Raw genomic sequence first — 72,089 nt, forward strand, 5'->3', positions numbered from 1 at the left:
TAGTGAATGTCACAGTTTGATCAAATTTTTGGATAATTACATAATTGCTGTAGTGAAATGAACATTTAATTGAAAGAAATTTAATTTGTGGTCAGATACTGGCTGTCAAAATATCTGTGATGCTCTGTCAGTTGGCAGATATGGACACAGGTAAACAAAACCTTGATTAAAAGAAGTAGAGTGAGCATTGGAGCATAAACCACTTGCATCCTGTATAATTCTCTGGGCAAGTGATAAGTGAAGAAGCAGTTAGAGAGGTCGCTGCTGCAGAGCCAGTGTGGAGCTGTGCTAGCAGTGTGCTAAGCATGGCTATCTGCTGCTCTTGTTCTCTAAGGAGGCGGCCCTGTGCCTCCAACGCCTGATGCCACCTCATATCACCTGTTGCATCTATGTGAAGGCGAAGTATTCTGTTTGATGGCAGATGCAGGTAAACAAAAGCTTTATTAAGCAAGCTTGCAGGCAAATCCAAAACGTGAGACAAAAACAAAGTCAGTGTACAGGCAAAGGTCAAGCGATGGACGAACAGCATAAACTGGGCTAAGCAAGGAACAAAGACGAGGAAACCAGAAACAAGATCAAAACTAGAATGGACTGTGATTAAATATGGTAACAACTGGTACAAAACACAAAGCATATACATCATGTCGGGTGAGTGAGCTGAGAGTCATTATATACTGTGGTAGTGAAATTGATTCCAGGTGTGCATGAGTGGTAATCAGGTAAGTTTGAATGTGTGTGATGGGAATTGGAGTCCTTGGCGGCCATGTTGGTAGGTCGCATGGTGGTAAAGGTACTGTAGTTAGACGCCGATTCTGGTGTAGAAGCGACACGCTCCTGTGACCTCCAATAACAGCGCTTACACACTCTGTACCGGCAACAGCATTTTAAATTGTTTAAATTAATCAGTCCAAATTAATCAGCAATTATTTCAGCACCAAATTAAGAATGAAAGGAGATCAGATTAAATGCTAAGTGTGACTTCTACCTCAGTTGGTAAGACTAGAAATTCAAATGTATATGATGTTGATAATTAGTGATGTATACTTCTTTGCTAAAGTGTTTAATGTATAAAATATTGGAATTTATATTATTATAATATTGGAAATGTTATTTATTGCATATTGCAAAAGAAATCGATACAAAGTAGGTGATTTATACAATCAATTCACTGGTGTGTCTCAGTGAACATGCCTTTTCACTTTTTGTGGCTAAAACGTGAGCAAAAGAGAAACATATTTCAGTTCAGTAAAACCTGATCCACACAGAACCCTCGTCTGCACAGAAACTTTATAACACCACAGTCTTCCTGACAGATATCATTAACTCATAAGAGTGTGTATGCTTTTAGAGTTCTATATGCAGTCACACTACATGAAAATTAAATAAGCCACTTTCGGCATTCATCATTCTTGAAGAACATTTTAAGGACAGGAACATGGTCACAAAAATGCTTCTTCTGCCATTTGATGTTAAAGACAAGTGAAGGACAAATTAAACAAAACTTAAGCAAAATAGACCATAAAAGAGCATATCACACTGTTAAAATTTAACAAGGAAAGATGACAGAAAGTTACATCACTTACATTCAGGACCAGATGAAAGCTGTTAATATTTCATAAGTTATGATACATTAATTCTGCATTTTACTCAGTTGTTCCTGTTCAACAATCTATTATTTAAAGCTAAATTCAATCAAACTTTTTTGATATTGCCCTTTTTTAATACACTCCTCCATGTGGCATGCAATCATCGTCCCTTCCAGTTTCATTCAGGAGGAACACACAGCTTTGGACTTATAATAGTAAAGAATGATGGAACTCATGTAGATGTATTTTCTTTTCTAGTCTGGTTAATTTTTAATGATAGCGTTCTATCTAGAGTTTAACTGCAAAGTACCATTTTATTGAAATGATCATTAAGAGCTATATTTAAATCTGAAGCAGACACTGAGCTATAACATTACTTTATTATTTTATATCGTTTTACCTTTAATAGTTCTGAATTACATGGATGCGACAGTTTTTGGCCCAAATGAGTAGGTGTAATAATGGAGTTTCTGCTATTCTGAGCCATGAACATTTTCATCATTCATAAACACACTTACTTTAACTATGTGTCATGTGTAATAATTTATTTTGGATACTTTTTAAAGTACTTTTTTACATACTTACATACTTTTTAAAAGTCGTTAACATAGGCTTGGAGCACTTAAACCTCTCAAATAACATTGAATCTCAGAAAATATTCATTTAATCATTCCAATAATATGTCATCTTATCTCAGGCAACAGCATCTATTATTTTTATTTTTATGTTTTTTATATATATATATTTTTTACAAGATTTCATTTCTGAAATTGTCTGAATTTGCTCTTCAATGTATAACAGGTTTGAGTTTTTAGCATAGATTTAACAAATACAAATAAATAAATAAATAAATAGCATCCATGCTAATGGCATGAGGACATTAAGGATATTCTTATTATTTATTTTTGTTTATTGTTTTTACAGTTTTAAGTAGTAGTAGTCTATATTTGAAAGGGCATGCTTTTCCTCTTCCCATGATCTTCAGGAAATGTAGACAATTCCTGTCACACATGGTACATGAGAAATATTCCATTTTATAGGGCTGAATGTGTTGAGGTAACAGGGTTGTGTGAATGTTGTGGGGAACTAAAATATACATTTTTCATGACCTATAATGAATGAGTCATGAGAAATAATGTTTTAAGCCTGGGATTAAATGAATTCAGACTGTTTTCATGAAATGTAATCATTTGAAAACAGTAAAAGTATTATAATAAATATATATTTCAAGGTAAAGTATAGTATTTATATATATATATATATATATATATATATATATATATATATATATATATATATATATATATATAGAAAGAGAGAGAGAGAGAGTAATAAAGTTAGAGTAATAAAGTTATTTATCTGAAACATGCACAGAGGTTATTTTGGGAACCCCTATATCCCCACAAATGGAACCCCTATCATGGAATCATCCCTTTACTGAACATGTTTATCACTCATCCAATATTTGGAAAATTCATCATTATGAAGCTCCACAAGGATTGTTTTTGTATGCATCCTTTCAGATGAATAACCTTCAATTTGTCAGTTTTTAGGAAAGACACCATATTTTGTGAAATATATTTGGATAGATAATATGGTTAACATATTTATTGACGAGGCCATTCTAAAATATTCAGGCTCTTGTTTTGAAACCACTCCATTGTAGCTTTAGAAGAATGCATAGAGTCACTGTACTGTTTGGAATGTGAACCTCCACTCAAGTCTCTTGCAGACAGGTCTGCTTACAGGATCGTCATGTATTTGGCATGTATTTTATATGCTACGTCTGGGTACATTTATTCAGAAACATGGTATTAGCTTCCACTGCTATGCTGATGACACACAGTTACATGTTTCAGCAAAGCCAGATGAGAGACACCAGCTTAAAGAAACTGAGGAATGTGTAAAATGCAGTAAATACTGGATGTTGAGTATCTTCCTAATACTTAATTCTGACAAGACAGAAGTACTTCTACTAGGACCACAGGCAGCCAAAAGCAAGCTTTCTGACTGCATAGTAAGTCTGGATGGCCTTTCAATTACATCATGTTCAGCAGTGAAAGACCTTGGTGTGATTATTGACTCCAGTCTCTCATTCAAAGCTCATATACATAATACTGAAAAGATAGCCTTTTTTAATCTCAGAAATATTGCTAAGACACATAATGTCACTACATGATGCAGATTGTAATGATTGATGATTCTTGTAATGTCTTGCTGTCTGGATGTTCCAGTAGGTGAAAAAAAAAACAAGTTCCTGTTAGTCCAGAATGCAGCAGCCAGATGCCTTACTAGTACCAGAAGATCTGATCACATCCCTTTTGACCACCCATCTTATCCACATTATATTGGCTCCCAGTAAAATTTTGCATTGATTATAAAATACTAGTAATGTCCTATAAAGCATTGAATGGTCTTGCATTGCACTACCTGAGCAAACTTTGGTATTTTATGAGCTGTCACACCTTCTTCGATCAAAATGTGCAGATCCCCACAGTTATGGAAAAGCCTTCCAATTAGTGTTAGGGATTCTCACTCTAGGCCAATCTAGGCTGAAGACCTATTTGTTTTTTCAAGCTTTTTGTTAATAGCTTTCCTCTTACACGAAAAGGCTCAGATCTGGAGGGTTCATTGAATTAGAGAGTTCTGCTAAACTAGGATGTTTGGATGCTGTTGCCAACCACCCAAAACACCCCCTGCCACACCCCCCTGTGTTCACTCTGGTTTGTTGATGGTGGAGAGGCTGGCTGCTTTATGTCCCAGAGTGCCCTCATGCCTGTGTTACCTTCTGGCTCTCCATTTACTTATGCTGTCATAGCTAGTGCACTTTGCACACAATGTACTTCATCTTAAACCACTAGAGGACAATAGCATACCTAATAATCTGTGTTTCTCTCTCTCTCTCTCTCTCTCTCTCTCTCTCTCTTGCCTGGCCCATTCCTGATGCTCTACTTCTGCTTGGACCTCCTTCACCTTAGAATCACTCATTGCAACACATGAGTACCCTAAAGACGGCTGTGCATGGTCACACTTGGATAGTAAAAGACTGCACTTACTGAAAACAGTTTATGCTCAAGTCTCATTCATTATTCAGTGGATAACTTCACTTGGATACTACAGACTTAAAACTACTAATACTAATGAAATAAAAACAAAATAGTCTAATGCTCGTACTGAAAAACATCTTTTCAGCAAACTTAGCACTTCAGGGCTTTCCTCCCCCAGTCCACAAACATGCACTGTAGGCTGATTGCCATGGTATGTGTGTCTGGTGTGTCTGGTGTGTGTGTGTGTGTGTGTGTATGTGTGTGTGTGTGCCCACCCGCCCGCACTGCAATGGACTGGCACCCCATCCTGCATATCCCCTGCCTTGTGCCCTGAGTCCCCTGGGATGGGCTCCAGGCTCCCTGCGATCCTTTGTAGGATAAGTGGTACAGACAATTGAAGTGTTTGTGAATGATTAATGATTCATAATCCTTCCTCTGGTGTCTCCTATTCTCTTTTGAGTCACTTTTCTCTCAAGGCTTCTTCTCATGTTATCTCAGAGAGATTTTCCTTGCCACCATTGCCTCTGGTTTGCTCATTAGGAATCTATCCAGATTTCTGTGAAGCCGCTTTGCAACAATGTCCAAGTGCTATATAAATAGAATTGAATTAAATAAAATTGAACTGAATTTGTTCCCTCAACCCTGACTAGTTCCCCTACAACATGCTGTTACCAACACCATGCTTCACAGCGGAGATGCTGTTTACAGGATTATGAGCTTGGTGTTGATTTCACACCAAATGTGTTACTGTACTTATGCATGGCACTTATGCAAGACACTGTATAACACTATAATGTTACATTAATGGTACGGAAGAACATTTGCTGCTAACCTTACGCGAACCTTCACGTAATGTTACCTAAATTCCAGAAATGTTCTGTTCTTGTTCATCCTCTTGTAAACTGTCTGTAGCTTTTTTTGTGATTAGAGATGTTAAAGTCACCTTGGCCAAATCATGAAGAGTCTGTTTAGCTGGGATGTCACTTCTCAAAGCACGTGTAGAACAAGGTCCAATTCTGTAGTGAACAGGGATACATCCTACACATTGTAAATTGCTATGCTCCTGCACACATACTTACAGAAAGAAATCCTTCCAAATCACCATATATGGTAAACGACTTCTTTTTAATAGGGTGATTATATGGCTATGTATGGGTGATCTAGTGATGGTGTGAAAATCCCTTATTATTGTTGCCTTTTCTGCTCCAGTATTTGGAAATGTAATGCAACATAAGCGATATGAATACATGCCATTATACAAGACATATGTCATTATTCAGCTCACAGTTAGTTGCCAGACCAGCCTCCAATTTCTCACTGAAATATGGCTGTGGCTAAAAACCCTAGAGTAGAAAGAACTTGAGTATGCAGAGGAATGCTATTACTGTGTTTTGGGCTTTCCAAAAGTGCTGACAGAGATCAACTAATATTGCACTGGGTAAATGAAATCGACTGATGAACCACTCCTCACTCTCAGCAAAGAATTTCTGGCTCTCCTTAAAAACCCATTCTCTGTGCAAAGCTGAGTGTTCCAAATCTTCCAGCAATCAATTTAGATTTGCTTTTTATATGATTTTACTTTACATTTCATCTGTGTCGCCTGTCTGCACCTTGGTGTGAGCGCTATAGTCAGGAATTACTGGCAATTATGCTGATATGATGGACAATAAGTGTGATGCGAGCACCCCTAATCAGTTTAACTGCATTTAAATATAAAGTAAATATACACACATCCTCATGCACAAGAATAACTTGACATTCACATTCGGTGTGTTCAAATGTGAGCATGTTATGCATGAAACTATGTGATATATGAGAGCCCTATTTTCTATATTAAGCATTTCCTGCTTTGTTTGCTTGAGATAGAATGGCAGTGAAGTCTAGAATGGATTGAAATTAATATATAAAATTCAAATTAAGCAAGGAAAAATTACATGTACCAGTCTTAGTATTATTATCGAAGTTAAAATGATGTTAAAAGAATAACCAGGGGACAGGGGATTGCTGCTAATCCACAAACCCAGCCAGGTTTTACGGAGGCGATATACAGCAATGCAGGCAAAGTCAATCTTTCATTCAGTCAGTAATTGCAGTTTATCCATCTTGTTACTAAGAAAGTGATCCTTTCCTTCTTTACCCTATTTTAATGTGTGTGTGTATCTGCCTATTATTATTAATATTATTATTATTACTATTATTATTATTATTATTATTATTATTATAATTTCCCCCCACAGTCTCAATTACCAATGATGGCAATCTGTTCACACACAGGTGTTTTACCCCAAGGGAACAATCTGGAAGCAGCAGCCTGTGTGTGTGTGTATGTGTCTCTGTGTGTGACAGAGAGGGAGAGAGAGAGAGAGATTTATAGTAACTGACTATGATTGTTTCACTTTGCATAAATGTAAAATATCATAACAGTACTGTTCTATTAAGTTCAATTATGTATTAAAACACACACATACACACTGTACCCCAGTTTGAGTGTGTGTACACAAATAAGGGGAAATTAAAGGATGGGTACTTATAAATCTAAGGCAAAAACAGGCAACATGTGTGGCATCCCATTAACTCGAGCTATTATTTCCACTCCCACCTGTGCACACACCTGCCATAAGGAGGAGCCCAGTGTGTGGGGCCGACTTTTTTTGGGTTGCTATCTGGACTGCATAACATGGAAATGGAGGAAAGAATCGTTAATCCAAATGCAAATATTTTTAGCATTGCTTACTAAAATCATTGCCACAGTACATAGGAAATCAAGTTAGAGCTATACTAAAGGAACAAGGATATATTAGGAGAAAAACAAATGAAATTTTGAAGCAGCAAGCATAAAAACTAGAGAGAGTGAGGGAAAATATGTGCAAGAAGATAAGACCAAATATTGAAAGTGAAACCCAAAAATGGACAGATGAGAGTGCAGAGGATGGGACAAACCAGGGAAGAGATTCATCATTAATCATTCATTATGTTCCATACCGCCATGGCAGTAGCTGTTATAACATTCATGTTGTGCTGTATTTATCATGTTGTAGGTTAATTTGTACAGTGTATATGTATTGTCATGTCTGTTAGCACTGTAACATTCACTAATTTGCACTACATCTTGCCTGGTGATTATCTTGCACTGAACTGATACCATGACAGAGGAATACACTATTTCATTCTACTGTATACTCGTATATGCCTAGAACGTCAATAAAGGTCTCTACTCTACTTATTCATTTACATTAAGTAACTTCTTTATTCTGCTTAGGATCATGGTGGATCCAGAGCCAATCCCTGGAACACTAGGCAGGAATATGCCCTGGTTGGGACACCAATCCATTTCAGACACAAGGAAATCCACATAGACAGTAAACTGAACACAGATTTGAACCAGGGACAACACCCCTACCTGCTGTGCCACCATTCCAATCCCTCAGTGAGGAGATAAGTTTCTTATGCAAAAATAGAGATTAAAAAAAGAACATAGGTTGGGAAGAAAATAATAATAATAATAATAATAATAATATTAACCATAATGTTTTTTTATGCAAGGTTCAGAAATAAGGCAGACTGATTGCTTCAGGTAAGTGCTTTTGGCACATTTTTTTAAAGTAAAATATGTTTTTTTTTTTTTTTTTTTTTTTTTATACAATAAACTGTTTATATTGTACAAATACAGAACATAATTCAGTGCTGCTGTATCTATACAGTGAAGTTCTTTGATACAGTATAATCTACCAGTACTGTAAATATTTTCCCAGAATACCATTCAGTCTGCTGTACTGAACTAACATACTGGTTTGAAAACAGTATTGTATTGGACAAATTACAGATTAGTTTTGTTTTTTCTTTTTTTTTTAACAATTCAAGTAAACGTCAAGGCTCCAAACCAGAAGAAAAACCCATAGTCACTGAATTATGAACTACATGAAACTGAAAATGATCACTAGTAATCTGTGGACTTTGCCAGCAAAGAGTTTAAGTTAGGTTGCTATGAATGAGGAACCAGTGGAACCAATCAACCAGATTGAGGACAACCAAGAAAAAAATGTTTTAACCAAATTTAGGAAATGGAAACCAGTAAGAGACACACAATGGGCTAGAGTGTGCGAAGCCATATGTCTGAACCTGAGTGAGCATTCAGTCATTCCTTCATCTGCAGGAACTGCTTTATCCTGGTCAGCGTCACGGTGAATCTGGAGCATATTCCTATGCAAATTTAGCACAACCAATCCGTCTAAATGAGAGGGGAGGAAAAAGAAAATCCTGGAGGAAACCCATGCAGACTCCAGGAGAACATATGAAATTCCATACACACAGTAACGTGAGCTCAGGCTTGTACTTGGGACCCTGGAGATGTGAAGCAGCAGCACTAACCACTGAAGACAAAATAGATGTTACAATTTTATTGCTATAAAATCAACTCATAGACCACATGGGGCAACAAGGGCAAAGAGTGAAAGGTTCATCTCACCTCATCTCATCTAATTAAATAGTGAGTAAATAAACATTGGTGCTTGGTGCTATGTGTCATTCTTTATGGTAATAAAGTAACAATAATTAGATACTAATCAATGGATAATATTCAACTTTGCTGACTTTATGTCGGAGGATTTCCCATGTCTTAACCAAGAAGTCTGCACAGAACACATGCCAGATTATTTCACTGCACAATTTCCTAATATGTGGCAGTTATACTTTAAAGGAACTGGGGGAAAAGTAATAAAATGACTGTGGTAAAAGAAAAAGAAAAATCAGCAAGTATTGCAGAATGCCTGACTTTTTAAAATTATTTAGCCAATTTTACAATTCACAGTTGTCACTGTGTCATCAGTTAGTCCTTGTGAAAGATGGTGATAGATGATGAAATGATAAAAGACAGAAAAATCAAAGTGCTGTTCCCTTTTGAGAAACCAGGGAGGTGAGACACGACACTTTTCAGCACGTACATCACTTTAAACAGTTGCCACAGGTGATATGCATCTCATCTCTCATTCCTTACAGATATCACTGGAGCTGTGTGATGGACAGATCAGACGACTTTTGTCAGGAGAGAGAAATGATGATGAATGATCCCAAAACTCTGCGATTTTCATACATAGAAGGCAGTTTATCTTCAATAAATATGAGCCAGAATATGAAGGCAGAAATCCACAATCATACCTAGATCAAGATTTAAAACTCTGCCAGTTTCTAGCCTTATCAGACACTTTGTAAATGTTTAAGAATGAGGTTATAACTGCTTAATCAGGGTCCACTTAAGAGGTGAGTTAAGAATTCCTGCATTACATCCAAATGCAATGTTTGAATCTCTGCATGGTTATTTGGTGATCTACTAATAAGAGCATACAAAGAGTGTTGCCAACTCCAGGAAAGTAGCTATATCAAGTTAAAAAGTCGCTAGATAATGTAATTGACTAAATAGCATATTTGTTGAATAGCCATGATCACATGAATATCAAAACATGTTACAAGAATAGAATACAATACAATAGAGTAGATTTTAATGAGAATAGAAAATAATAGATAATAACTTATTTTGTGTTGAAGTATTTGGTCATGGCACTACAAATTGACTATCTACATATTTACAAAATACTATAATTTTAAGAACGCATACAAAATGTAGCACTGGTAGTGAGTAGTTCAGAAATAGACATGAAGGAAATGGTTACGGAAGAAATAACTCACTTTTATGATTTGTAAATATAACCAAGAAGAGAGTTTAAGATGAAGAACAAATAAGTGCACAAGTGGGACAAAAAATTGTGTACAACAATAATAATAATAATAATAATAATAATAGTCATCTTCATCATCATTAGCATCTTCACCAATAATTATGGACATTATTATTAAAGATGCATGAAGGTGCATGGGTAAGACTTCTAAATAGCATGCCATTCTGTAGAGTATGAATGAAGCCTGGTATAAAGTTAGACAGTTTTAATGGCATATTTATTATTTGTGTATATACTTATTATACCTTGGGTTTATTACTTATTTATTACATATTAGACTGAATCTAATTTAGATACATTTTAAAAATGTCACTTTTATCAATCAGTATATCAGCTCTCTCATTCTCATTCAATCTCATATCATATCAATCAGCTCAAATGGAACCTTATAATTCAATTTTCACTTCTAGAATAACCAGACTACAAAATGCAGGCAAGTCTGTATTTGTCATAACTTCATATAATTAAAAACATCAAATTTTCAACCCTTTTTTAAGATAGATAGATAGATAGAGAGATAGATAGACAGATAGACAGATAGATACTAATCACAAAAAGCACTTTTGCTTTTTCCTGCTTTGATCTAAAAGCTCTGCGAAAATTACAGCAGAGACAAATGGGCAGATTGTAATGCACTCAATGCATTCAAGAGTTCATCAAATTCAGCCATTACAAGGATACAGGCACTTAACTGATCAGGAGGAATCAGTGAAAGTGAAAGAGAGCGATAGAGACATTGTCCATTTGTGCCTGGAGCTTCTATTTTTAGGTCACTGGCACTTTCTCAAGATGGATGGTAATGTCATCACATCTGAGAAAGATAGGAAGAGAGACAGACAGAGACAGCAATAGTAAATGGCTATGAAGGGCATGTTTGGTGTAAAATATCTACAGTTGCTTGGCTAAAGATCATTATTCTAAAGATTATTTCACTCTGAACTTGACTAGTCCATGTTCAGAATATTACATGTGTGGGGCCTTATAGCAGATACTTTGTGGACCTAAAGCAGCGTTATTTTGGAGGCATAAAATAAAGAGGGTTAAATTTGAAATAGTGAACACCCCACTGGAGTTAAATAAGTAAGTAGGATTAAACCTTGGTATTGACTGCTTGAAAATTAATCCAAAAACCTTGAAACCACAAAATTAGATTTCCTAGATTCAGGACTCAAAGAAGCAAAACAGAATGGACATTACTCCTTCTTTTGGCATGTGAGTGTACTCAGTTTTCACACTCAGAAACAGCAGTGTATTTTATTTTATTATTATTTTTTACTGAAATGTCTCTTCTCATGTTTCTTCCACAATCTTAACCCTGTTGCTTTATAGCTTCAACCATAACTAGATCACAATTTGTTACAAATTAACTGAAGAACATAAACAGGTTTTTGGGAACCGTTAAAGTGAACTGATGCAGCTTAATGTTTTATCTCTTTTGGTAAATAGCATTTATTCTACCACAGCACTGTTAGATATATGATTGTCATTAGTGAGAAGGTGTTGATTAATTTTCTGTTGAAGCAGCTCTGACAATAGTTCCAGCTGCAAGGAAAATCACACTCACAGCTGCAAAAAGATCACAGCTGCGAGGAAAATCAAACATAACTCATACATGCTCATGATCCAAAGCATACCACATTATCTGTCAATCATGGTGGAGGCAGTGTTATGGCATGAGCATGTATGGCTGCCAATGGAACTGGGTCACTGGTGTTTATTGATGATGAGACTGCTGATTGGAGTAGAAGGATGAATTCTGAAGTGTATAGAACTATACTTTCTGCTCAGATTCAGTCAAATGCCGCAAAACTGACAGGACAGCGCTTCATAGTACAGATGGATAATGACCCAAAACATATTGCGAAAGCAACCCAAGATCTTCTTAAGGCAAATAAATGCAATGTTCTTAAATGGCTGAGTCAGTCACCTTACCTCAACCTAACTGAGCGTGCTTTTCACTTACTGAAGACAAATCTGAAGGCAGAAAGACCCATAAATAAGCAGCAACTGAAGATGGCTGCAGTAAAGGCATCTCAAGGGAGGAAGATCATCATTTGGTGATGTCCATGGGTTCCAGACTTCAGGTAGTCATTCACTGCTGTCACGTAATGAAGACGAAGGCAAATGCAATTGCAGACTTTATTAAATAAATGTGCAGAGTGAAATCAAAACCATGAAAACAGGAAGCGGTGAAAACAAAGAAGCTTGACCAAGAAACACACAGAAGCTAGAACGTAGACTTCATTAAATTGCTGTTTAAGAGGAACTAAGATCATGTTAAAACAAAATGGTAATGTTGAAGATACTTATCTATGTTTTTTCCATTTTTCAACTGTCCAGTTTGGGTGAGCCTTTGCCCATAAAGCCTCTGTGGCCTCAGAATCCTGTTCTTGGCTGCTAGGAGTGGAACCTCATATGGTCTCCGGTTGTTTGTAGCTGCCTCAATGTACACTGTGTTGTGTGTTCTGCAATGCTTGATAAAGAGTGGTTTGAATCACTATAGCCTTTCTGCCAGCTCGAACCAGGCTGGTCTTTCTGCTCTGACCTCTCTGATCAACAAGGCATTTCCACACACAGAACTGCTGCTCACTGGATGTTTTGTTTTTCACAACATTCAGTGTAAGCTCAAGAGACTCATGCCAGCCTGCCTGGCAAAAACAACAGAGCTATGGTCAAAATATATATATATTTGAATGACTTTTGTGTAAAAGGAAAAAAAAAAAATCTGAAAATGGATTTCTTAAACAAGGCATTTAATTTGTTCTCATTTTGCTCTTTGTTATTTGTTTCCTTTCTTGTTGCCTTATTACATTTAATTACTAACCTCTTTTAAAAGCTTGAAGCACTTCAAGCACTTTATGTGAAACCTCTTGATTTACTATTTGAATTTAGAAGCTCATTTGATTTTTGTCCCTCTTTGTATATTTGTATTTGACTAATAGGGTATTCAGAGGTTATTTATTTATTACTTTTTAAAATTATATTTTTCATGTTGTTGTTCTTCTTTCGGTTAGGGGTCCTCATATTTGATTTTGCACAGTTTTACGCCAGATGCCCTTCCTGACGCAGCCCTCCCCACTTTTATCCGGGCTTGAGACCGGCACTGGGAGTGCACAGGCGTATGCAACCCCAGTGGTTGCGGTTGGTTCCCTGGCCGGGAATCAAAGCTAGGCTGCAGTAGTGAGAGCACTGAGGCCTAACCACTAGTCCTCCAGGGACCCAAAATTAGATTTTGCATAATGTCCCTGAAATGCAGTGCTCAATGCTCGGGCTCTAAAATAAACCACAGTGAACACCAGCTTCTCTCTCTGTCAGCTGATACACCAGTCCATGAACACCTTGAGCCACTGCCTGGTCATTTTCGGAACTGAGGGCAATGGTCTCAACGTTACAGATAAAGAGAGACAGAGAGTGTGCGAGTGGTGCTATTCATCTTTCTTCTCCTTCTTTTCTTTAGCCCAGCAGGTGACACCCAAGGACAGTAATTGAGAGCAGGAACGGGAGCAGAGGTGTCTGCTGTCAAAACAGTGGAGTGACAGATACAAAAAGAGAAAGAAAATGAGAGAGAAAGTGTGAATGAGTGTTTGACATCCACATTGAGTCATGCTCATTAGTGTGGACGGATGCTTCACTTTAAAAAAAAAAAAAAAAAAAAAACCTTCACCAGCTAGGAAAGACTGAAGGTAAGAGAGAAAGAGGTAAGAAGGTGGATGGTAGGGCTAGTACTCTTTTGATGCCATCATTGTGTTGATCCTTTTCAGAATGTATGTGTATATTTCTAAAATTTGCTTACATTTATGAATCATTTGGATAAAACATACTAGTCAAGAAAATTATGTGCTTTGCTCCTCTTTTCCTCCTCTGGTATGTTTGTCTTTCAATGCATCAGAATCAGAATCCAAGTGGTTTGTGATAATCTTCCTCCATACATCAAACACACACAAGAAATAAATAATTGCTGAGAGATTAGGAATTAAATCTCCTTGTCTGATTTTGCCTATGACATTTTTGACCTGTGTTTATGCAGACACACACACACACACACACATATATATATATATATGTTTTTACTTTTTATTTATATTTGCCCACAATGCTTTCTAATGAATTCTGTAACAAACAAAGCTTAATTTAAACCACCACAACCATGAGGCAGTTATGAAGCATGTATGAATAAATGCTGTATGTTTGTGTTAATGAACACTGGTCTTTGTCCAGCGAGCTTCATAGATGGCCACTCAGAGTAAAAATCTCTCGCTAAAGCGACTTGATTGTTTTGTCAACCAGATGCTCAGTGAACTTTTTTTTTAATCGTTATTTGCATCTGTTTAGTACACATTATCGGTGTCCATCCAAATAGTGCATTTTTATTCAGGTGTTCTTCTGGGTCTTCATAATCACAAATATGATGCTGGTCCTTGATTAATGCTTTGGTAGTCATGTTGTATGCACTGCATGTTTAAATTGCACTCAATTAATTCAGTAATTATGTACTGTTTAGGCCAAATGTGACCTGTTTTGATATTTAAAGGTAAAAGTAAAAGTAAAATCACCCTTAACTGTAAATGTACTATTAAAATATACTTGATACAAAGGTTATAGTGTGGCAGGTCTGGGCATGGATAGCAAGAGTCTGCCATGGGAGTATGAGGGTATTGTGGATTACCATGGCACACATGTAGCTTATAATTTGGTAGCTTATATTAGCAATCTGCTTCTCTCTCTCTTTCTCTCTCTGTCATGTGTGAGAGAGACAGAAAAAAGGAGCCCCAGAATTGCCACTGGAAAGCAGCCAAACTTGTGTTTCTTATCATTAATTCCCTGTTTGAAATATAAAATAAAGCTCACTGTTGCCTCTCCCTGTCCCTGCTGTCGTGAGTTGTGTCAGTTATCCATCACATACAAATGTTGTTAAACTCATGCAATCACCTGCAATTTCCTCATTTCTTGAGAAATTGTGAATTCATGATACCAGTAAATAAAACTCATGAGGAGGAGAGGCTGGTTGCCCAACTGCAGGCCATGGTAATAATGTGAGCCACCCACTGGGTCACCTTCTGCTTAGACAAAGGAGCCACCCATGATTTTCCTTCATAGCAGATGACCAGTTGATCTAAGGCTCGGATAGCCACAGTCAAATCTAAATAACACTGAAAAAGCACTGACTGGGCATAGCAAGGAACACTGCATGATCACCTTCTTTGAAAGTGTTAGTTAACATACTTGACTAAGTTGATTGGCTGCCACATACACCTTTATTGTGGTAATTGGGGACTTGCAGCTGTCTAGCAGTCTCAGAAGAAAAGTCAGGATCTTGGGAACTGGGCAGTGTGCTGGGTCCAGCCCAAGTGAAATCCAGTCACAGAAATGTTCAGGTCTAAGGGCATATGAGGCCTATGTGCTAGGGGTTCTTATGTTTAGAAGTGTTTCCTGGATGTCTGTGTCACAGTTCTCAGTTGGCAATTCAGCTTTCATCACAAAGCAGTTCTACTGTTCCAGATGGACAGACAATACATTTCTTTGTGTTCTTTTATTAAAAAGATAGACAAGGATGAAAAGTGTAATCTTGCCTACAGCCTTGTTACAACTGAACTGATTTGTGAGGATTAAAAATGGTAGAAAAAAAACAATGAAAATAATTTAAGGAAAAGGAAGTATGCAAGTAGGAAATACAATGTATACTGTATACACTGTATATACTGTATATATATATATATATATATATATATATATATATATATATATATATATATATATAAACACACCCCAAATGTTTGTGGACACCTGGCCATCACATTGGATTTTGGCTGTGGGGATTTGCCCGTTTGTCCACAAAAGCATTAGTGATGTCAGGCACTGATGTCAGGTGAGGAGGCCTGGGGTGCAGTCGGCATTGCAATTCAATAATTGTTTTATTTTATTACAATTTTGTTGAATTCTTGTGGATTTGTATCATGGCTCTTAACTTACTTGAGGATATGAGAATTAAGTAGAATAATTCCACACATTTTTCTTAGTGTACAAGAGAGTCGGTTTTATCGGATTTTTTTAAAACCTTTATGAAGCACTCATCGCCTGGACTCCATGGACACTTCTCTGGCCTTGTTCCAGTTGTAATGTCATCCTTGGGCTCATGTGCACATGCTGTGAATTTATAGGGATTAAAGAGTGAGGAAATACAGAAGAAGAGGAAGAAAAGTGAAGGAGAGAGATCGGATGAGACCATGTTGTCTAGTTATGATTCAATTTGCAACTTCATAGAATAAGGGCTCTGACATTCTTAGAGAGAACCTGCATCTGATAAAGTGTCACTTACATTTAATAAATTGTATATTCTTTCATTCATTTGTGTTTCTGTGTAATTCTGTGAACAGCAGCATGAGCTTGAGCTACACTGGGAGAAATTCTAAACACACTTGCCTTTGGTACTCTCTCTCTCTCTCATATACTCACACACACATAGGCACATTGTTACATGCCAGAGAGGCATATTGTTTTTTTTTCTCTCTCTCTCTTGTCTCTTCTACCTAACTTGCTCTCAGGTGGCAATTTAATGAATGGGTGTGTCACTGGTGTGCGGTTGCTGCGCCCCGGTCCACCAATCGGAGTTGCTGTTTTTCCAATAAAGGCGGGTCTTCGAGGATAAACGCGCCCTCTTTTACAAGTGTGGCAGTGACCGCTCTGTGTGCCTGAGACTGCGTTGTTCCCGGGAGTTTGTTATGCTACTTTGCAAAAATTAGTGATGGGAGAAATGAAGCTTTTCGAAACTCTCAATCATTTGAACCAATTGCTTCATAAAATGAGTCACTGTTTCGAAGCACTCAAAACATCACAGCTGGCGCCACCTGCTGGTGAAAATGTTGTAAAACCAATGAGAACTCGGTCCAAACATAACAAGACCTTTTACAAAAAATTGCAAATGTTTTCATAAAAGTGTGATGTTTTAAATATAATTTACAAACAAACAAACAAACAAACAAATACATAAATGAATAAGTAAATAAATAAATAAATAAATAATAGTACTTGTGTGCTTTTATTTACAGGCTTAGCTAATCAGGCCATTTAGACACAATTAAATATCACTCTCCTTTTTTAATTATACACACATGGGATTGACATTAAAGGTGTCTATAAAAACTAGCATTCAAAGTGAAAGTGTTATCTGTCAGGAGAAGGAGGATGTTGGAATGGTGATTTAATTTTTTTTTATTTAGTTCTATTTTCTGTCCAGATACGATTTGTGTCTCAGTATGATCTGAATCTCAACAAAATTTTTACACATTTTGTTTTAAACTATATAGGTCTGTGTGTGAAAAGGAAATGTGGTGACTGTGTAACAAGAATAAAGACAGAAATTCATGTCATTAGGAATTTTTATCTAAGAAAAGAAGTTGTTCCAGTGTTTTAGCATTTAAACAATTTCTCTTTTTGCACAGAACTTCTCATGCTTTGGAAAAAATTCTTTCACATGCCATAGATGTTGCTGGTAATGTGGGCAATGAGGGAACATTGTTTGGTGTTGTCCCCAAAACTCCAGTGGATCACTTGTTCTGGTGAGGTAAGGTGTGTTCAAGTACTGTTGTACTTCAACAGTTGCATCAGCAGTGACACTGTGGACTCTTTGCGTCTCACTTATTTTATGGTCCAGGAGCTCCCACAAGTTTTCCTCTCCATCCATTTCATACCTTGTCTATATACACCAGAAGTTTCAGCTCCACCAGATGTATGCCCATAAATAAGTGTGTTTTGAGCGCAGATGTCACAACATTAATGTTGTGTTATTGTGGTAAGTCAGTTGCTGGTTACAAATCATACACCTCACAAGGTTGTTTTGGAAGTTTTCAAAATGGTCCCATACAATAGACCTTGGTCTTTTTATGCCTGAAATGTTTGTCTGAAATGCAAAACTGTTCAAATTCTCTCATGCCTACGTAATAAGCCACAACATCTGGCCATGCGTTTTTTATTTTTGTAATGAAATTTGGCGGGATTTGACGTCAGATGATTAACAAGGCATCCTGAGGTAAACACTAACCATGGATCAGTACAAACACTATTGAATCATTTCACTTTTAAAAATCTACATAATAAAACTGACCCAAGAACAGTTAAAATTATATATTACAGTTTTTTTTTTTACAGTTGCTAACATCCTTTTGTCCAATCTGTAGTCACATTTTCAAAACTCTAAATGCAATTAGCACAACACCTGTCTGTTGTGGACCCTACCATTAACACAATTCATGTCGTTTTCACAGAGTATGCAGTCTATTAACACATTTTTAAATGCTTACATTTTCTTTACATACATACAAATCTTATAAAGCCTCTACTTCTGCAATATTAGCTCAAAAGCTATATTGAAACAGCTGATAAGCATTTTTTAATTAACAGATCATTAAAATAATGAGAAATATCTGATTCCAATCTCAATCAAAGACATAGCCAGGTGTTGAAGTTCTTTCCATTACATGGAAATACACAGTAAAAAGGGGACTCTTTGGATTGGTTTTGTTCAATGTGGATACAGAACAACACAGAGGAGCAGAAAAAAGGAAAAAAATAATGTCTGGATGAGGGAGAGGAAAAGTTGGACGAGGAAGAGGGGTAGTTGGACCAGGGAGAGGAGTAGCTGGACCAGGGAGAGGAGTAGTTGGACCAGGAGAAGGGAGAAGCAGAGGTAGGGGGAGAGGAGAAAGAACGTGGTGGTGTTCAAAGGAGTGTAAGAGCTGTTATCACTGATGAAATAAAAGCCACCGTCATAGACCATGTGATAAACCATGGTCTATCACTGAGAGAGGCTGGTGAATGAGTCCAGCCTAATCTCAGATGGCCAACTGTGGCTTCCATTATCCAATATTTTCAACAAACCAACAGGTAATTAATGCATTTCACAAGGGCTTCTTCTATCATTACTGTTGCTAGGTCCCACAGTGACTGTAGGCCACCAGTCCCAATGCAAATACATATGTATTTTAGTTTCTCTAAAGGACTCAACGTCTTCCTCCCTCTGGGGGGAGAGGAAAGCTCCTCAGTGAAGACCAAGAGCATGCTACTGTAGGAATGGTCATTGCTGATTATGGAATAAAACTGAGAGAAATTCAGAACAGAATTGTAGAGGACAACCTGGAATTTCACAGTGTGGAAAGCATCAGCCTGGTTACAATTGCTCAGACTCTGACCAAACACAGAGTTCGAATGAAACAGTTGTACACAGTTCCTTTTGAAAGGAACAGAGAGCAGGTCAAGGAACTCCAGCACCAATACGTCCAGGTATGGTGTCTATCCAATATGTCTTGTTCTATTGTGAGTTTTACACTGTGCTACTCTACATGTAAACATGGGTTACAGTACATACAGTAGGACATACTGAAAAGCATTTATACATACTGTGTTTCATTTCTCTCAGAGAGTCAGGGAGTTGGAGGCTAATCAGACCCCACATGAAATTATTTGCGTAGGGTTTAACCTGGCGAAAAACAGGTCGGTACGGAAGAAATGTCATCGGGAAAAGGGCCACCGGTGATGTGCCGGATCAGAGAGGAGCAAATATCACAATGTGTGCTGCAATCTCGAGTGCTGGTTTGGTCCTGCAGAAATACCATACTGGTCCCTACAACACTGAGAGCCTTCATTTGTATTTAGATGACTTCCACCAACAACTGGTGCCAGAAGCAGAAAAGGAACAGGTGGGAGGAAACATAAGGACATTTGTGATTGCATGGGACAGGTAGCATTCCACTATTTGCATGCAATCACAAACCAATCCAAGAAAGATCGTATAGATTAGAACAGGATTGTGCATCTTTGTGTTTTTTTCCCTTCTGTGCTTTTTTTTTTACTGTAATTACATTTTATTTTTACAGATTTGGAGCCAAAGATCATGTATGTTGGAGTTTTTGTTGATCACTAGCAGCAATTTCATGTTGTTTTCTGCAGCAATTCTGTCACTTGCTATTTTTTTCTACTGTGCATTCTACAAAGTAATGATGGCATGTTCACTTTTAGATAGTATGTTGCCAAGAATGCACACATTCGACACTCAACCAAAAATGCAGAGTGGTTTACAGTAAAAGGAAACTGAATGATAAAAAGCAATGGATTTCATATTGTGTATTGTATTCAGGTAGAACTGAACTGACAAGTAATGCAGTCTTTGTGCTACGATTGACTATATGCTCCTGTTGGATAGAAAATGTACTAGTGTTTTGATACAATAATTAGATACTGAGTCGAGTTTGCTGTGTTTTAATAGAGTTAGTGTATGTAAGTTTATGTAAGTTTTTTTACATTTTGAAATGTAGAGTTGGTATTTAATAAACAAAATTTTTGAGAAGAGAATTAACTATTTGGCTAATTGTGTGATGTAGGTGTGATGCTGTGTTAGGAATTTAGAAAAAAGTATGTTAAGTATGAGTAAACGCTTGTTAGCATTTGTAAAAAAAACTGTAGACACTGGTTCATTGGTTCACCTTGAGGTCAACACCTCCTAGCGGCGAACCATCAAAATTTCGAAACGTTTCCAAACAGTATGATGTAACGAAGCCTCGTTTGCTGAAATCACTTGCCTTGGCCAGTTTGATATGCGCTCCAGACAACTGATTCCAAACAAAATATTCGTAAAGGGTTCGAAGCTTCATGAAGCAGTGTTTTGAAAGCTCCCATCACTAGTGAAAATGTAACTCTAATGTAGAGTGTTTTTAGCCTCACTTTGCTACTTGCACTTTTGTTCTATTTCTCGCCAGCTCTTTTGCATTTACCCTCTAACGCGATGTGTGGACAGGTAGTTTGTGCACGCCTTTACATTTCTCTTCAGTAGTATGACTCTGTACAGACACACTAGGTCAGGGTGAGTGCCACCCGCTGTAATTTTAGTTAGGTTAGGCCTGGTTAGGTAGGGTAGGTGTTATTTTGTTTTCATTTCTTTGGCACTGTCTATAAGTCCATCTTTGCAGTTTGGTTGGGTCTTATGGCATTTCAGCTTAGCTCTACCCCAAGTATTATTAATTTACTTAACTTTCCTTATTTATACTTTACTCCTCCACTCACTCCTTGTACTGTTGTCTAGTGGGCCCATCGTTACCCACTTATCATATTAACACTGCTTCCTTTGTAATAGATGATTCTACAGTGTTACCACTGCCACTCAGTTGTACTACTAGTTTGTTCCATTTGTACTATTTCATTCTTTATCTTATCTCGTTATTGTAATATATATATATATATATACATATATACGTGTGGAAAGAAAACATTACAGCATTAATTTAAAGATACTGTTATTGTCTGTGTCCTTCCCTTCGGTCAGCCATCACACATCCTCCCGTGTTACTCCCCTTTACCCCTAGACACCGAAAGGGGAATGTAACACACATGTACACACACTTCCTTGCACTCTCTTTAATGACTCATAGTTTTGTGTCAGTAAAGCAAGCTGTTTTTTTTTTTTTCAAAAACAAATGACATTGTCCCATTTTCATGATTTCAATAGAATGTATAATTTTTTTCTTTTTTTTCTTTTTGCTTTTTCCTTTTTTTTTTACTTCAGGCACACATTTCCTTTAAACGAGCTAAAGCCTGAGATAATGAAACAAATGAAAGTTCTCAAATGACATGAATTCTTTCCAAATTAATTACTTCCAACTTGCAGTGAAAAAAGTTGGAAATAAGTAAGTTAATTGATGACACCCTTAAAAAATATTTAAAATAAATGCAAACTTTTTTTTATTATTATTATTATTATTATTATTATTATTGTTGTTGTTTTCAGTGTTCAGGAACTCTGTAGATGCCTTTGATAATTTTCCATTTCTTATGATATAAATATGAAGAGTGAATAGTAAGATGGTGATAAGTGTACAGTCATGTAGAGAAAAGGCAAAATCCACTGCATGAAAGTTGCGTTGCAGTTTTGAGACTAGTGTTCTGGGGGCACTTTCAGGATATAAAATAATTGTTTTCAGTTGGCATTTCAGTCTCTTGATTTAAACCCTATTAAAATCCATGGGTTGAAGTAAACACAGCAGTTCATATTATGTACTAGCTTAATAATATAAAGGAGCATAAAATATTCTGCATGGAGGAAGGATCCCAGATATTGTACCTTGTTAGACATTATTGAAAGAGACTCAGTTCTGGTATTCTCTCTCTGAAGGAAGTCTTCACCATATATTAATTATGTGGTTGCAGTTTTTTTTTTTTTGAGTGAGTGAGTGAGTGAGTGTGTGTGTATGATTAAATTTTCTTTCTTCACAATAATTTTCTAAACTGCTTGTCTTTTGGCAGCATGGTTGTTATTCCCCCATAATAATTTTCTCATATTTCTCATATTTTCCTACAACAGATCATCCATTCTTCTAGACCAACTTTCTTCTTTCACCATTTTCTTTTCCCCTGTCTACAACTGGCAAAAGCATGCTGAGGGTCGAACCAAATATTAGAACCTTCACAATTCTAATTAGCCAGTTTGTGTTTGACAGAATCTAAAACTCATGTCAAAGTAAATCAGTCATTAAACTCGGGCCTGCTGCGCTGAGTACTTTTTTGTGTGCTGAAGGTAAATATTTCTATATACAAAAACAACCTGGGGAGGAAATAAAAAGAGGAAAATCAATAAAAGTGAGCTTCGGCTGACAGTTGTCGATACTGGTAAAGAGGAACAGTGCAAAAATATTTTCTTTTTCATTATATTGTTGTGGAGGTTTTGACTGACAAATGAAAATTTCCCCTATAGATGCCTGACTGAACCCTGCAGGGGGATCAAGGGTGAATACAGGGGAAAAGGGAATAATTAGTCCTGTCTGCCTGAGGAAATATTCAAACTGGGGAGTTTGTTAGAGGCAAAGATGGGAGGGATAGGAGAAACTAAAGAGAGAATCTAGGATTAGTAAAAAGGAGATGCATGATGAGACATGAGTCCCTCAGAGGATCCAAAATGTCTCCTCACAGCCTCCAGAGGAAAACCGTCATGTGGAAAGACTGTTTGCTTGGAGAAACAGAAAATCTTCAGCAGATATTACCTACTAATCATGATGCAGAGGAAATGTGGAAATATGGAAATAGAAAATTACCACAGGCGTCTTAGTCCTCTGGGCCTCCAAACACACACAGACACACACGTCTGTCTGAATATACTGTCTAAAACTTGTCTCTTTTTCATCTTTGTCTTTTTTTTTCCCCTTAATAAGATTCTTTTTTTTAAAGAAAAACTCCACCCTGAAAGCCATTAAATATGTTTGTATTGAAATATTTGTGATGTGTTTGTGATTCTGGTGCTAATTTGTTAATGTGCTATTTATTTCTGTGACAAGGTAGCGTATTTCACACTAGTGTCACAAACGGACATTGCTAGTGCCGTTTGACGTTGAATAGCAGAAAACCATCTCAAAAGTAGGTGATTTCGCTGAAGAAAAAAAAACAAAAAACAAGAGCTTCATTTCTCACCATTTTTCAGCAATGTTCAACATCACATTAATGAGAATGCACTGTAGAATAAGTGGAGACAGCAAATGTTCCAGAATACAATGCATTAAAGTCATCCATTTTGCTTTGTATTGTAAAAATACCTTCAAATGTCCTCATCTTATAAGACTGCTCTTTTTCATGTTAATGGTTGTGTTTTTCAGTCCTCAGTTTCTAAAACAGAGAACGATTCAGGGTCTGGGAAAATGGGCTTATTAATAATTCACTGTAAAAAAGGATTTTTCCCCAGGCAGTGGCATCACTGAACTCTGTATCCATTTATCAATTAACACACACACACACACATATTTCTGGTATCAGGATACTGCTACCACTTAGGTGCCCCTTCACACTAGTGCAGTATGTTTGGGCTTTATTTATCAATTTTAATGCCATATTTGAATTGTACTGATTTAACCTCATTCTATCTAAATAAGACTAAATAAGACTACCGATAGTTACGGCACTTTAACATAAAATATTGGGGACCAATTTCACGCTAAGTTTTGTTGATTTAAATGAAGTTAACCCTGTTGCACTGGGGTCGGAAGAAACAGACTACCTACACTTTACCTCCCTCACACTCACACAATAATGTGGAGGGGTACAGTCACATGCAAATATGAGACTTCTGATGGCAACTCATTGCATCAGAACTAATTTAGAGTATTCACAGCAATGGGGGTGATTACTTATGCAATCACAACTTTCACCTTTTTTTTCATTTGTGAATAATTTGGCAGGTCAATACACATTTTTAATGTAGATTTTTCCCCCACATCAATATGGGATATTGTCTGTAGAGTCACGATGTACAAACCCAGTTTCATGCTGTAACACTACAAAATGTTCAAGGGGGGTGAATACTTATGCAAAGCACTACATTTAGTGTCTCATAGCAAACATCTGGCTTGCTGCTGAGTGTTTAACTTTGCCTCCTGAGGACCAGTATGTTTATTGCAGGTTACGTTGGGTTTTTTTTTGTTGTATAATTTGCTTTTTTTGTCTCAATTTGACCCCTTCCTTTGTGTTTTAGCTGTTTTCTTTTGGTATACATTAATGTGTTTTTTTTTTTTTCTTTAGTTTCTTTAGTGATTTCAGCTAGTTATTTGTTGCAGCATGTTCTGCAATGTCCATAGTTTTATTTGTAATATTGAGCTTGGGATAGTCACCTTATTAATAAAGTCTATCAATATTAAATATCATTATTTTTTACAGTTTTTCTCAATTGCTAAGACATGTTTCTTGAAATCGCCACCCATTTTCTCACAACTTTAAACACAAAACCAAATCTTCAAACTACATTCACAAAACCCCTGACTCTTCTAGCAATATCAGTCGCCTCAAAACCATTTCATCTGTGCTCAAAATCAAACAATGCTTTCAGATCATACACACAGCCAGAAAATATCTAAACGATACAGAGCATTCAACAGACACAATATCAAAAAATGGAGGACACAATGTCAAGGGCATGTAGTTACAGAAAAAAAAAGAAAAAAAAGTTTATTGTATATAATTTGCAACTTATAGTAATAAATAAATAAATACAACAGTGAATATATTGTATACTGTAAGCGCCTCAAGTAATATAGTATATTTGTATAGTCAACCCTTGAATACTGTAAAAAATACAGTAATCCAAAGGCAAAAGCCTACTAAACTTTAAATGAAAAGCATATTACAGTACACTCAAAAATGTTGTGCAGCTGCAAAATTAAAGTCTGCAGCATCACGTCTTTGTGCTGGGTCCAGCCAGAGGACTTCATCCACTCCACAGGCAATGTTGTTCCTTGCCAGGGGGAAGTACCTTCTGCTGTGCCGGATTCAGCATTGACAACATGCCACAACTATGTCACCAGAGGCCAATTCCATTGCCTGTAAGAGATTTTTCCTGGTATGTGAATTTCAGTCATAGACCTTCCACCGCCATGCAGAGAAAAACTCTTCTATTGGGTTGAAGAACAGGCTGCATGGTAGAAGGCAAATATTTATATATTGCTGATTGATGTTGAAGCACTCATGTATCTAGACGCCATGGTGAAAGCTGACATTGTCCTGAACGACAACATAGACAGGATGCACTGCCTGCTGATGATCCTGCTGCTCACACTCAAACAAAACATCTCAAAGACCACCCAGAAATGTAAGTAGATATTCAATGATGGTGGAGAACCCCAAAATTACTTATGGCTGCACAAATGGTGTCATTGCCACCACGCTGGCCAGGGACTTCCACAGTGGCACATTGGCCAATTATTTTCCTGCCTCTCCTTCTGCTCTTCACCAGACTGAGCCCTGCTTCATCTACAAAAATTCATTCATGTGGCCTTTCCAATCCAATTCAAACACTCTCTCTATATAAAAATAGGTACAATAGTTGTTTAGTAAGTGATATAGAAATACAGACTTCTGCAATAGTGTATTTATATGCACTCCTGATTTACATACACTACAATATAGTATAGTTTACAGTAACAGTAGGCTAGTAGCACAGAATTGTACTGCAAGCATAGGTGCTGAAAGCATCTGAGTGTACACTTATTTGCACATACTAATATTGTTGATCTTTAACCCTTTCTGAGTTGCACTCAAAGGGTATTCTGTACACTTGCTTCATGCGTACTGTGTTGCATTGAAGGACATGGTCAATGGTAGAAAGGTTAACACTGTTGATTCCTTCAAAGGTTACACTGTCTACAGCAACACTCTGCTGCATTTCATGCAGTCAGATGGCACTGAGCATATCAACAATGAGAGCCTCTTGCTATTGGGAGAACATAGCATTCTTTCTTTTTTTTTTTTTTGCTTTTTAAATCAAACTTTATTGAAAAATTTTCAAGGTATCACAATTATCATCACGAATACATATCAAATCAGAAAATCCACAGATGTTTTGGACAATATATACATCAGAACATTTGTCACATTACAAATTTCAATACTGTTACAATATCATTTAAGCATTTATAAATTTCACAGTCGTATGTAGAGAACAATTACAAAATTTGTTTATATATTAGAACAAACGTCACTTTACCAGTATCAATAAATATACAATATCATTTAAGTATTTGGAAGTTTCACAGATGTAGGAAAAGAGCAATGACAAAATTAGTTTAGAGTTTTAAGTATGTCCATGTAAAGTATTTCCTTTTTTTAAAGTCTTCAGATTTAAGCCTTTTTAGATTATTTACAACATCAGCAGATATGTTACATTGATTAATGACCATTTTACATCTTGTGTTCCATATTTTGCAGTTCACAGTACAAACAACTAACCAGTATAATTCCTGTAAATATCCAATATTCCATACATAGCTGTCTTTGCTGTAATGTCTATGTTGAACAGCATTCTTTCCACCCTCATGTGGTAGTCTTGCACATGAACATGAATAAATGAATGAATGAAATGCACTTACAAACACATACGTACACTAAAAATAGTAACGGACATTACTTCTATACATAAAATGTTGTACGATAAGAAAGGTTTTCTTTTTTTCCCAGTCCCCTTTCTATTGACAAAGTGACGTACTGAATCGAACGTATACAGTAAACTTTCAATAATCAGAATACAGTGAAAAGAAACAATTACCTGTTCTCTTCTCTGAATATCCTGATTATGGTGGCCACAGAGAATCTGCTTAAATTGGGCTGTACTCTTCGTCCTGCTTCCCTCATTGTCATTCCATGAACAAGTACATGGTCTATGACAGTGGTCTCACTCTTCTTCGTCCTCTTCCTCCTCGTCCACCACCACTCATACATACTCTTCCTCCTCTGTATCTCAGATTGTTTCCTTCCAGTGATGATGTCAAAATTGAATGCACCTGTGCCACTTATGCACTCTGAATTGTCGTATAGTTTGTGGTTTGATCACATCATTAGAAATGAGTGTGAACAATTCTGAGTTGTTGTGTATATACAAGTTGAGGTGTCTAACTACTTGAACTTGTTTAAGGTTTTGACAAAAGAATAATTGATTCGACGAATGGGTTTAGGCCACTGAGCATTTGGTTCAGAGAATGGGATTTAGTGTTTTAGCAACTGAGAAAAACTGTATTAACTTTTAATTTTTTTTTTCTGGGATCTATCAATAATTCTACAAAAAATATGAAACCTTAAAAAAGTTTAATATTTAATGAGGAGAATAAGCAGGAAAGTGGAATTAAAGACATTCAATTGCTTTAATTTGCGTTAATAATTTTCTCCATGAGCCTTGAGATAATTACATGCCATTAGAGCCGTTGAATAATGCATGAGCAAGTTGCACCTCCCACATTCACCCTGGCCTGGTGTGTGTGTGTCTGTGTGTGTGTGTGTGTGTGTGTGTGTGTGTGTGTGTGTGTGCTATTTTATTTCCATTTTTTATTGTCTACTGACTATTAAAAATAGTATGCTTCAAAGGATAAAGTAATGTGATAAACTGGCAGATAAAAGATTCCAGTGTTTATCCTTCCACTGAAATTGTGTACAATTATAATAATATTATACTACAGCTCTGTTAAATTCTGGAATCTGATAGGTCAGAAGGTGTTGATTAATTTTCTATAACAGGAAATAACTTTCCTGTTAGGAAATGACTTTATAGCTGTTATAACTGTGAAAACAGAAACTAACTTGCTTTGTGGACATAACACAGAATTTAACATAACTATAAATGGATAAACTGTAGGATGTTCCATTTTTTACTAAATAAAAAAGTTAGCTCCAGGACACTCTTTGTGAACCAAGTGTTCCCATAAGGAACATTTATTCCAAAAAATAAAGATAAACCCTAACTTTAACTTCAGTGACAGGCAACAGAGTTTCTGATATATTTTGCACTCTTTGGGCAGAAACTTTAGGATAATAAATGTTGCAATTCTTTCACATAAAGTAGCTCCACTAAAGAGTTTTGTTTGAAGTGGTTATTGGTGGATAAACAGGATATCATTGTATGTTTGTTGAAGAGTCATGTTGACGGTGTTGCTGATGGTGGAGTGGCTGGCTGCTTTATGTCCCAGGGCGCCCTCATGTCTGTGTTACCTTCTGGCTCTCCCTTTTAGTAATGCTGTCATAGCTAGTCTTGCCACAATCCCTGCTTGCACTCTGCACACAATGTACCTACATACCTAACAATCTGTCTCTCTCTCTCTCTCTCTCTCTTTTTTGAGCTAGACATGCTACTCCTGAGAGGCCAGCGATCCTGACTCCTTCTGCTCTCCGGACCTGTCTGATGCTGAGGATGGGCCCAAATTTACATGAGATAACTGTGGATGGTACCACTTAGAAACCATGAAGTTGGCTTTGGACTTCAACTGATATGATAGCTTTAGGACTGCAACTCCCACAAACAGTTTTACACTCACATCAGTGAACAATTGATAACTTCAACAAAATAGACTTCGTGTGTAAACTATAATGAATTTTTGTGGTTACACAATTGCACTTTTTGACCATACATTATACAGTTACAGAAGGGAATTATTTATAATGACACTATCTGATGTCACCCAGATGAAGATGGATTCCCTTTTGCATCTGGTTCCTCTCAAGGTTTCTTCCTTATATCGTCTCAGGGAGTATTTCCTTGCCACAGTTGCATCTGGCTTGCTCAGTAGGGATAAACATATAAATTTAAAATTTATATCCTGAATGTATATATTTCTGTAAAGCTGCTTTGTGTCAATGTCCATTGATAAAAGCACTATACAAATAAAATTGAATTGAATTGAATTATGTGGTTGGTCATTTACAATGTCAGATAAATGACCTCCTTCTGTGAAAGCAGGTGGGTCTCGGCTATGCTCTGTGACAAATAGTAGAAGTTAGAGGTCTGGCATATGAAGGGATGGCTCCCATTTTTAAGACACAATCAGTGGTAATAGGAAAAATACAGAGAATGGTATGAAAAAGTGAGGCTGGGCCAGATTTCTTTCTAGCCCACACTGTAGATTCATACAGCCTATCGGTGACAAGCTATGATTACACAGTGAAATGCCCCCTTGATGTATCCATTTGGGATAATATTTGTTGACACATCCATACATGTCATCAGAATGCAAATATATAGGTGAATGAATGCTAACAAAGTGGATATTTATTATTCTTTGTTACCCCCAAATCCATATGGATGAGAAATTAAAAACTGATAGACTAAGCACACACTGTTTTTCACACATGGACTGTTTTTTTTTTTAATTGACAATTTACACAAAATGACAGATGACAGAATTGTAAGTTTAGTTTTTTTTGGTTTGAATGAAAGGGTTACAACAAGGAATGAGAGAAAGAACATGGAGTAATAAATAAATCATCACAAAGAGAGGGAGATGCCTTATAACAATAATGGGTTTAAATCACACACGTCTTTCGCATCAAGTAGCAGATGAGATACATTATCGACAACTAAATTAGTGCATGTCATACTCGCCTGAAAAATGTCTCTAAAATGGACCAGCAATAGACTAAGCCACTCTGCTCTCCATTTCCATTTCTGCTGTTTATCTTGTCATTTGTTTTGTAACCCTTCATAAACCACCCATAGCATTCCTGAGCATTTCTTTCTATTTTGGTTGGGTTCAAATGTCCCCACCACGGCAAGAATATTTGACAATTTCTACCTTGTGGGAACATGTGGCTGTATTTTTTACTGAGGTAAAGGTTAGGGTTAGATTTAGGTGTAGCAGTGCATTATAGTTTTTCTCATTTGCTTGAACACATCCATCCATTCAGAAGTTCTTTTATAAAACAGTGCACACAGAAGCCAAAACTGATAGTCACCACCCAAATTGACACATTTAGTTTGCAAAATGCTATAACACTCATAAAACATTAAAAACATGCATCAAAAGCAAATATTTCCATCAAATACCACAAATTGTGCTGAACTGAATATATTCCTTCAATCAATCATTACACAATTAATAACAAACTGCAAAATACTGCTATCAATATGAACCTGTTCAACATTTGTGCTGTATGCCTGTGCCATTTGTTGAATTTTACATCATCATAGTGTGTGCCAAAAAAGGCAACCAAACATATCACAGTAGGAACAGTTCTTTTTTCCAAAGGTGATTTTGCAAGAGATAACAAAACCCACTGCACTCTGCACTTTTTAATTATTTTTTAGATGCCCTGTTGAAATACTGTAAAAAAGAGACATTCTACAAAATGTTTTTTTTTTTCATTCATTTTATTCTTGTGTGCAGGTCTTTCCATGCCCTTGAACTGTTGTTTACATGCAAGATCTAAGACAAATTCAGACATTCATTATGGTACAGTTCTTGTATTGCATTGTTTGTGATATTACGTAACCAAAAAACTAAGAAAGAATTTCACCCACAATCAGAAATAATCACATTTAGTTCATTTGTTCCTGATGATTAGGCCACACGTTCTCATCTACATTGCATTTGATGTTTTCCCTTGCAATACACCGAGGAAAAACCTCTTTGCATGGCGGATCCATCCCTGGCAGTCCTCTGCACTTATTGCCAGGCAACCAGCATTCATTGCCTCCAGGAGGGACATCTGGTCATATGGTGGGTTATCATACACCTTCCATCTCCAAGCAGAGAAGAACTCCTCGATCGGGTTCAGAAAAGTAGAGTATGCAGGGAGGAATTGCGTCATCATGTGCTGCAAACCATTCGTTCACATGGCGAGAGTGGTAGAAGGCAACAGTGTCCCAAATGATAACATACAGAGTCATGTCAGGCCTCAACAGCCTTCTCTTTTCGGGTGGAACCAGTCTTTCATTCAGTGCATGCAGAAATATGCTGAGGCACTCTGTATTGTATCCGCTAGTTGGTATGTGGCAAAGGATGCCATAATTGGAGGTGGCAGCACACATTGTGATATTGGCACCTTTCTGCCATGGCCTCTCTTCACAAATATATGCCTTTGGCCTCTTTGATCCATGCTTGCAAATAGTAAATCTAAGGTGGCATCTTTTATAGATGGATAAGAACTGATTGCTGATTGAATAATTGTGCAAAAGAGTTTCACACAGGTGCAGTGCAGAATCATAATTTTCAGGTAATTGCTATTAGCTGTCAGTAAAGGCTTTCTTTTTGTTTGACACAATTAATCCAATACAGCATTTGGTCTTTGGATGAGATTTGTGTTAACTGTTCCTAAAAAGGGTGTGAAAATGTTTAAAAACAAATAAAAAGTGTTAACACGTTTGCGAGAAAATACTTCTGCTGTGCTAAGAAGAGTATGATGAAGAATAAGTGGATCCCCGTTTCATTAAGTGTGTCTTAGCAATTGAGAAAGACCGTAATTAGCTTTATTCATTTCTTTGTCCTTTTCCAGTTGAGAGTATACCATGCACGTTTTGGCAGCTTCTTCTCACCAGAGATTTTTCTTTTCTTTCAAGGTCTTGGGGCTGCTCAGCACTCTGTGTGGTGATGCGTCTGTGCTCACTTTGTGGATCCATGGCACATTGCTCTGAGTGGTGTTGTCCGGTGGCATTGCTAAATAATTTAAATATATTATTATCATTTTGTCACTGAAAGGTCCTCAAAAAAGATAGTAAGACAAATGTGTCAGTGGGTTCAGCCATGCCATAAGCCATTAGCTGTGTCTTGACATTTATCTTTTCTGCCATTTTTGTACCACCATGGTTTATTCTTATATTATTATATTTTTATATTATTATCTTAATTATTATCTTATTATCTTAACTTACGATATCAAGAAATATTCTTTACACATACATGAATATACATATACATAAGAAAGACATATTGCTTTCTAGCATTTGGGATGTTTCTAGCTGATATATTAGTAAGAAAACTAACTAGACATGAATTCTAATGTTTGATATGTCACGTAAATTGCCTGATGTTCACGTAAGACTACTAAATTTTCATTCATTCCACTGTTTAGGAAAAAAGTCAGTTTGATTAAATGGCTGGCTTTCTAGTGATAATTATAAATACACTTAAATTATAGCAGTTTATAGCAGTTTTTTTTTTTAAAGCCATAGCTCTAAGGCTGGTTTTACACTGTGTGATTACAGTTGTGTTTTAAGATTTCTAATTGTCACACTGTGATGATCTTAGAATTAAGTTCAATAACTGTGATTAAAGAAAAATACTGCATTCTGTCATCATCATTAATCAGTGCAATCTGAACTCATGTGGATAATAGGATTCACATAAGCATTCTTCAAAGTGAGCTTGAGGTAATAAGGATTTTTTTCCCCAGTTTTTGCAGCTGACCGTACAAAGGGCCAGACATGTAGGCTGGTAATGTTCTATTAAATAATATGAATGTTTTATAGTAATTAATTAAATATTTTGACATTGCCACTACCATATTTTTAGTTGTCCTAAGTTTTTGTGTAAATGTTGTATACAATTTCTGATACTGCCAGAATTTGGTCATCGGCTATCTTTGTCATATTAAATTGGCTACCGGCAACCAAATTATATTATGCATTCTAAGACTAGTGATGTCAATGCACAGCTAAAGATTTATTTTGTTATACGCTATATTTATCAGGCTGAAATCATATGGTGTAAAGTCGACTTAAGAACACTAACTCGACATAAATTCTATCATTTGGGACATATCCATGATCCCTGTGAGCAAGATGGGAAATGGTGAAGTAGTTTGAAAGAGAGAAAGGGAAAAATGTCTAAGAGATGAGGCCCTCAGGGTCCTCCTGGTTCAGCTGCTTCACTGAGCAGCAATGCTGTTAGCTTTGTTATCTTTAGGCCACTGTTTGCTCAGGGATTCAAGCTCTTGCTCTGACAAAACAAGTTAGCACTGTTGTCACCCCAACAAATTGCTACAGTCCATGGCTGAGCCCTGTTGGGTTCTCAATATCTACAATGTTCTTTCTTTGTCCTCCCCCTCTGGTGGTTTCTGGCTGAGGAGATATGTGCCTATTTCACTGTGGACACTTTGAGAAGCATGTAGCGGGGGATTTGGAGTGTGCAAGGATGTGATAAAACTCTTTTGTAATTCTTGTGGTTTGATTCATGGTATCTTATCAAAATTCATTCGCAAAAGAAATAAATTTGGCAAGGGGTAGGGGGAGTATATTTTTGGCAATGTTCTTTTGGTGTCATCAGCATAGCAGTGGAGACTAGCACCATGTTTATGAATATTTGTACCCAGAGATAGCATTAATAGGGGAAAAAGCAATAATCCTAGAACAGGAACACAAAGCTTAACTTTTATATGCATAGACAAGGCACCATTAACATAAAAAAAGAAAATAAAATGATAGTGGTGATTTTGGTCAGACAAGACTTAAGGGTCATTTACTACTTTAACCAGCGCTTTCTCAGTACTATGAGGAGGTTTAACCATTGACTGAAATATTTCATGGATGTAATCTCTATGCAAGTATGAGCTTAGCTGCTGAGCTACAATCTTTTGTAGGATCTTGGATATTATAGTTTTTCTGAATTGCTAAAACATTAAACCCCATTCTCTGAATTGTCAGTTGCCTGAATCCATTTGTCAAATCAAACACTCTTTTGGAAGACCCTTAAACCATATTGACCTACTTAGACACAGTTTGCAGAACTCAGAAACATTTTTTTCAAAACTCTAAGTACATTCTCATAGTGTAAAGCTAATTTTGCATGGAGAAGCATTTGTGATGCAAAATGATAAACAGAGGCTGCAAAAGTTAAACACAATTTCAACACAGTTGTCATCATTTAAACACAATGACTCAAAATTGTTAGCACTTGTTTCTAATGATGAAACCAATTAGTGAATTGCATAAAAGTCATTGCAAGAGACAAGGTTGAATGGCAGTTGACAACAACAAATGATGGCAACCATCGACGAGGCAGAGGAGAAAGAGTTACCTACAGAGGTGGTGGTTGAGGAGGAAGAGGACAAGGATTTCCAAGGGCACCAAGTTCTGATGAAATTCATGCCACCATCATTGATCATGTCATTGTTCATGGGGTGACAATGAGGGAAGATGGACAATGGGTTCAACCAAACCTGAGCAGGTTCTCAGTGTCCAGCATAGTGAGGACTTTCAGACAACATAACAGGTATAGTACAGTAATTGGGTTCTTGGTCCCTGAATATTTACTGTATGCAAACATTTCAGTAAAGTACTTCACTTTTCCAATAGTAAAGCAACTGGAGAACAACCCGTATCATCTATGTACTGAAGTCAAGTCCATGACTGTACTATCTTCACAGTACTGCATGTGTATGTAATTCCATCCTTGCTTTTTGTGGAACTGCAAGACTGCCTCAAGGAGGTGGCAGATGTTCCATGTTTATGCTACAGCAAGAGGTTTACATTGTTGACATGGTCCTTCGAAATAATGTCATCCATCTTAGAGAAATATGAGACCAAGTAATCGAAGATGATGCCAATTTTGAAGGTATCAATAGCGGGACCCTCTCCACTATTGATTGTATCTCGCAGAGGAAGAGAGTACACATGAAACAAGTGTACCGGGTACCCTTTGAGCCCAATTCTGAAAGAGTGAAAGTGCTATGCTTTCTGTATGTGCAAGTAAGTGTATATTCCAACTGAGTTTTGGTTCTTACAGTACCCTACTACATACAATACTGAAAAAATGTCTGCACTATAATGTAGTACTGTACTGGCACCTCTGATTTCCTATCCCAGCTGAACCCACACTTGCTATCAGGATTCATAATCATGGGAGGGGATACTGTATTTTCCTGTTTTCTAAAGAAGCTGAGTTCAGTACATAAAATTCCATTTTGGTGGCAGGTCATGGCAGCATCATTATTACAACACTTGCAGGACTCCAGCACGCAAAGACAGAGGACATTGTGTTCTGTAGGATTCCCCTGCTGACAGCTCATGAAGAGGACCACAAAAGTGTGGTTTGCCAGGGGAAAAAGGAGGACAGGATGCATGCACTAATATCATCTTTGTCACACATTTCCCAGAAGAAGGTTAGCACCTGAGCTGTAGTCTGTCATCGCACAGAATGATAAAATATGTGAAACACTATGAACATGCTAATTTCCAATGCCTCTTTCTTTCGACTTGCCTTAAACATGTAAATAAAACCCCTTCAGGGACTCAAATCTTGTCTGTGTAATTGTCATTGTGTCACTTATTCCAACTGTTTAATTTTAGAGTAATCAATGCAACAGTATGTCTAAACAACTAGTGATGAGAATTCAGTGCATGCAAGAAAAAAAAAATTGTTGACTAATAAAAACTGTTGGTCAAAAACTGTTGACTAATCTTTTACTAATTAGCTCTGACTAGTGGCAGCTGTGGCAGCAATAGTGGCAGCTGTACTTCAAATTACAGGTTTATATTAATATGCTTGTTCTAATATGTTAGCATATCTATTGTAACAGCTCATGCACAAAGATTCGTATAGTGGAAGGTCCACATAATCCAAGACTAATAATAAACTAATATAATATGTTGTTAATATATGACAGTTTCCACTGTCAGTGCTTTGTAACAGTCAGTAGTTTTCTACTACAGGAAAGTCTTCAGGACAGACGAGTTTATACTTTCTGGTTTCTTACTGGCAAGGAGATGACTGTTTCACAACATTAAATATAACTATAAACATTTAAAAGTATGACACATTGTTCATTAATAATTTTTTTTTTCAAAGCTTTAATTCTTGTGGTATAAGAGGAATAAAACACATCTTGTTTTATTCCATACTTACACACACACACACACACACAATATTTTTTTTTCTTCTGCACTTTTGAAAGCAATATAAATAATTCAAATTATTCCTGGTAATCCTCTTTTAACACTGCGTAACTGCACACTTAATTTTGCACTGTTTATCTTGGATCTTAGTGGTCTTAGAGTCGTAAATATGTAAGAAAAACATCTGAAAATGATTGATGTGAATGTTTTAGACAGATGTGATTGGTCAAAGATTGCACTAGAGTAAATGGGTGTTGTACTATAATATTACTAATACAGATCATTTAATGAAGACTGACTGTCAGCTTAGTCAAGTCTGTGTCTCAGATGTCATTTAGAGCTCAAGTGATCATGTGGATAAAATTTATCAAGGGAGTTATAATGGTGTTGCTGCTATCAGTGTAGACTTCTGTCAGTTTCACTTTGCCTTAAATGTCATTTAAACCTCAAATGATTCTTGAGCTCCAGGAAAGATTAAAGTCAGGCAGTCACAGAGCATGTGCAGGCCGTATTGTGCCACCTGAAGATTTTTTCTTTTAATCTTTGTGCCATTTATTTATCATGATCAACCCCACCAAGATTAAAAACTCTTACAAACACACATACACACACACACACACACACACACACACACATATATATATATATATATATATATATATATATATATATATATATATATATATATATATATGTATATATACAAGTGTGTGTGTGTGTAGCATATATACATATCTTATCTGTGGTAAAGACAGTCACTGTTCAATTATTTACCATAATTCTATAACCATCATCAACATCATAATAAAAATAATAAAATTCATTACGGCTGTTTGCTAATGTTATGGCCACATATTTTACATATTTTACATATTTTACATAAATATTTTATATGAAAGACACATATCTGGGTACAAAAAGTGTTTGCAAGCTAAGATCTGCCAAAGAGAGTGATACTAAGTACTGATTCATTAGGGTGCCCAAACCTTTGCACATGCCACAACTACTATTTTATTTGTTTGTTTTTTTAAGTTGATCAAATATAAAGTATATGTGCATTTGCAGAAAATGTTATTTTCAAATAGTTTGATGCATAGGTAGTGTTGAATTCTTTTCACATCAAAAATCAACAAAATATGTAATTTTGCAAGAGGTGCCCAAAAATATGCGTGAAACTGTATATATTGTTTTTCTGTTTTGATCTGTTACTGTGTATTTCTAACCAGGAGCTGAAGCCTAAAGCCTTCACTTGGTTGGATAATAAGCTAAAGAGTTCCAGGGAGCTACTGACTCCTAAGGGGAGGTAGAGGATGAAAAGGGTCATACTGATGTCAGAAACTTGGATCTGAAGTCCACACTGGTTATTCTAAAAGGCATGAATCAGATTGGCCTCACTAACACACTGGAGAAAAGTAAATGTCCATTGGATTTTGTCATTACACTCATTTCAGGAAGAAGAAAACCAGTTCATAACTATCACCCTCTTCAAATCTAGGGTTAACATTTTCTTCTCTCATGTGGCCATATTTGGAGTCACAAACTTAAGTCTGAAAGTTATTTCATCATTTACATGAGTAAAAGTTTGTGTCTAAGCATATTGCCTCACAGTTACGAAAGTTAATTTCCAGGGTCCCCCATTCAGATTAAGCAAAGCACATGGGTATAGGTCATGTCTTGGAGGCTGCAAGATTTTTCTTAAGTAGAAGCATCCAAGAGAAGGCTTTTCAATGACATGTAGTCTATTGTCTTTTTTTTAATTATCCCTCTATGACATGGTGTTGCCCTCAGGCCTCAAACTACCTTTTTGGACCTCACGCCACCCCTTTAATTTTTTTTTTCTAAAAAATATGTATATGTGACATGTCTATCCAGTAAAATGAAGGGCTGAAGTGGGTGTTGCCTTTTGTTTGGGGGTGGAGCAGTCCTTTCAGGAAGCAAAGCTGCATGGGACAGAGTGCCACCAATTGGTAAGGTAAATATCACTTTTTAACATGTTTAAATTGAAATAACTTTATATAAAAAATATATTCATGTTCATTACTATGTAAAGAAATATGTTTGATTATTTAAAGACTTATTTGTTTTTTATTTATATACTAAAACTGTTTTTTTGTTTGTTGCCTCAGAGCAACATTTTGCAGTTAGACCACTTTTTTCCAGACAATATCATGCTAAAGTGTGGAGATGTGCTTGGATGTGTAATTATGTGTAATTATGTGTTATTATTATTATTATTATTATTATTATTATCATTATTATTATTAGGGGCCAAGCACCAAAGGTGCAAGGCACCTATTGTAATCGTTAGAATTTTTCACTATTATTAGGGGCCAAGCACCGAATCTCTGCCTCATGTTGAATTTGAGTGATCCATCCACTGTACTTGATTGTGTTTTGTCTGCTTGGTGGCCTTGACATGCTTGGCCCCTTCAATGCTGCTTGCAGCTATATTTATTATTATTATTCTGCCACAGAGAATGATGGGAAAAGTAGTTTGGTCATTCAAGCCTCAAGTATTTCAGCTCATTAAACGGGCTAAATGAGTACTGCTTTCTGGCAAACTTTATCTCGCTTCATTAACAGTACACATGATGCTTACAAACTACATTGTACTGTCAGCATTCAGAAATAAATTTATCATGACTGAAAACATTTTGCATCCACCATTGCTTCCCACCCATAATAATGACTGTGTGGTGGCGTTCATGTGTGTTCAACTCTTAAATACAATCTTTCTGACATGACTTGAACGCTATGATAGTCGCACTAATGTTTTTACTATCTACTGATACTTAGAGGAAATGGACACAAGAACATTTTATGGGTGGAAGGAGCAAGATCGAGCAGTTAGGGTCATTCCCTCTGACAGTGAGGACAGTGAGCTTGAGGAGAGTGACAATGAGGAGAGTGAGCTTGAGGACAGTCAGGAAGACTGGATCCCTGAATCAGGTTTGAGAGACAGTTTGGAGGTCAGGGGTCAGTTAGGGATCAGTCAGCAAAGTAATGTGTGTACGTGTGTATATGTGGTGTGTGTGTGTGTGTTTGTTTGCATACGTGTCATATGATGAAGGGTGTATGACACATACAAGCTTCCTGCTTTCTTTTTTAGGAGAATGCCTGTCTGTTGACAGTAAGACTGAGTTTGAGGATGAAGATGTAGCAGAGGTCAATATTCCACGCCTACCCTGGTGTAGAACACCCCACAATGCATGCTTCTCTGCTTACCCAGAATGGCATGTCCTGGTTCCAAGATCTGAAAATATCATGTCCCCCCTCCAGTACTTCAAGCAATTTTTCTCTGAAGACATTCTGGAAGTTACTGTAGAGCAGACAAATCTTTATGCAATACAGTGTGATGCAAACAAGCCGCTTAACCTCACTGTAAAAGAATTGGAGCAATTCCTGGGTATTGTGGTGTACATGTCATAGTTTGGTTTACCAGGCACCCGCATGTTTTGGAACAAAGCCTGCCAAGTTTCCCAAGTAGCTGACACCATGACACTGAATAGATGGGAGGCCATCAAAAAATACCTGCACTTCACTAACAATGAAGAGAGACAGGAGGATAATGATGATCCACTCTACAAGATCCGCCCACTGGTTACTCATCTAACCTCAAAATTGATGTCAATCTCAATGAGTGAGAAAAGCTGGCTGTTGATGAGCAGATGGTCCCATTCAAGGGAAGAAACAGACTGAAACAATACCTGCCATCAAAACCAAAGAAATGGGGCTACAAGATATTCATCTTGGCTGGCTCTGATGGTGTCCCACACAACTTAGAAATCTACACAGGGAGAGTTGTACAACCCCCCAGGCTAGCAGATGTAGGAGCAAGTGGCAATGTTGTCCTCCGCCTGGCCCAGCCTATACCCAAGCAAATGAACTACAAGCTTTTTTTTGACAACTGGATTACCAGTGTCCCTCTTGTGCTTACACTGGCTCAGCAGGGAATTCACTGCACTTGTACTGTTCGTGGCAACAGACTACCAGGTGTCAACTTGATGTGTGATGCTGAGCTGAAGAGAGCAGGACGTGGATCTTTTGAACAGAAGATGGCCATGGTTGGAGAAACCACTTTTGCATGTTGTGACCCTTGTGACCCTCAGTGACCCTTCTCAGTGCTTACGCTGGAGCCCACCCAGTCATCGAGGTTGACAGGTGGGATCACAAGCAAAAGATGATCACCAAAGTCCCCTGCCCTGCTGTGGTGAAAGAATACAACAGATATATGGGTGGGGTGGATCTGCTTGATTCACTGATTGCACTGTACCTGAACAAAATCAGATCACTGGCTGGTGTACCACTTACTGGATATGATCATTGTGACCACCTGGCTGCTCTATCGAAGAGATTGTGAAGGCACTGGCATGAGAAAGAATGAACATATGAAGCTGTATACCTTCAAGTCATACATCGCTGAATGCTTTTGCAAAAGTGGAAAGAGCCTGGAGCGCAAGAAAGGTCGTCTCTGTTCCACAATTGCTGGTGAGTATGAGGAAAAGAGGAGAAAAGGACCCGCTGCTCCAATTCCAGTCCCTGATGTGCGCCTGGATGCCACAGCCCACTGGATGATTATGGCTGAAAAGAAGGGGAGATGCAAGGTACCAGGGTGCACAGGCACACCAAAAACCAAGTGCCAGAAATGTGATGTCCACCTCTGCTTTACATCCACCAGCAACTGCTTTCTGAGATTTCACACACAATATGAAATCAGAGAAGATCAGAGGAGAAGATCAAAAAGATAAGCACTGATTTGAAGAACAACCAATAACCCACACACACACAGTCATTTGGACGTTGGTTTATATGTTGAAATGAAATGTTAGAATGAATAAATGAAATGTTAGAAACCGTTATACAAGAGGTGTTAGTTATAATAAGTAGTAGTTTGTTTATTTGATTGTTTGATGTTTGAGATTGTTTAGAACCATTTGTGGTTAATGTTTGTCAAAATATAACTTTTTCTAGTACATATATTGCTTGTGGTCCTTATTCCATTTATGTAGAAAACCTTGGTGTTTCAGTACCCTCAATCATATCTGATTCGGGGGGCACTTTTTATGATGGATATGTTATCAGGGACCTCTAAGCTCCCAAAAAAAATGGGGTTAAATATTTTTTCCAAAAATATGAAAATTCATGCCATAGAGGGTTATTTTTCTTTACATCATGTCCTGACATTTACTCCATGCACATAATTTAAAGAAGATACAAGATACTCAATAGGGATCAGGAACACAATCATGTGTGTTAGATATTTTATTTTATCATGCTTTTAATTCACTATTTTGACTTGTAGAAATAGAAATATAATAATCAAATTAATTAGTGTTTTTGTTAATTCATTGCACAATCCTGTTAATAAAAGCCCAGAAGCATAAATTTCAGTGCAACATATTGAAGAACATCTAGCCTGGACATTTCCCCTCCAGACCACCAGAGGGCACCCTCCCATGAATTTTGAGCTATAAGCTTTTGCATATGGATCCATACACTGTCTCTGAGAACCCTGTTTTACAATATTGTGTATTACATCAAATTGTCAAAGAGTGGAGCTAGAATAATACTGTTAATCAGTTCAACCAATTTTGTGCAAAGAAAATGTGCAAGGTCAGAATTTTTTTATTCAAATTCTACCGCATGCATGTAACTCTCATGCGACTTCTGAATAGCACTTCCATCCAGTGTTACCTCTGAGGCCTGAATACTGATGTGAGTAATTTCCATGTTAAATCCTCACTGCACACATGTATCTCATCTCTGAATACAGCCAAAACTGAATGAGGATAGATGGTCAAAAGAACTTTAACATTCTCTTTTTAGATTTTTTTTAATGCTAAACAAATTATAGATAAAAAAAACAAACAAATGTTTAACAGTTATTGACAGTTGCTGTTAATGAGAAGTCTAGTACATATTTGGTTATTCAAAAAGGATTCATTTTTATTGATCTTCAGTTATTAAATAAATTGTAATTGTATGTTTTAATTTGTTTTCATAATCCTCTGTTTTTAGAGGAAAACTCAAATCCAAACACAGTAACAAATTTAAAAGAGTTAATGAACGAATCCCAGAATCAGGAGCCTCAACACTTCTCAATGAGATCTTTACAGAGCTATACACTACAGAGCTATAACCTACATGATGCCTGTCAACTGAGCTGTTCTGACTTGTGTTGCTGGAAAAGGGAAAACAATATTTGTGCAGAAGTTCCTTTTGGACTAGGCTGAAGGACAAGCTACACAGGGAGATCCTTTGATTTTTCTTGATGAATGACAAAAACTCAGTCTGAGGTACGTTCTTCATCACTTTCTTTTCCCAGAAGTAAAAGGATTACAATCAATAGACTGCATTACCAACAAAGTGTTGTTAATCTTTGATGGCCTGGATGAGTATTGATGTTGTCTAAATTTCCAGAGCAATAACAACTTGAGTAAGGTAATGAAGCCTGCCTCAGTGGATGTGCTGCTGAGAAACCTTATAAAGGGGAACCTGCTTCCCTATGCTCATCTCTGGATAACATCTTGATTGGGCACAGTTACTCAGATCCCTCTTGAGTATGTAAGTAAGAGAGGTACAAGGATTCAGTGACCCTCAGAAAGAGGAATACTTCACAAAAAGAGTTTATAATGAAACCCTAGCTAATAAGGTCATCTCATATGTGAAATCTGAAAGAAGTCTCTACAGTATGTGTCACATGCCAGTTTTCTGTTGGATTTTTGCCTCTGTTTTAGAGAAAATGCTAGAGAAAGCAGAGGGTGAAGCATTCCCCAAGACTCACCAATGTTCACACACTTTGTGATCTTTCGGCTCAAACGCATGGATTAAAATTTTCCATGGTGAATGTGAACTCGAACCTCATCAAACTAGAGAGTGCATAATGGTGCCGGGAAAACTGGCTTTCCAACAGCTGGAAAAAAACGCAATCTGATCTTCTGAGGATCTGAGGAAGACCTGATGGAGTGTGACATTGATGTCATCGTAGCAGCAGTGTACTCAGGAGTGTGCACCCAAATCTTCAGACAGGAATCTGGGCTTCAACTGGGGAAGCTGTTCAGCTTTGAGCATCTGAGTGTTCAAGTGTTTTTGGCTGCTTGATATTCTATTCTTTCCTTCATTCTGAAAAACATAAATGTTTTGGAAGAGAAAAACACTGAAAAGTTTAGGTCTCTTCAAAACTCCAAAAATGTCAGACTTTCTCAAAAGTGCAATTAACAAAGCCTTACAAAGTGTGAATGGACATCTGGAGGTTTTCTTGCATTTCCTTCTGAGCCTCTCTCTGGAGTCCAGTCTGACTCTCCTACAAAACTTTCTGCCACAGATTGGAAGCCATTCTATTAACAAAGAGGAATAGTCAAGTACATCAATGAGAGTTTCAGAGAGAACCTCTCTCCAGAAAAGTCCATGATTCGGTTCCATTTTCGAATGAATTGAATGAACAAACTCTAGTACAGGAAGCTCAAACTTACCTGAACAGTGGAAGGGACTTTGCAGACTTTGCTCCCTGGGCAGCACTTGTGTTCCTGTTGCAGAAATTAGAAGTGGAGCTAGATATCTTTAAGTTGAGTAAATTTTACCCATCAGATGAATGTTTTCTCAGACTGCAGCTAGTTGTCAAAGCAACCAACACAGCATCTATTTATCATCTAGTTATAATTGTATTACTAGTGTTATTTTGTTGTAACACTGGATGATGAATAATGCTTTTCATTTGGTACACTATTCAACAAACTTTCAACAAACTTCTGAGACTTCTTAAGACTGATATTTATTTATTTAAGACTCATAGTTTTAAAGGTATTTTTCCCATGTTACAATATCACACATCACAATTTCTGTTGGTTTTTAACAGGTGCTTTGATCAATTTATTACAAGTGGACAGCCAAGACAGATAGCAGTTTATACATGACATTTTTAGTGCCTTGAGGGTTTCAGAGTTTGCTGAATTAATTAAATTCAGAGTTTGCTGAATTAAGTCAACATCTTAAGTCCATTAGTTACATCAGTGTTCCCACAGGGAAAGTTATGTTTATTTAGTGTTGGGGTATGCACCTGCTTAGTGTAGATTATGCAAATTACATGTAGTTCACACCTCTGAGATTGCCAGACTTTTCTTGGGTAGAAGTGTCAGAGAAAAATGTAGACTAAGGAAATAGTGTTTCTTATGGTTGTCAGATAGAATACAAAAACAAGAGACAATTAAAAAATGAAAATAAAAGACTAATATAGTGATATATGAGTAAGATCTTGTGCATTAGCAAGGTCTAGCCACAGAATAGTCAGAATTCCTAAACATGTCTATTTAATTGGGTAACAATTTCTAGTTGTTTGTTGCATTCAGGCACTTGTGAACTCCCCATTTCTGTACTGAGATTCTTCAGTCAGCAGGATTTTGGCAACCATACTGGAAAATATATTTCTATCCACACCAAAGTCTGAGAAGATCCGGAATGGCTCAATGTTTAATGAATTACCTTCATTTGGAATACATACAACCTCTGCAACTTTCCACTGCTAGGCTAGGATACTACTGGGATAAAAGAAGATAACACCGTATTGATCCAAAATAATGACTCTATATAAGAGTGGACATCATAACAAGGATTGAAACGTGAAGCTAAGGCTCTCTAGTGGTTGGCTGCAGTACAGTTTTAACCCTAAAATACACCCTAGCACTTGCCCTGGTTTCTCTATCACTGAATGTATTATGATGAAGCTGTAAAAGTGAAGGAGGCTCATGTTCTTTTATCAGTACGAATTCAACAGCTTTTATCTTACAGTCAGATCCTTACAGCAAGGACCATTTCCACTTAGCAATTACATGCCTTTTATTTTTAGCTTACAAGTTCATGTTTAAGCTTCATTTTTACCCCTGCCCATTCCCATGTAAGTCATTAGGACAGGTGGCAAATTTCCATTTAAATTTCCATTCCCACAAATTATGTTTGGGAAAAATGTCCTGTTACCAGTATATTTTCAATTGGTACTATAACTTAATATACTTACATTACTATATGGCCAAAGGTTTGTGGACACCTGATCATAAGACTCATATGTGCTTTTTGAACATCCTATTCCAGATTTAGTCCCCTTTTGCTGTTATAGTAACCTCCACTCTTCTGGGAAGGCTTTCCACTAGATTTTAAAGTGTGGCTGTGGGGATTTGTGCTCATTCAGCCACAAGAACATTAGTGAGATCAGGCACTGATGTTGGGTGAGGAGGACTGGGGTGCAGTCGGCTCTACAGTTCATCCCAAAAGTGTTCAGTGGGGTTAAGGTCAGGGATCTATGCAGGACACTCGAGTTCTTCCCACTCCAACCTTGTCACAGCAAGTCTTCATGGATATATATATATATATATATATATATATATATATATATATATATATATATTGACAAAGCCTTTTGGTTTGGACTATATTTGGTATCAGTGGTATCAGGTCTACCAAAGTACCAATCAGAATTTTGCTGTCAGCTTACACAGATTTACCCCAAACACAGAAAATAAGGTTGGAGGTGGAGGAAACAAGGAGGTAGAAAACAGGATCTGGGGAGCATATGATCATTTGTGTAGTCTTTGTAGTCATGATCTTATGCTGCCACTTGATATAACACAACTTCTTTTTCATCATATGCAGTTGTCATCTCACAGAGGAAAGCTGCATGGTTCTGTCCTCAATTCTCAGCTCAAGCTCATCCAGTCTGTGAGAGCTGCATCTGAGTAGCAGTATACTGAGGATTCAAAAGTCAAGCTGCTTTTATCTGGACTGCAGAATCTACACTGTAAAGTGGAGACACTGTGGTGAAATCATCAGTTTCTCAGTGTCTACACACCAAACATAGAGTTCATTGTAAACTGTATATGTGTGCATCTTTGCATGTGATTTTGATTTTTCCATCATATGAACTCTGCATCATATGACATGATCATGTCATATCGATGTCATATGCTGACTTAATATTGTATGTTCAATAATAGTGTGACGTAATGTTATTATTACATGAAATGATCAAGTTTTCTGCTTTAATCTTTGATACTATCAGAGTCAATCCCAGTTGCTAACTGTAAACTAGATAACATGATTTATGGCAGATGTTATTACTCATGCATCAAGACACCTCTCATAACAGACAACAGTTGGCAAGTCATTAAGGAATTCGTAACTTCATATGTGAAATTTAAGTAACATTTGTCATGAGCTTTTAGAACTCATCACAACATAACTACTGATCAAAGTTTCTAAATGTTGCTTAAGTAAGGAATAAAACATCATATCACACCACCCTGGTGTATATTATTTTCTTATAACAGCACATCCTGAAGGGCGTTTCTTATACCTGAAAACTTCCCTGTCTTCAGGACAGAACTATTCTAATAGATTATAATTTCTCTCCCAGGCTGTGTCATTGTAAGCTCACAGAGGAAAGCTGTGCAGTTCTATCCCTGGTTATCAGCTTAAACACCTGCAGTTTGAGAGAACTGGATCTGAGTGTGAATGAACTGCAGGATGCAGGAGTATATGTGCTCTGTATTGGACAGAGGAATCCAAAATGTAAACTTAAAAAAAAAAATATATGGTAAAATTACTGAATATTCACTGCCATTCATACACAAATTGTTATTTATTTGTGCATTCAAGTTGGCTGCTAAGCATGTATGTATTAATTTATATCAATTAGATTTGATATAATAAAATGCAATATGGTAGTGGAGAGGGATGGTATGGACATGGTCGTTATTCTCAGCTGTTGAGAATCCTAAGGTCCTTTGGGACAAAGCTGTCTTTGAGGTGAGTGGTGTTTGAGTGGTGCCTGAGGGGAGAACAGAACATGAGCTGATGGACTGAGCCCTTGTCCAGCATCTGGTGGTGAAGATGTGCTGGAGTGATGGAAGCTAAGTACCGATCATGACTTTGTAAACTAGGAATGACCATCAAAGTATAATCTCAACAAACAAATAGAAAGCTATATGTGTGTGTGTGGGAATTACTCTTGAATCCTGTGGTCTGTTATGTACAATTGTGTAGCTTGCTTTCCATTCTTGAGCATTTGTGGTTATCAGAGAAGTGTAACACATTTCAGCAGTGTGTGGTGTGCCCCTAGTTTTGTATGCAGTCACAGAGAACACTCGATTCAGCAGAAAATTTCGTCACAGAGACTTGACAGGTATGGGCTTCAATGCAGGGCATCATATTACTTAGGGGGAAAAAATCAAGACATAATAATTGACTGTTTTGTATGCTGGATGTCCAGATGTTGTCAATATATACTCTCTCCCCTGTCAATCCGATCAACACTAGACAATCTGTGCGTCTGTGAGTTTATGTATGCAGAAGATGCACCAATAAATGCTTTCCTCTGTGTATGTTGTGCTAGAAGCATGTGTTAGCCTTCAACCTCCATTACTGGTATCTGTTTTATTACAGGGGAGAGCTGGCTGGCCCCAGATGACAACAAAACAAAATGAACCAGCACTCACTTGAAGCGGTCACTGTTTGGCCCCCAGATGAGAGATTCAAGCTTTTCCTAAAACAAATGTAAAAAAATGTCTAAAATGTCTATATTGACAGTGTCCTCAGCCTGACAGCTATCAAGTGTGAAGATACGAAGATACTGCAGAATTATGAGCTCCACTTTAGTGGATGCTGAAATGCAAAGGAGAAGAGAAGTTCATGGATAAGGCTCTATTGTTTAGCTGACCCCTAAATGTTCTGCCAGGCTGTGTGGAAAGCATTGAGGTGTTTATGAAAAGGTGATATATGAACCTTGACCTCCACTGAAAATTAACCAGTACAACAATTGTGTCCAGATGGTTTCTGGGAGTTTCTGTCTGCCAGGGAGAAAGTACACATACACATATTTAGTGCTTAATTGCACAAATCATTTATTATAATAGTAATAGAAATTACATGTTTAAAAACAAGTAACTCCATAAACTGTAAATAAATAAATAAATAAATATTCTATAAAACCTGACAGATTGTAATGTGATTATTAACAGAATTTATAACTGTTCAGAATCTGTCTTTCTTTTAAATCTTGTAGCCAAAGAAAAGAAGGTGTGGGTTATTTAAAAAAAAAAAAAAAAAAAAAAAACACCAAAAACGTTTGGCATGTTTAGCTGCTATTAGCTTCTATTAAGCGACACAGAATAAAATAGTACCTACAACCATTTCCCCCATCCCCCAACAATGTGCTTTAAGGCCACTAAAATGCCAAGGTTTGCTATAGTACACATAATAAGTAGAATAAGGAGAAAACAAGCAATATATGCTTTAGAAAAAGTTTAACTTTAAGAAACATCCACAAATGGTTTATCAATCACAATATAAAGCAAACAAACAAATAAACACCTTTTAACATTTCATGCAAACATTTAAAACAACAACTAAATGACCAAATGACTTTGTGTATGTGTGTGTTTAGCATTAAACTGTGTGCATGTGTATATGTGCAATAGTGTGTGTTTTTGTGTGTCTGAATGTCTTTGCGTGGGGTATTGGTGTAACTTTGCATCCTGGTACCTTACATCTCCCCATGACAAGTTACGGAGATAAAAGTTCTGGAGTTGATTCCATGTGCTGAATTTGCATTTGGTAGCTGTTCATGGTAACTGTTACTATGCAGTCCAAAGAGATGTCAATATAAGTGAAAGAGACCATTATTAAACTGAAAGAAATACAAAACCGACCTATCAGAAAGATAGCAGAAACTTTTGGAGTGGCCCAATCAACAATTTGGTACATTCTTGAAAAGAAGGAATGCACTGGTGAGCTCAGCAACACCAAAAGGCCTGGAAGACCACTGAAGACAACTAAATTGGTCGCAAATTGATTGCACAATTCTTTCTTTGGTGAAGAAAAACACCTTCACGACATCTAGCCAAGTCAAGAACACTCTGGAGGAGGTAGGTGTATCACTGTCAAAGTCTACAATCATGAGAGGCCTTTATGAATGTAAATACAGGCAGTTTACCTCAAGATGCAAACCATTGGTAACATTCAAGAACAGAAAGGCCAGATTAGACTTTGCTAAAAAAAAACTTAAAAAAAAAATCTGACCAGTTCTGATGCAAGATTCTTGTACCAGATTGATGGAGAGAGAAGAGTATGGAGAATAAAAGGCTGGGATCATGATCCAAAGCATCATCTGTCAATTATGGTGGAGGCAGTGTTATGGCATGGGAATGTATGGCCACCAATGGAACTGGGTCACTGGTGTTTATTGATGATGGATTCTGAAGTTATAGAACTATACTTTTTGCTCAGATTCAGTCAAATGCTGCCAAACTGATAGGACGGCGCTTCACAATACAGATGGATAATGACCCAAAACATACCGCAAAAGCAACCCAAGAGCTTCTCATGGGGAAAAAAATTGGAATGTTCTTAAATGGCCAAGTCAGTCACCTTACCTCAACCCAATTGAGCATGCTTTTCACTGACAAAACTGAAGGCAGAAAGACCCACAAACAAGCAGCAAATGAAGGCGGCTGCAGTAAAGGCCTGGCAAAACATCTCAAGGGAGGAAACTCAGCATTTGGTGATGTCCATGGGTTCTAGACTTCAGGCAGTTATTAACTGCAAAGGATTTGCATCCAAGTATTAAAAAATAATCCTAAAATGTATGATTATGTTAGTTTGTCCAATTACTTTTGAGCCTGTGAAAATGGAGGGACTCCGTAAAAAAATATCTGTAATAACATGAGAACATCTGTAATGCAATATTTTTGTTAAACCCCTTGAATTAAAACTGAAAGTCTACACTTTAATCACATCTTGAATGCATCATTTCAAATCTACTGTGGTGGTGTACAAAGCCAAAATTACAAAAAATTGTCACCGTCCAAATACATATCGACCTGGCTGTAATTATGCAGCATAACACAGGTCCATGATATTGCCCTAACGAAAGTGGTCTAACTGCACAATGTTGCCCTGAGGCAATGAATGAAAAAACACTGATTTAGTATATAAAAGAAAACAAAATGTCTTTAAAAAATCAAATATACTTCTATATATATTGATGCACATGCAAAAATATTTTTTTCTATAAAGTTATTTCAATTTAAACATGTTAAACACTGATATTTAGGTTACAACATGCTGGCACTGTGTCCCATGCAGCTATGGTTCCTGAAAGGACTATTCCACCCCCAGACAAGGCCAAACCCACATCAGCCACTCATTTGACTGGACAGAGACATGTCTTCTCATGTTATTAAATAAAAAATAAATAATAATAAAAAAAAAATTAAAGATGCGGTATAATTACCAAAAGGTGGTTTGTTGCCTGAGGGCAACACCATGCCATAGAGGGTTAATGAGGGGGAGAGAGTAAACACATTTACATTTGTAAGTGTAATATAATACACATTTAAATGTTAATATGGGTGAGTAGTGTGTGTAGGGGGTAACAGATATGACAGTAGACGTGACAGTAGATGTAACATAGATGTGACAGCAGATTAAACGGATGTGATACATAGTAGCATGGGGATGGGAAAGAAAGAAAGGTAAATGTATATAATAATAAGTGTAGTGATTGTAATAACGATTGAAATAATTATACGTGTATGCGTGTACAATTTAGTTGCGTGTGTTTGTCAACAGTGCTGATGCTATGTGACGTAGGTGATGCATGGTGTCCAATTAGAGATGAATTAGGTAGTTTTATTTATTTATTTATTTTTTTATTTAGGCAGGGAGTTTTATGATTATTATACATATTATGTTTTTTTCCAATGTGTGAGATTGATATTGTTCTTTGATTTCCAGTTTATTAGACTGGTATTCTTGGCCTACAATCTAATACCTAAAACCATAAAGAATGTTGTGAACACAAGGTAGTACACCAATTTTGGAATGTTTTAACTGGTTTATTGTGTATTTATGCTTAATGGAAAGACATTTTTTACAAGTTTAGTGATTTAAAGTGGTCCAGTCTATACTTCATCTTAGTAGAAAATGCTTCTCTAAACTCTTATGATTAAAAGCGGCACAGTGGCTACTAAATCATAGTTTAAAAGGCTGTGTTGTCGAAAGAGGTATCTAAACTCTGTTCATTAATATCACTGTATTTTATTTAATGAAGGTCAGAAGGGAACTTTGCAGAAGAATTGAAGATGAATTACATATACTGTATACATCACATACAGTGTGAGTGTGTATATGACTACACACACACGCACACACACACCTTGTATTTTTCTCACCCCTTTCTACTAATAGCTCTCTTCTTCATCTGAGCTGAAATGTGATTAAATATGTAAATGACTTATTGGTTATTTTGGAGGGGATGGTAATCTGTTCTTCCAGCCACACTTCTTTTAAAAGATGGAAGGATGACCATCTGATCAGTGTTTTATCATAGGAAGATAAGAAATAATAAGACAGTTCTGTGATTTATGGATGGCCACAATCTTCAATTACATTTGATGAATACTGGTAATTAATCACTGCATGTGTAAGATAAGCTCAGCAAGGACACAGGAAAGTGTTGAAAATGAAAGCAAAGTATGTGAAAGGCACAGTAAGTTACAAAAGCAAAGATTCAATAGTTTGTATAGTTTTTTTTTTTTTAAATTAGATTATATACAGCCATTTAATATGGAATCACACAAAAAGACTAGTTACACAAACCATTGAGGACATTAGTTACTACTGATGGTTCAATGAAAGCCTGTTTGCACACAAACAATCATATCCAAAACCTTAGTAACTAAAATGGAAACACTTTGCTTTTAGTTTTTCCACACAGTCTTTTATAAAAGCTAATTGTTTTCAGCAAAATGTCATCACATTTTCCAAATTCTCATGTAATACTATCAATATAGGGATATTTGGCCCACACAAAGCCACCAAAACAATAAGAATGATGTAAAGCTGCAGTCAATAAACAGCAAAAGGCGTTAATTTTAACATTTTTTTAAAAAGTTAGTAGCCATTTAAAAAAAAAATTAAAATGTATGCCTTTTACTGTTTATTGACTGCAGCTTTACATCATTCTCAAAGAATGCTATGTGGGACTGTAATGGAAACAAGGTTTATTTTGTGTTCCTGTGTACCAACTAGCAATAAACTAGCAATAAACAGATAAGATGGTCATTAGTTCATGCCCCAGCACTGCAAGCTTTCGCTGTTGGGCCTGTGAGCCTCTCTGCTGCATCACAGGTGGCCGTACATCCTGACTCCATCTTCCTAACATGTTGGGCTATGCAAACACAATAATTTCATGATACTGCAGCTGTATATACAACAACAAGTGCCATCTTGTTCTAAAAGAGCTCTACCTCTGACAAAGAAACAAATGTACAATTAATTAAACCTAATTTAATTCATCTAACCACACGATAAAACAAGTACAGAGCACTCAGTCCCAACATGTGGGCTTTTTTTTTTTTTTAACATTTACATCAACAGCCTTTAGCAGATTTTACAATTATTTATAATGAATTCACTAAAGCTATTTTTCTACTCCTATCCATATCCATATCCAGTCTGTATTATCACCTCTCAAGCAGAGAGACAGACAGAGAGAGAGAGAGGCACAAATGTGACAAAAGTGAAAAATGTTAATTGCATATCTCTCTTATTTCCTGAAAAACACAGATGATGAAAAAAATAATAGTAATGATGCAGCTTTATTGGGAAAAAATAATAAATGGCACTTTTTGGCTTAAAGGCTGTTAATTGAATGAGTCATATTGGTAAAGCTGAATTGGCATTAATTAAATAAGTAACATTTTTAGCGAGTTTTCTTGCACACAAAATGCTTTGGAAAAATGTACCACTGCAGATTTGAGGTTGTTTCATTGTGTTTGCAGTGAGGAAATCTGTTCAAAAGAAAAACATTATTCTTCAATGAATAATTCATATGTTTACATGCATACTAATGCTTACTAATCCCAATATGATTCCAACTTTTTAAATTCCAAATTTACATGAAGTGATTTGACCAAAAAAGAAGTTTAATTTGTCCCACAATTCCTGATTCCATAATATATAAAGTAGCAAAATATTTACATTAGTCCTGCTAATGCAGACAGCAGTACACAGGATTAAAGGACATTTTTGTATTGCTTGGTCTGGCTGTGCACATCATTACCCTCATAGTGGAAATGCAAATCATTTAGATGGTGATACTATGAATGTGAAACTGTGTGTGTGTGTGTGTGTGTGTGTGTGTGTGTGTGGACGGGAAATACCCATTATCTCACACTTATCAATGATTGATGGTAAAAGTGTTTCTGTTTTCAGGGTGAAGGACATAACAATCTCCCAACAGTGTGCTCAGGATATTCTCTCTCTCTCTCTCTCTCTCTCTCTCATCCAGACTGTGTGGGTGGCACTGTTTAGATCTGCACTCTTAGTAACCTAAACTTATATGCACATTATATACATATATATATATATATATATATATATATATATATATATATATATATATATATATATAGACAGATATATAGATAGATAGATATGGGTGGCACTGTTTGGATCTGCCCTCTTGGTAACCTAAACTTGTATATATATAAATGTAATAAATTCATGAATACAATGAAGTTGCTTGTTGCTTCTTAATGATGCCCTATTTCTTAAAATAATCTAGTGACTGATTTTATAATATGGCACTTTTCAGACCATAGACCTATCTCGTGTCTACTAAACTGGCAACTCAATATATTTGGAAAAAGGTTTATTAGGATAAATTGGATATATGTACCTGACGTATGTACCAGACTGGCTACTTAATGTGTACAGCACTTAAGTGAAACTCATTTTCAACACCGGATAGTGTGATCACAGTCTGTGTCTACAGTCCAGGAATGTAGTAAGACCAATAGAAGAGCTTAAACACAAAATGAAGCTGGCAGAGTTAAACTGATTCTATACATACTAAAATAAAACATTACAAATAAATTAGACCTTGCAACCTAAATAGACACAAATCTCAGTAACATAAAATAATAAGCAGTGAGAGGACATGCCTTACAGTAATTTTAGCCAAGTCAAGTCACCTTTATTTAGTGCTGTACATGATCTTGGCTAAATCTAAACAAATAAAAAAAATAAAAATAAAAATAAAAACATTAAAAGACAAAACCATAGATAAAACACAGGACAAAAACAGAAGACCTGATACTACAGATCTTAAAGACCTTCAAACTCCTTTTTGAGCAGCTGCCTTTTGGACCAGTTGAAGACAATTTGAAGATTGTATTACAACCAAAGGCCTTGGTGCAAAGTGCAGATAGACATGACAGCTAGACCTGGCTTTTTTTCATAAGAAAGTGGGATTTAGGAATCATATACACTTGGTCAGGGACCTAGGTTTGATGTGAGTGGCCATCAGTAACATTGACAACAGACAGAACCATGGCCTGTTCAACCAGAATGGTGCTATCAGCAACACTGGATACATGTTGGGTGTGTTGCAATGTCATCCAGCTTCATATCTGGCCAATTATATTGGCCAATTATGTATCAATGCATCATGCCTCAAAGCCACTTTCTTTGCCCTGTCTATGATCCAGATTGGGAAGTGAGTTTTGTCTCTGTCCACAAACAGATCAACTTCCACTCTGTCATATGCGTTCTGCTTTAACTCAACTGCCTCCTTGTGAATTTGCCAAATGTCTGGTATACCTTTGCTGTGAAACAGCACATCTATTTTCTATTTCAGCACATCTATTTTCTATTTCAGCCCAGTATGCGTGCAGCCCTCAAAGACAAGAGGTGCATTTCCTAACTCGTTTATTTAAAAAAACGCCAGGGTGTTGTTGGTCTGCACCAACTGGGGTTGCTGCTGTCAATATCCTTGCGAGATGTACAAATGGGTAAATATGGCAACTTGCAATTTCCGGACTGTATTCATACAGTAATTGAAATAGCTCTGTGTTAAATCAAAAGGGCTCTTATGGCTTGTGAGCTTCATGTCTGTGCAGATGTCAGTTGACTCTTCTTGTCAGGTTGACTTTCAGTCCTAGAAATTGCACATGTGAAACTGGGGGGTATGTTGGGTTATCTTCTTGTATAACTTCTAGTAGTTATTGCGGCTGTACACGTAAAGCTAGTTATCCAGGGGAGTACACAGATTCTGGAATTGCAGGGACTTCACACCAACTCTAATTTGTGTGGTTATCAAGTGCCAATTCTTAACTCACAGAGATGAGAACCATCCCACAATTGGCAGCACAATTTCAGATCCAAACCTGGGATCACCCAGCACTTTTAGTAAATCTTGCTCATGCTCTGCTTTGGTACTAAACTGCATTTTTATTCTCCCTGTATCTGCTGTTGATACCCACCTCAGTGGAATTTATGTGCTGGTGCAGATGAGTGCCTAAAGGCAATCTGTTGTGTTTTCGTTTCATGCCCCCTGGACCTTTATGCCAAAGACATGTCTTTGTGTTTTACCAGGATCTGGCAATGACCTTTGAGACAATGAAACTTCAATTCAATGGCATTTGTATAATTCTTTTGACAATAGACATAGGAGAACCAGACTCAAAAAGAAGTTGTCTGTGTTACCAGCCCCTGTGATTTACCACACCACGTTGATATGGCTCCCGTAGCTTGAAGTGCTGCCTGTAGGATTTCTGTGCCAGTGAGTTATTTCCAGGAGTAACTGTTCCTGATATATATTGTAGATACAATGCACCCTCACCAGTTTATCAAATGTTTTGTAAACCAACATGTCAGCACTATTGGGCTGATTGCAGCTTGGCTTTACATCCAAGGCTTCATCAGTCTGTACTACTAATGAGACAACTGGTAAAGACACTCTCTCTTTCTGATCAGCAGAGAATTCTGCCCATTTCAGTTCCTGCCACTGCACTGCAATGTGGTGAAGGAACTTACTTTTGTTTTCCCAATGGGCTCTACAGCCATATATGCTGCTCGCTTCCCTTCTTGCTGCAGCTACACACCACCAGAGGAAAGCGATGAATAGCCAGCAGTATTTCCATAGCTTGTGAGGTGCACTTAATGCATCGCTAATGGCATCAAGCTGCAGTTAGGGAAAGACTCTGTATGTGTCTGTTGCTGAGGTTCAGGTTCCAAGTAGTTTGGATATTGATCACTTCCATTGCCCAGTTCCATCAGGCCTGCCTCCCAAAAGTTTAGGACATAGCAGGGTCCTTTTATTTGTTAATACATGCATCATACATTATGATTACCTAAAATATGAATACCTAAACCTTAGAAGAGTTAGACATTTATCAAAATGTATGATTACAGTTATTATTTGAAAATTATCCAGTTACAGGCTTCTCTCAGTCTGTTAGAGGACATAATCAACTGGTGTACATGGACATTGCAGTTTCTTGTCAATTCCTGCTGGAGCTCTAAGCAGAAAAGAAAACCAGAACCAGAGCCAGGAAGCACTGGTGCGCACAGAACAGTCCCAGATAAGTTATGCAAGGCTGGAAATGTGTAAGACAATATAGTCACAGTCCCTTCCGAAAGTATATGCTATACACTGAAGACGGGTGAAGATGAGTTTGAGATCAAAAGATGAATATGTCACGATAGATCAGAATTTCAGCTTTCATTTCCTGATATTTACAGCTGGATTTATTGTTTAAACAGTTGATAGCTCTGAATGCCTTCTCTTGGTTTGAGCCTGTGAAGACTGCATCTGTTTAAAAAAAAAAAGATAAACCAACAATGAGGACCATGGTGCACTTATTGCAAGCAAGGGATATAATACTAAGTATTATTTACTTTAATTTACTTTATACCTATTTGTTCCTATGCTTTTGTCAACTAAAAAATGGGGTGGTCTGCCACCAAAGCTGCCATGTTCTAAGTTGTTTAACACATCTAGATGTAAATATCAGGGAATGAAAACTGAAAATCTGATCTATTGTCTCATATTCATTTTTGGATCTCAAACCCAAAGGTCTTCATTGTACAGCAAAAACAGTAGAACTGGCCTTGCTGTTCCAATACTTTCAGACAGGATTGTATCTATAATAAAGAAAATACTAGTTTATTATTGAAATATGTACATAAAGTTAATAATATTATTAACAAATAACACTGAGTGGTTTCTTATTTACAGCTTGCTAGTATTCTCACCTAACATGCTGGTTTCTCATCTTGTGCTTACTGGTTTCTTGAAATCATTATTTGTCTTAAATGCAAAAATATATGGACTAAAATATCCGGCAGATATTGCAACAACGACCTTATGAAATGCTGTCCCAACTAGATCACAGAACTAGCCTAACTATGATGTTCAAATTTGGACCCACTATATTGCTGGCTGGCGACTATACTACTGCATGATTTTCTGATGAAATGTAATACTATAGGTCAAAATATAAAGTGACATCAAGCAAACAGGTGAGAGACAACCTGACTGTTTTGAAAAACACAAATTGAACTCTCCAACTCTTAATGTTGCGGAGTAGCCATCTCTCCCTGAAGTATACAAATAGATCACTTGTTGTGTCACATTAGCTACTATAATGGTTCAAATTTTCATTTAAACAGGCAATTAAGGAGAACGAAAAAATTACTTGCCTTTCTCACTCACCAAGTCTTTTCTCTACTCTCCAGTCTACAGTACTCCAAATAAAACATAGTTTGTGTTTATTTTATTCAGTTAACTTGCTCAATTAATGCTTTATAATTAAAGACAGTTTATTTAAGCAATCACCATTAATTTTAATTATAGAGTAAATATGCTGTGGTAAAAATACAAAGTAAAACAGGTGGGCCCAAAAGAGAGAATGGAATACTGGAATCTTTTTATTTATTTATTTAATTGTTGCTCGCCTCTGGACAATCTCTCACATCAAAACACAATGCTGGCATGTGGTGAGGGAATATGTGTCTACTTTGAAAGGAAAAAAAATGTTTTAAAACTCACAAACAGACACATATCACTTGCTGAGCATCTCAAAGGACAGTCTTCTGTGCAAGGTTTGTTTGTAGTTTACATTCATCATGCCTGAGAAAAAAAAAGTGTTTAATGTTTTAGTGCACCATACAAACAGAGCTTACAAGAGCTTATAAGTAAGAAATATAAGAACAAAGTAAAAAAAAAATGATCAAGGATTGAAACTAATCCATAAAGCTATTACAATTCAGAAAAGTAACCCTGGCTCTGTTTTCTTTGTTAACAATGCAAAATTAGGAGTTGATAATTAATCTGCTCAATTTAACACAATAAAATGTGAGATATTTGTCTCTCCTCAGTAGCAATTTCCAAACAACTGAGGGTACCATGAGCATCAGTAGAAACAATTGTATGCATATATAAAAATCTTGGGTCCACATAGACACTGTATCATTTAGGAAAGAGGCACAAATGAACTCCCAGGGATTAACAAACAAATTAATTGCCAGTGTTTAACACAATTTAGCTGTTGTGCAAGGAAGAAGCCCCTACTCTAAGAGCAGCATGAAAATGCCAGCCTGAAATTTGCAGGTGATCAACAGCCTTTTGGTGGAGTGTTTTCTGGTTAAAGAAAGTGTTTAACTGTTTAGCCATATTGATCAGTGCTATGAATGTAGATAAAAGGATGAGGATTTTAATCCAAAGAACACCATCCCAAATGTGAAGCATGGGGGTGACAGCATCGTGATGCTAGCGGTGCAGGTGTTTTGCTTGAAAGGGAACTGGTGCACTTCAGAAAATAAATGGCATCATGTGGAATCATCTGGAAATACTGAAGCAGCCCATCAAGACATCAGCCAGAAATTTAAAACTTGGTTGCTTAAAGACAACAAAGCCCTGACCTGAATCCCTTAGAAAATTTGTGGACTGAACAGAGATAGCTTGTCTGAGCAAGGAGGCTCAAAAACCTGACTGAGTTATACCAGTTCTGTCAGGAGTAATGAGCCACAATTCTGGAAAACTATTGTAAAAAGCTTGTGGAAGGCTACCCCAAGCATTTCTTTCAACTTCAAACAAATAGTTAAAGCCATCAAATATGGACAAAGTGTATGTAAACTTCTGACCTACTGAAAGTCTAATATATTAATTGAAAGCTGAAATAAATCTGTTAACTATTATTTTGAAATGATTTTTTTTATTGAAATAAAATTGATACCCTAAAGAGCATTTTTGGGCAGCTAATAAATAGGGGTAGAACCCATACTGATAAACTGAAAAAACTGCAATGACTGCAGGATTAACATGAGTATCATAACTACAATTTTTTGTATTTAATCATATTAAACTAAAGCGATTTTTTTTAATTGTCTCTTGCTTTAATGCTATATCATATTACAATAGACAGCAGTGGGTGTCAAATGAATTCTGCTTTGTCTGTCTGCATTTCTATCACTATCGCATTTGATTTAACAGAAAGTGCTTTTCTTTAAAGATACAGCTAAAAATCTCCTGTTCTAAGACCTCTACGCAAGACAAATCTGGTGGCCTTGAAGGCATAACCACCAAGAAATTAAAATTAAGCACCCGTATAAGCCAAGTCTAAAAACAGAGATCTTTCCCGTTATAAATACTGATGTAAATTAACTTGCTGATTTCAGTCTCCCCAGTGGTGTGTGTTATTGTCCATACTGCTTCCAATACAATGTGAATACACTTTTCTAAAAGCTATATTAGTGAATATATTCATATTAGTTTTAATAAATAATTAAATAAAAACAGTTTAGGCTAGTGAGCTCATGTTAATAGTGAGACATTTTGCTTCATTTTGTACTTTGAAATCAAATAGCTGCGAGCAATAGCAATAACTACCCAGTTGGAAGCTAGTTAGGAGAAGCCATCTGTTGGGAGAAAATATAAGTCTTGTTAGATATGTAGCTGTCTGTAGACTGGAAGCCATTTTTGCTGCCTGCTTACATCTGGACCGGACCCAGAAAGTTTTCTTCTTTTACTAATCTTTTCCTGATTGGTTTTGCCTTTTTTATGCATTATAGCAGAACCAATGTTAGCTCTAATTTCAAGAATATTTTGCTCCATTTCTTTTAATGTTTGTTATACCTATGGTCTTATCTACTTGGTGTGTTGCTTCCCTGGTTCCAGGGTTGAGTTTCACATTTAGCTGATTTTTTGAATATTCATTACAATTGACTATATAATTTTCTTGCTGTACCAATCGTGTTTGAGGAAAGCATGTCTAATAAGACTGCTTATAAATAGGAGGAAGAAGTTAATAAATGAGTGACTGCCTATTGCAGTCCACTTCTGGCTTTAGATGGCTTTCTGATGCAGATGAAGGGCCATGTTCAGATTAGAACTGAAGTTCCACACGTGTTATGTACTGTACAATGGATATAAAAAGTCAAGTCAAGTCAAGTCAAGTGGAGTTTATTGTCATTTCAGCCATATACAAGTACACAGTGAAACGAAACAACATTTCCCCAGGACCAAGGTGCCACATAAGACAACACAGAACAACACAGAACTACGGGGACTACATAAATTACATAAATTAAGCGTAAAGTGCACAAGTACAAACATGTGCAGACAGCACAAGACAGAACAGACAGTACATAACTATGACGCCGACCAGTACACAGTCCTGTTGAAAGTGATAAAGTGACAGTAGTGCAAATATTACAGCTGAGGTAGTGTAAACAGTGTAAACATGTTTACTCTACATACCCCTGTTAAAATAGCAGGTTTTTGTGATGTAAAAAAATGAAACCAAGATAAATCATGTCAGAACTTTTTATCCACTGTATTGTTGGTTGGCCTTGGACCGTTTTGCTCCAGATTCCAAATGTTGTGAAAACCTTAATTGTGCACATGGCTGCATAAATTGTGTCACTTTTCACCCATAGTACACTTGTCTTAGCTAACTTTTGTGCCCAAGCTGATCAGTTGCCTTAAAATGATTTATGGTTGATGGATTTCTTGCTTCTTCAGGAAACCTTGTAGGATCTTCAAAGGGAATTTTTTATGGTGTCAAGTTTGGGGCGTCTTCAGGACAATGTGATGGTTTATTGAAACAAAATTTGCAGATAGATTCAGTTTATAAAAGACCTTATGGAAGTGCTTGCAGATTGCAGAGAGTAGTCGTTTTTGAGTAGCTGCCCCTGAAGCTGTACTGGTTGAGCAGGTCATTCTACAACAGGAATATTGACTGAGTACAATACATTTAAGTATTTTAGGTAGAAACAGAAAAGAGACTGGTTTGTAATTATTGGCATTGGGTGGTGTTGGGTGGGGAAATGGCCTGGCATGAATGATGTGCAATATACCAGGGAGTAAAGAGATGCATATAGGGGGGATGTCTGCAGGAGTTGGTGAGGATGGGCATACGTTATCCCTCTTTTTTGGGCATGTTATTTGCTGCATTAATTAAACCTAGAGTGTTACCCCATCTTTATCCTATGCTCACCATTCACCACTTACAGTCACCTCAAAAAAAAAATAAAATGAGATGAGTTTAAGGACCTAACAACACTTATTTGTGTCAGAAAAAAGTCAAAAGACAAATCTCTCAAAACACACTGACACACTCTTCTTGGGGCCTGTCATGTTAAATGTTAAATTCATGTCATAGATCAGAGGGATTGTCAGCACTGAGACTCTCACATATGAAATTATATACTTGAAAAGAAAGATTGTACTACACGTACAAACACACACACACACACGTCCAATTTCATTTTGACTTTATTCTAAAAATATTGCAAAATGGTGTGCAATGAGGTTCTGCAATTTTTCTTGATGTGTAATTTCCTCAGTGTCAGAAGGTAATTAAATTCAAAAATTGATGTTTATTTAGTTCAGAGAGAAAGATTCTAAATTTCTCAATCTCTTAAACTTCATTAGACAGTGCCGTTTATCCACACACACACACACACACACACACACACACACACAATAATGAAGAGCAAATTGGAGTTTATTAGAAAAAAGGCTGAATATAATGATTAAACAACTTTTACTATGTGAGAACATTCAACGTAGTTGTCAGGGATTTGTAGAAGCGGTGGATGCAAATGCAGATTTATATTATATAAAGTGCAAAGCAAAAAAAAAAGTGAAAACAAGAATCATAAACATAAACTATTGATACTAGGCAAAATCATGCAGATTATGAGCAAGGTTGTGGCACATGACAACACACCAACACGACAACAAAAGTTTGACAATGAGGTGCTGAGAAACTAGAACTTATATGAAGGTGCTAATCAGGGTAAAACAAGACACAGGTGGTAGTGGTTAGGAGATGTGAGGTGCTGGGGCTAATGGGTAATGTACTGTAGTTCAGCGGCCCTTTGGTGCTACCATGGCAGAACCCCCCCTTAATGTGTGGCTCCTGAAGAAAGAAACACAGTCAAGAGGGGATCCTGGACAGTCATGAGAGACTTGTCTACGCAGCGCTCAGTGCGAGGGGGAAATTCTTGACAGCTAAAAACTGTAGCTACGTTTTCAGGACAGAGGGCTTTTTCACATTTAGGGAGAAGTCTCCAGTGTCAACAATTTGTAACAGTCAGAGGTAAAACTCTGCTGTTGGCAAGCTACATTTTTGCTTTTATAACTTCAAGAAAGAGAAAAAAAGACACTGGTGAAAGAATGACTGTGAAGTTCAAAAGGGCAAACCTGGCAGTTGCAGGATGCACAGGTCAATAATTGTATTTGCAAGAATATGGAAAAATTCATAGATGATGCCATATGTGTTATAAGATCTGGGAATTCCTGCCATTTTGTTTTTAAATGGAATGTTTTTTTAGCAGCAGTAACTGTAAATCCTGGATATACTGTAAATCTCTTCCCCTTCTCGAGAAATGTGAATCAATCATAGCTCTAATCTTAATTCCATTAAATGTATGTGGCAATACCTCATGTGTGCATGTGGATCAGCCTAATACTATAGAATTATGAAATGAAATACATTTCTTTCTTAATTTCAATGTATTATAATTTTATCTGTTTATGTCTCTACTGAGAGAGTGTCTGATTCAAAGTTAAACTGATTAATATCTCATCTTGAAAATCACACACTGGAAACGCGTCTTGAGCTGAATTAGAAATATTTTGAATAGATAAATTGAATTGCGGTGAGGGAAAGAAAATGATAGAAGATTTAATTAAGTCAAGTCAAATCAAGTGTCTGCATTTAGACTGTGTGTAACAATATGATAAATTCCCAGGAGGATGATCATCCCACCCATCATGCCAGGTTTTTTTTTTTTTCCAAAAAATCTAACAATGGCAACATTTTCCAGATTTTATTAAAATTAAAATGATAATTAGAAAATGCTAATTCAAAGCATGCATTTGCATTTAGTGCACATAATCTGAAACACAACTCACATTCATTTACAAAGTGCATATTTGCATTTTAATTTTTGTGCACATCAATATACTGTACAATTGCTGGCAAAATTAAAATGCAAATGCAAAGTCCAATTGAAATTTCATTTTCAGTGTCTAAACTGGTCTGCTTGTGCCGTGGTGAAAATCTAATAGCAATCTTTCCTTTTGCTGATGCACTTTCTCATCCTCAAGCTATAGCTCGGACAAATCTAAAATGCCTGTGCAATCTCGTTTGCATGTGCATTATCACTGTCAGTATGCTAGACAAGTGAGTCAAAAGCTGTGGGTGGTACATTAGAGATGGCTATAATAGGGCAATAGTTAAAGGTGCATGCTACTGATCAGATGTGACATCACCTGCCACAGCTGAAGCTGCAGAATTTCAACTCCCATGATCCTGAGCTAAGATCAAGAACTACAATCTTTGTCACATAACTGATAACATGATACGTGAGCAGGACTTCTAATCAAGATATGAGGTGCACCACCATCAAAACATTATAAGCCAAAACTCTCTATGTCCATGAACACCAGATCTGCATGTTTAGCTAAGACAATTTTTTTTAGAATTAAATCCAGTCTCCAGGTCCAGAGGAGAAAAGGAGAATCATTTCCCTAGGCCCATGCATATTGGACAAACCAGACAGTCACTTGTAGGACTAAAATGTAAGGTGATGTTATCTTAGTCGGATGCTCTCCTATAACCAAGGAGGAAATAGGTGCAACCAAAGCTTAAATGTGTGTTTTAACTTTATAACTTAAAGTTACAATACTTTGAATTAATTATCTAACTCCATTATATAATAAATGCTAACTTAATTATTTGAGTCTATTTTACTAGGTTAATGTAATATAACTGATTCCAAAGAATAATATTTAAGTTAGTGAAAGTAATAAATGGATTTATTGGACAAAAGACAGATGCACTATATACAGAAGGTAAAAATAAGAACTTACAGAGTCAGTGGACAGAGTGGCAGGCATAGGATGCTTGATGGTAAATGCATCTCTCTGCATTGTACAATGCATACCTTTTTATACCCCTGAGCCTCTTTGAAGTGAATCATGACAAGAGTACCAGATGGAAGAGACCCAGTGTACGGGAACAATGTATGACACAATGTCCCAGAAGTCTCCACACACAGGGGAAATTAACACTTTTTTTTTTTCAGATAGCCTTTAAGAATGCCTTTGACAAAAGAAGAACGTATTGGTGTACCAGGAAAGTATACACCACAAAGAACATTTAAAGGAACACAATTAAAGGAGTGCAATTACATGCATAACGCCAGATGTGTTAACATGAGTTCATCATGAGTGGGAGAGACGACTCTGTATGTGTTTACGAAGAAATGGCATCATGTAGAGGATGTTTTGTAAATTTACATTTTGCTAAAAGTGTTAATTTCCCCTATGTATGGAAACTTTTGCAACACTTGTATTTTATGGCAGGATGTAGGTTAATTAGGTTCCTAAGAATCTAATCTAATCTAATCTAAGATTCCAGAGTCTGTGGAAACAAAGGCAAAAGGTCTCCCATGTAGACCAGGGGGTCCCAGTATCTAGTTGTGTGGGTGTAAGTGTGTGTGGGAAGAACAAACACACATTTCAACATATAAACACTGTACATAAACACTGTATGGATTAGAATGACAGCAAACATGCCCTGGGGAAAATTTGAGTTAAGTATCTATTAGATTTACATTTCATTTACATTTCAGGCATTTGGGAAAGATTAGATGACGAGGTTTAGTTCCCATGGTCTCTCTGACCCACATTCTTGATCACTTTAACCTTAAACAAATTACTGCCACAGTTTATAAATCTACTAAAACACTGACCAAGCACTAACAGTCAAAAGATAAAAGTCTGTGCTTAATTTTCTTGTCTCATTGTAGTCTCTATCAAAAACACATTCTCATGCTAATTCACTATTTCAGGACCTAAAAGTACTATCAGTTTAAAAAACCTGTTGGTAAGATTTGTACAGTATGGAAAATCACAAGAAAAGAATTTTTTTAACAACATGCTTCTGGAATTGTTCAGTGAAAAGGTAGTTCTTTAATTGTTTCAGCCTGTGACTCAGCTGTTCTGTTCACTAAAATGAACAGCCAGTGGAAGTTCATTCCACCATCTAGATGCCAGGACAGAGAAGAACATTGAGGCATCTCTTCCTTGTGTACTGACAGATGGTGGTCCACTGCTAAAGGCTCGGAAGGAGTGTGTTGAAGAATGGGGTGTGGTGAGTGCTTAAATGTAGCCAAGCATCAGTGTTTTAAATCTGATGCAGGCAGATAAAGGAAGCCAGTGGAGGAAGTGTAGCAATGAGGTGGAGTGGGAGACCTTGGGGCTGTTGAAAACAAGTTATAGAGGTCGGATGGCATGGGGAGGAAGACCTGCCAGGGGTGAGTTTCACTAGTCTAGTCTCAAAATGACAAGTGACTAACTTACCACCTAAGCAACTTCTGTGGGTAGAAATGGCTACTATTGTAGAAGACAACGTTGATCAATGTGAGGTGAGAAGGACAGTTAGTTGCCAATGGTTACCCCAAGGTTGCTTGCAGTGACAGATGGTGAGATCTGAGTGTGTTCCAGAGAGATCACATGATCTTGACATGGGGATGCATCCCCAGGGATGCACAGCAGCTCAGTTTTGCTGGCATTTAGTTTCATCTGATGAGCTGCCGTCCATGACAAGATGTCTACCAGACAAGCTGAGATCCATACAGAAACATGAGTGTCTGAGGAAGGAAAGGAGATGATGACTTGAGTGTCATTATTAAAGCAATTTGGCTGATCTAGCATTGTGAAGCTTCTCAGTGATAGCCACATGGGCACTGCCACTTTGAAGCCAGACTGGTTAGGATCTGAGAGGTTATTCTGAGTGAGATAGAGTGAAAGTTGATTGTAGGCAGTGCATTCAAGGATTTTAGAAAGAAAAGAGAAAAGTGGTACGAAATTCAACTGAAAAGTATAAATCACTACCTAGTGGCTTCAAGTTCAAAGTCCAGGTTCACGCTCCATGTGAGGGTCTGTGTTGCACAATCCACCAGCCATTCCACCCTCTCTCTCTGGTTATGGCAATTACTGAAAGCACAAAGAAACACACTTAAGCAAACTGGTGGTAATAAGACACAGGTGAGAATCATCACGTGTTACATACTGGTTCAACCTGCTTTCTTTCTGTCAACAGCTGACACTTGACCACGACTCTGCTGCCACATCTTTGCTGTCTTAAATACAGTTGCTAAATGACCAGATGTTATGAAGTCATTATTGATAGAAGGGATGAAGGTGAGGTGGTCTTGTGAGATGGTTTCGAGCATTATGAAAGGGATCGGATCCATTGGGCAGGTGGTGGTATGGCAGGGGAATATAATCTGCAGAATCTCTTCTGTTGGAAAAGGAGAAAAATGTATCAAAGAGAGATCTATAGACAAGTCTAATGCATCAGGAAGAAATGGAATTCCTAACCAACTCAACTCTTCACCCTGGGTCTGCAATGACTTAAAAACTATAACCCTGGTCTCCTCTTTCTGGTCAGAAAGAGAAATTACTACCTAGTCACCTCTTTGACATGCCTCAAACAACCCACTATTACCATAGCATCAACCTCCCTTGAAAGCCTTGACACTGAACAAAGACTGGAGCGTTTCTCTGTTCCACACAGTGTTCTTGGAAGTGACAACATTTATGGTTTCTCTGTAGCATTTACAAGTTTTAATCCCTTGCTATGGTGATAAGACAGCCACCTGAAAACTATGCTTTTCAGCTTTGTCAGGTCAGTGGTCAGACCATCATGTGTATCAAATTTGCCCAGTGAAAAAGCTACTTCAGTCAAGGTGAAAGGACACAGAATATGAAAGACGAGCATTTGCTTCTGGTAGCAGTTATTTTCCTTTGGATTTAGTTTATCTCGATGAATTTTGATAATCTCATACCAGACTTTTGCCTTGCAGTTTTCTTACTGTTGCTTGAGGTTACCTCCAAATTCTCAACAAAATCCCATGCCCTCAGGACTGCCATGAGGAAAACAGTGCAGCGAAAATCTGTTATGGTATAAGCTTAACACCCAGAAATAACATACTGTTGATGCATGCAACTCAACCATTATTATGTGAAAAGTTAGTGTACATGCACACAAAAAGACATCAGCCAACTTGTGTACAACATCTTTTCAACTAAAGAGAATGTGGACTGATCAAGCTGACAGCCCAACCATTCATTACATTCAGCTAATGACAAGCTTAAGCTGGAAATAAGAAGCATAACTAAGGTTTAAAAACATGAGTAAAAATATATTCAGAAATTATGCCAAATCTGGTACTGAATCAGGTTGTTGATATTCCAACACTCATTCTTGGATGATTTTTTTAAAAAATCTCCATTCTAATGTGTGGTTGCATTGTGTGTGAGAAAGGTGTAATGAGCATAAACAGAAGTGAGAGTCTTATTTTTCTACCCATTTCATATTCACTCTCACAGTGACACAAACCTTTATCAGCCCCTCACAAAGCGTGGGCACTCAGAGACCTGCATGTGTATTTGTGTGTGTGTGTGTGTGTGTGTATGTGTGTGTGCATGCATTTCTGTCTCTATGAACAATGAATTTTCACAAAGAGCTGCACTGTGTTGTGGCTTTGTGCAATTTTTACAAAGGGGGCAGATAGGAGAATGGTTGACAAACATCATATGAGCTCTTTATTATTATTATTATTATTATTATTATTATTATTATTATTATTATAACATAAGTTACATAATTATCTCCTAATTATCTGTGTACTTTTCAAATTCAATCATAATGTCACACAAGAAAAGTGCTATCAAATTCAATATGGTTACAAAAATACAATATTTATTTATTTTATATTTTTTGAGTATTTCAGTAGTCTAAATTCATCATAAAAACAAAGAGCCATAAATTATTAATCAAAATAAAGCTAGAAAACCAAAGCAACCAAAGCAACAGTCTGCAGATTGCGAAACATCGACCAAGATAACTATCTGGACTATTCAAATAAAGTAAAAGTGAAAGTTGATAGGTTATATAGTGTTGCAGAATATCTACTAAACATAAACAATGCATATTGTTTAATGATTTTTAATAGTCACCTGAGGGGATGTTAATGATCTAGAGATAGTTTGTTGACTTTGTGAAGTGTCTACATTAGACTATCCAAAAAAAGTGTTACTGAAAATCATTCACTGTTTATAGCTTCTTATGACACTAAACAGTGAATCTGTAGTTTTTATATAACTAGATTTTAAATCTCTTACAAAGATAAATGCAAAATTTGTAAGCGTAATGCATTGACCACATGTTCATGAACAAATCTGAGCATTGCATTTATAGCATTATTTTGCCACCTTGTGGACATTTACATGTATGGCATAATTTAAACCTTGTGATCTCATAATATTTGAATATATTTCTTTCTAATTACTAACATTTATATGGCTTCTTTATTTGACAAACTTTGTAGGTACTCGGTTAGAGTCTACAGCCCAACGTTTTTCATATACAGTGTTAATCATCGTCTCCCTTTCATCAGGGTCAGTTTTTTGACCACAGCACTACGGTTAGCTGGAGATTTTATTTGTACACTTTTTCTCAACTCAGAAGAGTTGTTCTTGTCAGTGTTGATCTTGTTTTATTAATGAAAACAAATTGTACAGAGCAACAGTACAGTACAGTGCTGCAGTCAGGAACTATACCTCCAAAGTGACCTATATTATAGGCATTCTTGATAAAAATGGCTAGCGAGTGCAGGTAGAGGTAGGTGTAGATTTTCTAATAACCTAGCAACTCAGTGCAAGTTGACTCCATATTGAATATATATTGTGGCATGTTACCATATATTTCTATTGTTACTGAAACCATAAATACATACACTGATATTATTTCACTTTCTGCTTCAATTTTTCCTAACTGTGTACAGTGTAAAGAACTCATTCTTACAATATTGTGGTTGCCTGGGAAAACCCTTCACATGGTCTCATCATCATCATCATCATCATCATCATCTCTTCACTCCTTCACTCTACAGATCACTGACATCTTTTACCACTGTCAATTGTACAGAGTGTGTATGTGCTCTTCTCTGTTTTGATGATGATGTGATTGCACAGGAGCACTGTGGACATTTCGACAAGTGATTATGACATGAATCTTACCCAGCAACTTGATCACAGTGTGAATGTGAAATTCACTGTGTGAGAAAAGCACACCTTTGCTGCCAGACAGCAAGCTATGCTTAGAATGTAGCCTAAATGAGAACAATTCCACATTATTTTTGGCAACATATATTTATATTTTCTGAATGTAGAGAATGTCAGAAAACATTATTGGTTCAATAATTGTTGTTCAGTAATACCAGTCAGATCAAGCTCTTTGTAATAGTAATATCACGTTCTTTTGTAACCACTAATCAAGAGTGACAGTCAGCTTAACCAGTTATTCCCCACCAGCACTGTGGCTCAAATGTCTTTTAGAGTTTAAGTGATTCTCTGAGTGAAGTTTGAAGCTGAGATATAATCGATACATACAATCGATGGTATTGAGCTCTTTAGAGCATTTAAACTACCACTAATGAAGAGTGACTATTAGTTTGACTGTGGATCAAATGATTTTAAGGGAGCAAGTGGAGGAAAATGAAGCAGGGATTTTCACTGAATGTGTACAGTCTTTGTGATACCATCTTAGGACTTTTTACTATTTATATTTGCATTCAATATGAACACACAGATTAGAACTATCAATTGTTAAAACATTTGCATGATTCAAGGGTTAGCTAACCTCACTGAATCCAATTTCATATCTATTCATCACAGCTACATTTAATGTAGTCATTCTGCCTTTATCATAATGAATCTTTAAAATTCTAAATTATTTTAAAAACATATACAGTTATATATATTTTTAATTAAAATTGCATGTCTAAATATGGATTGCACATTGTCAAAAAAAAAGTTAACATACAGGTCTAAAATATGTAATGTTCATAGAAATTATGACTATTGTAAAGGATAAAGTGGTAAAAAAATCTATTTTCAATTTTAAAAATAGTTGTCAATTGTCAATGCTGTATTGAGAAGGGAAACTAGTCTAGATAGCAACAGAAATAATAATAATAATAACAATAATAATAATAATAATAATAATAATAGTACATCTTCTGTGCTGCTTTCCCTACACAGTGTCACAGGGAGCCTGGAGCCTATCCCAGGGCAGAACCCATTGCAGGACACAATCGCACACACACATGCCCATTTACACACTACAGACAATTTAGAGATGACAATCAGCCTACAATGCATGTCTTTGGACTGGGGGAGGAAACCGGAGGACCCGGAGGAAACCCCCAAAGCATGGGGAGTTTATTATTATTATTATTATTATTTACATCGCTTAGCCATAAAATTAAAACCACCTGCCTAATATATTGTAGACCCACCTTGTGCCACTAAAACAGCTCTGACTTGTCGAGGCATGGACTCCACAAGACCTCTGAAGTTGTACTGTGGTATCTGACACCAAGACATTAGCAGCAGATCCTTTAAGTCCTGTAAGTTGCAAGGTGGGATCTCCATGGATAGGACTTGTTTGTCCTGCACGTCCCACAGATGCTCGATCGGAGATCTGGGGAATATGGAGGTTAAGTCAACACCTTGAACTCTTTATCATTTTCCTCAAACAATTCCTGAACAATTTTTGCAGTGTGGCAGGGCAGATTATCCTGCTGAAAGAGGCCACAGTCATTAGGGAATACTATTGCCAAGAAGGGGTGTACTTGATCTGCAACAATGTTTAGGTAGGTGGTACGAGTGAAAGTAACATCCACATGAATGTCAAGACCCAAGGTTTCGCAGCAGAACATTTCTACCAGTTCTGATGCTCATGTGCCCATTGCAAGTGCTTTCAAGGGTCAACAGGGGCCAGCCTGGGCACTCTGTACAGTCTGCAGCTATGCAGCCCCATACGCAGCAAGCTGTGATGCATTGTGTGTTCTGACACCTTTCTATCATAACCAGTATTAGTATTTTTTCAGCAATTTGTGTTACAGTAGCTGTTCTGTGCGATCAGACTAGACATGCTAGCCTTTGCTCCCCACGTGCAGCAATGAGCCTTGGGTACCCGTGACCCTGTCGCCAGTTCACCGATTGTCCTTCCTTTTGGTAGGTACTAACAACTGCAGTTGTCTAGCTGTCACAATTTGGCCCTTGTTAAAGTTGCTCAGATCCATACACTTGCCCATTTTTCCTGCTTCCAACACCTCAACTTCGAGAACTGACTCTTCACTTGCTGCCTAATATATCCCACCCATTGAGAGGTGCCATTGTAACGAGTTGTATCAC

The sequence above is a fragment of the Pangasianodon hypophthalmus genome, chromosome 2 (assembly GCF_027358585.1).
Source record: "Pangasianodon hypophthalmus isolate fPanHyp1 chromosome 2, fPanHyp1.pri, whole genome shotgun sequence".
NCBI classification, from domain to species: domain Eukaryota; kingdom Metazoa; phylum Chordata; class Actinopteri; order Siluriformes; family Pangasiidae; genus Pangasianodon; species Pangasianodon hypophthalmus.